This window comes from Cryptomeria japonica, chromosome 7 (genome assembly GCF_030272615.1).
Source record: "Cryptomeria japonica chromosome 7, Sugi_1.0, whole genome shotgun sequence".
NCBI classification, from domain to species: Eukaryota; Viridiplantae; Streptophyta; class Pinopsida; order Cupressales; family Cupressaceae; genus Cryptomeria; species Cryptomeria japonica.
Genome location: NC_081411.1, coordinates 233,456,816 through 233,528,904, shown reverse-complemented (window position 1 = coordinate 233,528,904; position 72,089 = coordinate 233,456,816). Strand labels below are relative to the sequence as shown.

Sequence of the window (72,089 nt, the reverse complement as noted above, 5' to 3'; positions counted from 1 at the left end):
CCATTCAATGTTCTACTGATGTAATATATGGTGCGTTCCTTGCCTTGTTGATCTTCTTGTGCCAATAGTGCCCCTAGTGAAACATCTGTTGTTGAGATATACAATATAAGAGGCTTTCCTGCAACTAGTGGTACTAGAACTGGTGGATTCATTAGGTACTGTTTAATTTGGTAAAAAGATTTTGCACATTTAGTCTCCCATCTGAATGGCACATTTTTGTGTAGCAAGTCGTTAAATGGCAGACTTTTATCTGCTAGTTGAGCGATGAATCGCCTGATTGATTGAAGCCGTCCTTGGAGAGATCGAAGTTGACTGATATTCTTTGGTGGTGGCATATCCATGATGGCTTGTACCTTTGCTGGATCAACTTCAATACCTTTAGCTGAGACGATGTAACCTAGTAACTTGCCTGATGTAACCCCAAAGACACACTTCTTAGGGTTGAGTCTGACTTTGAATTTCTGCAACCGATCAAAGATCTTGGTTAGGATGCCAAGATGTTCAGCTCTGGTAAAAGATTTTGCTAGTAAATCATCCACATAGTCTTCCATAAATGTGTGCATCATATCATGGAATATGGTTGTCATTGCTCTTTGATAAGTGGCTCTAGCATTCTTTAAGCCAAAAGGCATAACATTCCAACAGTATGTTCCCCAAGGACAGGTGAATGATGTTTTGTCTTGATCTTCAGGAGCTATTTTGATTTGATTATAGCCTGAGAAACTGTCCATTAAGGAGAGCATTGCATGGCTTGCTGTGAGATCTACAATTATATCAATACTTGGTAGAGGAAATTCATCCTTTGGGCAAGCTTTATTGACATCTCTGAAGTCGGTGCATATTCTGATACTACCATCTGGTTTTGAGACTAGAACAATGTTGGAAATCCATTCTGCATAGTCAATAGGTCAGATGAATCCAACGTCTAATAATTTCTTTAATTTCCTTTTGACCATGAGCGCTATCTGTGGATTCATCTTTCGCAGCTTTTGCTTGACTGACTTGACTCCTGCAGAGATGGACAAGTGATGCATGATTAGGTGTGGATCTACTCCAGGCATGTCAGCATATGACCAGGCAAAGTTAATTTGTTGTCCTTTAAAGAAGATGATGAATGCCGATCTTTCCTCCTTTGTCAAAGATTCTGCAAGGTGAATGTGTCTGGCTGCTTCTATGGTACCAATGTTGATTGATTGAGTGGGCTCAATTCATATAGGTGATCGTTCATGAAAATGTTCAGGAAGAGTGTCAAGTCTCCCATCGTTAGGTGCCTTAAAAAGGTTTTTACCCTCAGATACATCCTTTATTTTTACCTTTTTGGGATCCATTGCTGCCATTGACTGGTTTTCAGCATTAGATTCATTATTTGATTCATTTTTGCGACTAAGAGACTTGGCACTCCCTGAAGAACAAGCATCGTTATTCGGTTCACTGGTAGAGCCTATTTCGGGATTTACGGTACATAGGTAGTGGATAATAGATTCATCATCTGGAAAAATTGGGATATCATGAGTCTCAGGTTCAGTCCAGTCGATGAGATCAGGGAAGACAAGTGGTAAGGAATCATTGGGTGGGCCAAGTTCAGCTACTGTAAGTGTTAGGATAGAGTTATCATCGTGATGGGTTTTGTTTTTAAAGAAGTTTAAGGTTTCATCGAGGTTTTCGATGGTATCATCTTCTACATAGACTTGTTCGTAATATTTCTGTTCGCTTTCCTAAACGTCATAGATATGTTGTGGTCCAAATTCAAGAGGTCTATCTTCTACGTTATGTTCTTCTTGAGAAATGGATATGAAATCAGCATCATCTGGAATATTTGTAGTAGTATCAGAGCAAGCACCCCATTCATATTCATTTGAATCTGTCTCATAGGCATCATCTCAAATTCTATCTGTGCTATAAACAGGTATGTTGTATGGCAAAAACAAATCCTTGATGATAGATACTATTTTGATATTCTGTGTTGATTCTGTATCCGATCCATCCTCTACAGTCTAGATTTGTTCATAGATTGTGCTTCCCATGGGAGGAATGATGGTTTCTTGTGATGATATGATTTGTTCTGGAGCCATTGGTGTGCGAATATGAGCCACTGCTATAGATATGGCCTTCTTATGATTCAAAAGCTTTCCCTAATATATCTTCTGATCTTGACATTCTCGTGCCTTGCGGATTGTTTCTGCTGATTTAAAGAGAGCTTCTTGTCAGGATTCTTCCTTGTATTTCTTCTTTTCCTTCCATTGAGGTTTTGCATTTGTGTGTGGCGGCCTTTTCAATAGGAAAGTGAATTTAGAACCTAATCCTGCTTTATTTTTATTAGGTTGTGAAGGAAGATCTATAGGTTCAGTGACTCCTTCTTGGCTTTTCCCAATAGGTCCTTTACCGCCATATCCCATTTGTTTCATAATCAAGTAGCCTTTTCCATATAGGTGCGTCGGTAGAACAATGTCTAGAGCGGCCGCTCTATTAGCTTCTTCTTCATCTTTGTATAGCCAGTTAAGAACATCCTTATCTTCTGATTCATGTGCTAGAGTCCCCAATTGGATGAAGGTACCATCAAATTTAGTTATGGGCTGAGTTGCCAAATGTGTTGATATAGTAGGTAAACCATGCAATCGAGGTGATGTTGGCAATCTGGTCAAACATAAAGGCTCCATAGAGTATTCACCCATGCCTTGGTCTTTGATTTGCATTTTCTGTTTGAAGTATCCCCATAAGGAGTTGGATTTTGCTGTTGATGGATCAGATGTTGAAGACCGCTGCTTTTCTCTGTTATAAGGAACCAAACTGTCTTGGGCTGCCCCCATTGCATTGCAATGTTGAAATGGATTGTGATCAGCTGATATGGAGATTTCCTGCCCATCATAAGGAAACTTGACACACTGGTGATATGTAGAAGGTACTGCTTGCATTTCATGTATCCAGGGTCAGCCTAATAAGATATTGTAGGTGAGATCACTATCTAAGACTTGACATATAGTATCTTTTTGCACTGGTCCTACTTGAATAGGTGATATCACTGTTCCTTTAGAGGATCTTTCCTCATCATCATATGCTTTTATAGTAATCTTTTTACAAGGATCAATAGATTCTTCTGAGAAACCTAGTGCACGGATAAGTTTTAAAGTACATATATTAAGTCTGGCTCCTCCATCTATTAAGACTCTTTTGACACGGTGTTTGCAAACAATGACTTCAATATGTAGACGAGTATTATGCGGATGACTTAATGAAGTATTATCATGCTCTGAGAAGGTGAGGTTATGAGATTCTGACATATGGGTAACCATGGCTTGGAATTTGTCTGTATCCAGATTTTGAGGTACATTTGTTTCTAATAGCGCTTGTTCCAATATGTCTTTGTGTTTTGGAGATAGTTTCAACAATTCCAGGATAGATATCTGAGCTGGAGTCTTGCGTAGTTGATTAACTAAATCGTATTGGATCTTTGGTGTGGTAGTTGGAGGTGCAGTGTGTCCCTTCAAGACATATTTCTGAGTCCGAGTTGTCACATTGATAGATTTATGATCACGTTTATCTCGAACAGTTATAACATTGATTTGATGGTCTTCGGCTGATATGTGATTGATTGTGTTGTTGTAGATGTGATTAATACAAGCTCCGCGTGTATCATTTGAAGTTGATGCTCCATCTTTGTTGTAATTTGGGAGAGGATCTTTGAAGGCTTCGTGATCATTATTTGTTTTGAGACCGTCTACCGTTAAGTCACCTCGATCAATCATGTCTTGGATTATGTGTTTCAATATCATGCACTCGTTTGTTTTATGACCTTTGTTGCGATGAAAATCACAATAGTGTGAATCATTCCACCAAGGTGGTTTGATTGGGGGTTCATAATTGTTGATTGGAGGCAAAGAAAGAATCTTGTTTGCCAACAGCTCTCAGAATGCAGATTCTAATGATTGGCCCAATGGTGTGAAGATACACTTATGGAAATTGTTGGTGTTGTTGCGTGAATTGTTGTTAGGCCCTGGATTCAGGTTTTTGTTTTGATTATCATTGGCGTTGTTGGTATTGAGTTGTCCTTGAGCATTGTTTGGTGCATATGTGTTAGCACTGGGAGTAGCATTTTTAGGATTTTTCGTATTTTGAGTATTTCCTGATAAGGCAAGCACTGGCTGTTTAGATTTGGGATCATATGATTCATTGTTGCCTTCATTTTTGTTTCGAGTTCAAAATCGAGTTTTGTCTAGATTAGTGTTGTTTTGGTTATTGTAGTTTGATGAGTTCGTCCCTTCTTTGTAGAATTTGAGTGTTCCCTTTTTGACACAAGCTTCCTCTACTTGGATGCCATTTTCAATCAATTTGTCAAAGGATGGGATGCATTGAAGTTTGAGTTGGTAACTCATTTCACCATTCAAGTTATCAATGAAGATTTCCATTTTCTCTTTTTCAGGAATATCTCGAGGATATCTTGATACCATGCGTCGCCAACGTTGAAGGAATATCATGAATGTTTCATTGTTCTTTTGTTTGGTGTTGCAAATATCTAGCATGGTTATGGCATGTTGGATGTTGTAAGAATAATGGGTGATGAATTTGTTAACCAATTCGTCAAATGATCTAACAGGTGGTGTAATCTTGGATAACCATTCCATTGTTTGTCCTCCCAGACTTCTTGGGAATAACCTCATCAGATAAGTGTCATTATGAGCAAATTCAAGACTCATAGTACAAAATTCTCGAACATGATCTCGAGGATCACCTTTCCCATCATATTTATCAAATTTGGGAATGTCTGAGTTTGGAGGAAAAGGTATCATGTTTAAGCTTCGGTCAAATGGATAAGAACAGATTTCGTTTATAGAGTACTGCACTGTTGTCCCTTGTTGCATATCGTGCATTTGTCTTTGCAACATTTGCATTTGTTGAGTAAGAGCAACCAAGGGCATATTATCTTGCCGAGGGAAGAGTTCTTCCCTCGTATTTGTTCTCAACTGAAAAGGTGTAGTAAATGGTATGTGTTGTTCTGGGGTTTTGAATGCATGTACTCGCATTTCTGGTATATGTTGCTCTGGAATATGTTGTTCAAGTACGCGAGTTTCTTCTTCCCTTTGTTGTTCTTGATATGTATATTGTTGAGACCCTGTTTGAAAGACGTTTGCATCAAAATTTTCAGGAAGTTTGACGCCTTTGCTTGTAAGCATGAGTAGATATTTTTCTTTGTCATTTTCCATGAGTTTTTCGATGAGTTTTTGGAATGAAAGATTTTCTTGACATTCCTGAAGAATTGCGTCAGTAATTTAAGGATCTTCTGAGGATGGAACTTCAAAAGGATTTGATAATCTGCGATTCATACTTGATTCTGCGGGTGTCTCGCTTTGTTTGTTTCATTGAGAGCGAGTGATAGGCATTCCAATAGAAACTTTCAGTGATGAAAGGAACAAAGTCCTCGTTGATGTTTTGCTCGGGCGTTGGTGGTTCTGGTCGAGATGTGTTATATGTGATGCACTCGTTGGGCAGGAATGCTGGATTGATCTTTCCTCCGCGGTTTATCTTTTGATTAAAGGCAGACTTTTGACAGTATGCTCTTGTTTTCAGGGGTTCTTTGTCAAATTCGCTGGATTTGTTTTGGATATAACGTTTGACGTGATGAAGAAATACCCGATGAGATTTGAAGAGTTGACGATTGATGTATAAAAATTTATTTCTCTTGATAAATTTGGAAAAGCTAGGTTGTTGTTTCTTCAACGTGATGTTACGATAGAGGTTCTTTCTTCTCAGAATGAGGGGATTAGTCATGTATGAGTGATCAATGATTTCCTTTGATTTGTTTGGATTTAGTTGATTCTTGTTTTGAAAATTTCAAATCTTTACTTTATCAGAATGAAGGTTTAGATATCCCTTCACGATAAAGCGTGTCAAATGATATGAATAAGAAGTTTTCTAATCTGGAAACTGGATTTGACAATTTGGAAATTTTTAGACAAGTGTTTTTGGAGATAAAATACGCAAGATGTTTAAAGGATTTGATTGATACTAATGATGAAAATATTCTGGATTATGATAGGAAAAACGTCCTCTATTGCTCGATTCATTTTCGGATTCTGACAACTTTGTTTGACACAAATTTGACTTGAGAAATAGTTTTAATGATTTGTTTTGTCACTCTGGTTTGATAAAAGATGTGTTTTGATGAAAAAGGTTTTCTAAAATGTTTTTGAATTTTTTCAAAATTTTCGGTTTTTCAACTCCCTGTTTTTCTACCTTTTCTCACACGCTAAAGCAGAGGTTTAATGCGCTACCTAATTTTCCTGATGCGCTAAAATGTTTCTCACATGCGCTAGTCTGCCCCCGGTTACGCGCTAAAATTTTGATTTCTAAAAATTTTTGCTGTAACAGGTGAAAAATCCATGCGCTAGACTGTGTTTTACATGCGCTAACTGTTTCGGTTAATGCGCTAAAAGATGGTTTCTACACGCTAAGATGTTTGTTTCACGCGCTAAAACTCAGGCCGTTGAATTTAATGTTAAGTTTGTTTGGAAGAGATACGCGCCATACTGGGCATTAGATGCGCTAACTGTTTTGACGAATGAGCTAATATGTATGTTCCACGCGCTATAATGTATCTTCTACGTGCTAAAACAAGACTATGGAAAATTAAGTGGAATTTGTTTCAGAAAATCTACGCGCTACACTGGGCTTTATACGCGCTAGTTGTTTTGTTTTATGCACGAACTTTGGATACCGACGCGCTAATATGTTCCTTGTACGCGCTAGAATGTATTTTAGATGCGCTAAAGAATTGTTTACTATTTTGCTTTATGATTGAAACGCAACTTTTTTAGTTACACGCGCTAAGATGTTGCTCTTAAGCGCTAAACTGCCCTGATTTTTCCTTTTTGATGTTTTTGTGATGATTTTGATTTTTGTTGAGAGAATTTTCAAGTGGGATGGATGATTTTTTGAAATACAAAATGCAAGCACGGCACACAAAGTACAATCATTTCGCCTAAGCTAACAGAAAGTGTATGTTCTGTCGAGGATGTGTTCAAATCCCCAATGTTTTAACAGGTTGGATACAAAATAAACACTTCAGAAAGACTCTTTATTCAAGGGTCATAAGTAACATCATAGCCCACTAGTCTCGATACCCCATCAACTCAAACAGCCGTGTCACCCCCTAGAGGGTGCCCGTTTTTTTGCCTTTTGCCAGAAGTTAACCCAAAGTGAATTGCTTCACAGTTGAGTAGTTATCTTGGGAGATATATGGTGAGTAATCTTGGGGGCGGATTCTTCCCCACCCTTGCACTATGATGTTACAAATGTTTGGATACTGACTCGGCTCAAGGTTTCTAATGCTAAGGTTCTTAATCAGGCTTCCCGTTCGGTCGTCAGTGATAAACTCCCTCAGGAGGCTTCCCAACCTTTAGAACAAAGGCTTTACGTATCTCGAGGATACTGGGGGAAGGCTAATCACTGCGCGCAACCGTTGAAAAGGACTTTCGTCACTTTCCACATTTGATTATAGTGGGTTGGAATTCTTGGCGTCAAAGTCGTTCCCCACTTAGGTCGTTCCCTTCACACCGGCCATAAACGACTTTAAGAGTTGATTGCAACTCCTCGGGAAGGCAGACCTGCTAAAGGATTTATTGCTTGAAATACTGAAAGCATAAGAGTGGTTTGGCTTTTTGATCACCCAGTTAAGGGGAGAGCATATACCTTCTACTTTCGAGACAAAGCAAACAATGAGGTTTATTTTATTCCTTTCAAAGCAGTGATTTTCTAAAAACTATGCAGAGATGTTGCTCCACAAAAGCATGATGTTCTTTTTAATTTTTCAAAGCAATGATTGTTTAATTTATGAAAAAGAAAATCATCAACAAAGCAAATTCGATTTTTGGAGGTCAACAAAAAGAAAAACGTTTTGCAAACTTCCTCGCTTTACCTACAAGAAACTGTTAAAAACCCTGCAAATACACAGAACGAGAAGATTGTTAGTTTGTTTCAGGGGACTTCCACAAGTCTAAAATTTTTAATTCAGTTACAAAAATTTTATTTTATTTTATTTTATTTATTTATTTTTTTTTGTTTTCTCTGTGATGCGCTACAGAACAAACTGTATGTGCTACAATACTCTGCGGATGCGCTAAACCTTTTTCTCCCTATGCTATTCTGTTACATGGATGCGCTACTCTGTGCGTCGTATGCGCTAATCTATGTTTTGCTTTTCCCGCGGTCTGTTATGCAAGAAAATTTTGAATGTGATGCACTAACTGTTAGTTGCAACGCGCTGGAATATGTATGGAAAGCGCTAAAAGGTTGGGTGGATGTGCTAATCTGTTAAGTACATGCGCTAATATGTGTTTTGCTTTTCCCGCGGTCTGTTATGCAAGAAAATTTTGAATGTGATGCGCTAACTGTTAGTTGCAACGCACTGGAATATGTATGGAAAGCGCTAAAAGGTTGGGTGGATGCGCTAATCTGTTAAGTACATGCGCTAATATGTGTTTCACTGGCGTCGACACCTACAGGAAAATTTGTCAAATAATATCATGCGCTAGGGAACAGTTTTGATGCACTAAGACAGAAAGCACATGTGCTAAACAGTAGGCTAGAAGCGCTAAACTGTTAGGCGGATGTGCTAAAATGTCTTTTCGATGCGCTAATTATAGTTTCCCACGTACCTGCAAAAGTCATCAAATTCAAAAAATGATGTGTTATTGGGGTTCGAGCCCCACGGTGGGCGCCAAAAATTTATGCGGGAAAAGTGGGCAAATAAAACTTAAAATGTGAAAATTTAGTTAATACCAGTCCACACACACACACAGGACTTCTTGATGCAATCTATGGAGTAACGATGTGTTACTCAGCTTCCCAAGGAGGGTCCCATGGTTCTCTATCTCACAATGTCCCTCAAACCAACGTTTTTGCTCTCAGATTACTAAGCAAAATGGTTTAGGGATGGCAAATATGAGAACGAGAGATGCTTTGATAAATTTTAGTATGAAATGGATGCTAAGCTATGTATGATCTTAGAAATGCAATAAACTAGATGATAAGATGACAAGATTAGTATGAATACTATCCTAGCATACTATATTTAGTCTATGATTGAACTAAAATGATAAAGAAAGTACTCTAAGCATGCATATTTAGACTAATTTCTATTCTAAAAGAGAGGCTAAACGATGAGCATAAAATGATATGAAAGCTTGAAAGAATTTGAGCATAAGTGTGATGCTTCAAATGTGAAAGATAGATTGTTTTTAAAATGGAGGAATGAGAGCTCTATTTATAGCACAAACAGGGCAATGGATGGTCAAGATTGAATGGTTTAATCAAGGGTCAAGCTTGAAAGTTGGGAATCCATGTGCACAATTTGCACCAATGAAATGGTGACAAGTGTCAACATAAGATTGGGTTGAAAGAAGGGGTTGGAGGCATTGAATGCCTGAGAAGACCTCATGGTTATCTAAAGGCTAAGGGTCAAGTCTAAGTTGGGTTTACCCAATGAATTAAGATCTAATCCAAAGATAAACCTTTGTGCAAATGATTAAGAGATAATCATGGTCAAAGCATTAATGGCCTGATGAGACCTTTGGGTTGGGTAGAGGTTGAGTCAAAACAAATGTTTTAACCATGTGGGAGGGTTTGAAATAACCATTAATGGTTATTGGAGACTTTGGGGATTAAGTGGTTGAAGGTTGGAAGCCTTCAATGGTTTTGAAAGACTTTAAGGGTTTTGGTGGTTGAAGGTTGAAAACCTTCAATGGTTATCTAAGACTTTGGGCCATTTGAGAAGTGACCTCCCTTTGCTTAGGGATGTGACAAAGTTTAGAGGAGGGTTATGTTAATTAGAAGTGATTAGAAGATTCTAGAAGGGATTGGGAAGGGGTTTGGGATTTTGCAAATGGATGGGGGATAATAGGATTTAATTGAATTAATTGATTTTCATTTTGGTTATAATTAAATAAATTTGATTTATTCAATTTAGGATAACTATTTAATTAAATTTGAATTTAATTAAAAGTGGCTAGGGGGATTTAATTGAATAAAATGATTTATTCATTAAATGGTATGGTGAATTTTATTTAAATAAATTGAATAATTTACTTAATAAAATAGAAGAATGTGGATAATTTAATTAAATTGGATTTAATCAAATAGGGAAATGAACATAAAATATTCATTTAGGAATGTGGTCATTTTTATACCTCTACACTCTTTATAAGAGCTTCATAAAGGTATATGTGGCACCCATTCAAGTGGTCCTACTCTTTCTAAAATACTTCTAAGAATGGTCCTATAAGAGCTTCATGAAGGTATTTGTGGCACCCATTCCATCTCTTAGAGTCTCTTTGAAAGGCCTCATTCTAGATGACGAGTATCTAGTCACCCGACTGGAAGAGCTAGCTCTTCTAGATGAAAGACGCCAACATGCCTACACTCACCTCAAAGCATATCAGCAATGCATGTGTAGAAGCTACAACCACAAGGTCATTCCCAGAATTTTTAAAATTTGTGATCTAGTACTCAAGGAAAATCCTAGAAATCAGCAAGATCAGGAAAAGAAAGGGAAATTTGAACCTAATTGGTTAGGTCCCTATGTCATCATATTAGCCTATGGATCAGGTTCTTATCAGCCAACAACTTTAGAAGGACATGTGCTCAATGAACCAACTAACAACATCCATATAAATAAATGCTACACTTGAGTAGTCTAAATGCACGAAAATATTAAAAAATAAAAAAATATCAAAAATAAAGAAAAAATAAATAAAAAGGTACAATAAAAGAAATTGGTGAAAACCTAGCAATAGGTGCTATTGTGAAGGGACAACTCCTCTATCTATGTTTACTAACAAGCTGTTATATCTAGAGTCCAGCACTATCGACCATCGCCTGATATTTTATCATATTATCCAAGACATACTTAGCGTAGTCACTATCCTGGTTTATCCACATATCCTTTCATCTTATCCCACCATGGCTTGGTAATCACTATTCATATCCACATTAAGCAAAAAACTCGGTTAGGGGCAACATTGATAATTTTCATATTCAATCAAAACTTGCAGCAAACTCAGAACTCCATATCCAACAAACAAAACAACAATCAGAAAAATAAAAATTGATCACTTAAAAGGATTTACAAAACATGATGGATGATTTTCTGAAGTATCAAATGTTTTCATCTTGCATGAAGTTTTGACTATTTTTGCGCTTGAACTTTTTGAGCTATTGGATCCTCTACACTTTCTCAACAAAGTATCAAGCTAGAGAAAGTCAAGGGGACTCCAATATTTTTTTATTTTTCTGTTTGTGAGGTGATCACTTGTACTGTACAAATACCTTTCTTGAGACATGATTCAAAGCATATCATTGAAGACATTATTCTACTTTGCGCATACAAATGGTTTAATCTTGTTTGTTTATAAGCAATCTGCACTCAGGTCATTCTAGTTCAATTATACCTTGATGCTTGTGCTATCTTGCAAAATAAAAAATCATGTATATTTTTCTCAGGTCATTATGGTTAAAATATACCATTATGCTTGTATAAATTTTCAATATATCCCACCAAATTAGTGCTCAATGATGATAACTACAAAGAAACAAAAAATATGTGACTATACAGAGATGACAAATGAAATAATGAGGATGCTCAAATTAGTTGCATATCATATCATACATCTCATTTTCAAGATACATCTCACAACACATCACATCATACATCTCATTTTCAAGATACATATCACAACATATGACATTATACATCTCATTTTTAAGATACATCTCATTTTCAAGATACATCTCACAAAATATCACATCATACATCTCATTTTCAAGATACATCTCATAACATCATGCATTAACACATCATATTCATCACATATCAAATCACATACATCTAAGCATTACATCATCATCATAGAAACATCAAAATCATATAGAAAGCATCATCCATAACACATCTCATGAGCATCAAAGAAAATGGTGTCATATATATATCTCAAAAATGATCAATGTACAAAATATGTCATGTCTATGCCAATACAACAAAATGATCAAAACACAATGGAGACAACATCTCTTAGGTATGACTATCTCCTAAGGGTGATGGTCTTGCAGCAGATGTCTCAATACCTGGATCTCCAAGTGGATCCCATCTAGTAGGCCCTGTCATGCCTCTACTCTCTATCCTCAACCTAGTCTACCTGGATCAACTAGATCTTGAACCTATAAAACTCAGAACTCAGTGCTCCCTGGGCACCACATCCTCATAATGCCTCCAGTAGTACTCGACCTCCTTTGCCATCAAAGCCAACTCTCTCAGCATGTCTCTCATCAAGCTACCCATCATCGCTCTCTCCAAAGTCTCTGCTTGAGCCTCAACTCGACCCAACAACTCCAAAACTATATCTTGCTCAGTGGTCAACTATGTAATCTATCGTTGATGCGCTAGTTACTATGTCTACAAGTGCTACACTGATAACTACAAAGATCTAATCTATGCATCCTCCTAGTGCATCAAAATCCGCATATGGATGGGTACCTCTGAAGTGGTAACCCCTACCCCTCCCCTTGTCCTCGGTACTAGTGGGGGTAACATATCTGACCTCCTCCTCTAGTTTAGTCATCTAAACTTGTCAGTCCCTCCCACCACTGCTATCACCTCTCCTACCCTCTCCTCACCCCCAGCTCCAATAGTCAAGCCTCCTCTCCCTCTATCCACCACAGCTTGCCAAACTTCTCTCTCCACCTGAATCCCTCTATCACCACCATCTCCACCTCTGTCTCCTCTCTGAACCTGATCTCCTCTCCCTCTATCCCCTATCTGAGCTTGGCCACCTCCTCCACCATCTCCACCATCATCACCTCGACCATCCCCACCTCCCTCATCCAATTCCTCTCCATTCTCTCCCCATCTCCCTAGCATCTTGGGCTGCTCATCCTCATCATCATCAAAAGCAAGAATCATCTCCGCTGGATCTGATATCCTAGCCATTGCATGTGCCGCAAATAGTGTAGTGAACTCCTTCATCATCCCTGCATCCACTACTCCATAGGTGTAGTCCCATATCTAGCCGACTAAGTGAAAGAACTCCTCAACTGCCACCGTGCTATCAGTAGTGGGTCCCCACTCTGGTATATCCTGTCTCTACCAAGCATACAAGCATGCTCCCTATGAAATCCTCTTCTGACGACCATACTGCCGCAACACTCAGCTATGCAGGAATCTCTCAATCACAAAGGGTGTTTTCCCTATCAAAAAATGGGACATGTAGACATAGGGCATCTCCATCCCATCCTTTGCCCATACCTTGCACTCCATATATGGTCTCTAGATGACTATATCAATATCATCTAGTACTCTCCTCCAATGCTCTAGTTTTCATAGCTTACACTGGATAACTATCCCTAGATATTTGTATGCATAAGAAAACCCAACAAGCCTATCTCTGTCCACAAGTGGCCTGGTTGTGGGAATATGTTCCCATGCCCATACTTGTAGTAGTGTAACTCCAACAGATAGACTGCTATACCCCAAGTAAACTACCTGATGCAAATCCCTATATAAGTTGGCCAGCATAGAAGACCCCCATGAGAATGGACGACCCTATGTCATCATGTCCTCCAAGACCAACCCCCATCCTATTGCCAGTCCCTTCGACCTATGGTCGGGACATAAGAAACCACCTATAAATCCCACCAGCACTGATGGTAGAGGCACATAATCCAAATCAATGAACTCCTGCCATGGGATCTCATACCCACAAATATGCTCATCATGAAGAATCCGGTGAAGTGCCTCTATCTTGCCCTCCTATATTTACTCATAAGGTAAAAGTGCACCTACTCTGGTAATCCACAGAGTCTGGTAGCAATCCTTAGGTGTCATTGTGATCTCACCTATCGCCAAATGGATGGTGTTGGTGTCATGATGACACCTCTCGACCAACGTTGCCAATAAACCCCGGTTAAGGATATACCAAGGCATCTCTGACAAAGAGGATAGGCCACACCTTTCAATGATATCCCTGTCTACCTGTGTCAATCATGGTATCAATGACCACGGTATCAAAAATCGCTCTCACGACTAAACAACCCTAATGCGCTCTTGTCACAAACAAAACAAGTCTAATATCAGTTTCCTCATCAAATTAAATCATATCAACTTGAGATATTGAAAATATAATCAAGTTCCACATCATATCAAATCCATATCTGTATCAAATTATATCAACTTGTAACACAACTCAATTTTCACATTCATATCAGCTTGTAAGACAACTCAAGTTTCACATTCATATCAGCTTGTAACACAACTCAAGTTTCATATTCATATCAACTTGTAACACAACTCATGTCTCACAATCATATCATCTTGTAAAACAACTCAAGTTCCACATATATATCAGCTTGAAACAATGCATATTAAATCAAGTTCATATCAAAACATCCATATCAAAATCCACATCATATCACATCAGCATGAAAACAACATCAACTTGAAATATTGAAAATTAAATCAAGTTATCTCCAAAAACCATATCAACGAAACCATATCGGAACTCATTTTTGACAACTTATCAAAACAATGACAGCGGACATGCATACTAACTATCACACCCATCCTGACAAAACTGGCAAACACCTACATATCTTTCTTCATATCATAACCCTCACAAAAATCCTACTTTACCCAAATTTTTCTGCCCATGCACTAAAGTTTTTTTATCTACGTACTAACCTTCACATACGTGCTATCCTACACTACCCATGTGAGCCTCTGCTAACCCTATGCGCTAGGTCTTTCCTATGCACTACCCTTTTTCTCCTATGTGCCTCCCTGTGGCCCCAATGCACTAACCTATTTCTATGCACAACCCAAACCCACCGTTGCGCTATCCTTATCTACCCGGACACTACCCTAGTTCATTAAACACTATGTGCTACACAACTTATCGTATGCGCTACAATTTTTACCTGATGTGCTAAACCGTTAAATCTACGTGGGAAAATTAAAAAACAAGCCTAAAAATGACAAAACCAAAATAAAAAAGGGGTCAAAAATGATGACTTACCAGTGGTCCATATGTGGTGGGCCTCCGATACCTCTGAATGCACTTGAATCAATGAGAAGCAAGAGGAAATGGTATTTTGACTTTTTCCTTCAAGTGTCACTTTTTCTAAAGTCAACAAGCACAAATGAAACAAAATAAATTACTTTTTACCTTTTTATAGGGTAAATGAAAATTAGGGTTGCATTAACGAGCACATAAATTGCTCATGGTCTCATTTCTAACCCCAGCAAACATCATTATCAGGAGATGAATCAACTTATCACATTCAACATAGACAAAAATTTACAATGCAATCAAACTTATCAACTCAAATCAAATTTTTAAAATTTTGACTCATCTCCTGAGGGGGCATTATCAACATCATTTATCAAATCTGGAGCATGACATGAGCATCTCGACACGACATTGCACTGATTACAACCAAATCATGACGACACATCATTTTCATGACGTATAAAAATGACCATATTCCTAAATGAATATTTAATGTTCATTTTATTCTCATTACTCTATCTAGTTAAATCTAATTTAATTAAATCACCCACATTCTTTTATTTAATTAAATAAATTATTCAATTTATTTATTTAAATTCACTTAAGTCCTTTATATCATTTAATTGAATAAATCATTTTATTTAATTAAATTCCTTCTCTCTACTTTTTAATTAAATTTACATTTAATTAAATAGTTCACTACAATTAAATAAATCTAATTTATTTAAATCCCCAATTTGCAACCAGATCGAAATAACTCAATTTATTTTAGTTAAATCCTATTATCCCTCATCCACTTGCATTTTTCTACATCTCCCACTTCCATCCTAAGCCCTCTTCCTAAATTCTTGTAGAACGCATCTAATCCTAATCAATTAGCCTAAACCCATCAATTATCCCCTTTCCCTAAATTTGAGGAGGTCACTTCTTAAATTTGGAGTAAAGTATTGAAAAGGAATTAAAGCCTCTATGCCTTTAACAAGATAACTTGTTCAATACCCCCAAATTTGGAAGGACTCTTACAAATTTGTCCCCAAAGTCTTAAAACCATTAATGGTTAACTAACCCTTAGTGGCATGGTTAGAGACTTTTTGACTAACTTAACCCTCTTCTAACCCAAGGGTCTCATCAAGAATTCATTGCTTTGACCATGGTTATCCCTTTCACATTTGCACAAGAGTTTCCCCATTGGGTAAAAGATTTATCCATTGGATAATCCTAACCTAACCTTAACCCTTACCTTCTAAGGTAACCATGAGGTCTTCTCAAGCATTTAATGCTTCTTACATTTCCTCTCAAGTACTCTTATCATGAAAATTATCACCATTTCATTGGTGAGAATTGTAAGTTCATGGATTCATAGATTTCAATCCCAACCCTTGATAAACTCCTCCAATATTGACCATCCATTGCCCTATTTTTTTTATTAATAGAGCTCTCATTCCTCCATTTCAAGGATCCAAGCTTTTAGTTCAATTTTATCAATACATCATGCCTCTCTTTGTAATAGGAATTAACCTAATAAGCATTTTAGAGTATTTCTATTATCATTAGCTTAAATCATATAACTAGTATATCATGTTAGGATAGTATTGCTACTAACCTTGTCATCTTATAATCTAGTTTAGCTCATTTTGAGAATTATGCATAAATAGGATGCATTCATGTTAAAATCAATCTAAAGCATCCCTTGTTCTTGCATTCATCATCCCTAAGTCACTTTGCTCAGTGATCAGAGAGCAAAGGCATTGGCTTGAGGGACTTTATGAGATAGAGAACCATGGAACCTACCTTGGGAAGTTGAGTCATTCCTCATGACTCCATAACTTGCACCAAGAAGTCCTGTGGGTGTGTGGACAAGCCCTTTGAACAACATTTTCATGTTTTGAGTTTCATCGACCTGCTTTTGCCACATACAACATCATTCGAGGAGACAAAAAAAAATAAAAAGAAAAATTGATGTCATTCTTGCCAACAATATTCCATTGTTATTATTATTTTTTTCCTTTCATATGATGTGAGGTATAATTAACTAGTTTATTTTATTGAGAAAAATATTCTTACAACACTTTTTTTCCTAGCTTGTTGTTCTAGTTTCATTTCATACATGCTTAATGCTACTTTATTGTTCTTGTTTACAACCATTGCTCTCTGCCATGTTTTCAAAGTTAACATGTTTTGTTTTAGGCAAAGATACATTACCAGGCATGTAATCAAAGTATATTTTTCATCTTGTGCTTATCATTATTAAGTTTCATATTGTCATAATTTGGTTAAAAGTATTTATGTTGTTAATTTTGCAAGTTTTTGAATACAAAATCTCAAAATAGTCGGGAAGCCCATAAAGAAGTTGATTCAAAAAGGGGAAATTCCATATTGAGCATAGGAAAATAAAACTACATAGTTTCCTTAAATTTGTTACTTTTTCAGTTCTACCTCTTCCATCAAAAAATATTAAGTGTAAAACAATTTTCACAACCTTTTTACCTTTTCTGAACTCTTATTCGTGCTCTACCATTAATTGTGCACTCTTACCATTGTACTAGGTTTGCCATTAAAATCTACAACATAGTTAATTGGCAAACAATGTTTTTAACAAGTACATTTATTTTAAATTCCATGTAAGTGAGTTAACAATGTGGGCAAATAACAATGGAAGCAAAGATATTTAGCAAATATATGTGAATATATATATATACTTGTAGCATTGTCTATATGTGTTTTAAATTGGGTGGGAAACTATCATAATAATTGGGAATGAACGAACTATCTATTACATCAGCAAGACATTAAACGGATATGAACTCAACTATGCATTCATTGAGAAGGCTTGTCTAATAGTGCTATTCGCTTCTCAAAAGTTCTGGCATTACATGCTAGCTCATACAATTAAGCTAGTCACAAAAATTGATCCTCTCAATTATTTGCTCATCAAAACAACTCTTACAGGCAGATTGGCTAAATGGGTCATGATTCTCAGTGAATTTGATATCCACTACATAGAGCGAAGAGCTATCAAGGGACAAGAAATTGCAGATCAACTAGCTGAAGCACCGCTACTGGGAAAACAACCAATGGAGATCGAATTTTTTGATAGGGATGTTCTTGCTATTTCCACCACACAATATACCCTATATTTTGATGGATACTATACTCAACATGGCTCAGGTGTTGGCATTTTGTTCATCACTCCTGGCGGGCACACCATACCAAGATCTTATAGGCTCATGCTTCCATGCACAAATAATTTTGTTTAATATGAGGAACTATTTATAGGCATCAAAATGGTTGTAGAATGAAGAATCATAGAATTAAAAGTCTACGGAGATTCACGACTAGTTGTCAATCAAATCAACAATGACTATTAGATGAAGGATGACAAGCTGTTACCATACAAATGAATGGTGGATGATTTCAAACAATATTTTGTACACATCACCTTCAAGCAAATACCAAGGTTGGACAATAGAGAAGCTGATGCAATGGCTACTATCACTTCACTACTGCAAATTCTAGAGCAACAAAATCATTACGAGTTTCTGGTAGAGCAATTGTTCTCTCCAAACTATGACCATTCAAATTCTAATGTTATCTATTCCTTGACCAGTTCTGACTCTCCGTTATACAGACTGATATATGATTATCTTAAAATCAATATCCTACCCATTGACCTATTCTGAAACAAAAAATACAACTTTATTCAGCAAGTCGCCCGTTATACTCTCACTGTTGATACTCTATACCATCGAGGTCTAGATGGTACTCTTGTTTGTTGCCTTGACCGTAATGAATTTGACTCCTCTTTATAAGAGCTTCACAAAGGTATATGTGGCACCCATTCAAGTGGTCCTACTCTTGCTAAAAAAATTATGAGAATGGTCCTATAAGAGCTTCATGAAGGTATCTGTGGCACCCATTCCATCTCTTAGAGTCTCTTTGAAAGGCCTCATTCTAGATGAAGAGTATCTAGTCAACTGACTGCAAGAGCTAGCACTTCTAGATGAAAGATGCTAACATGCCTACACTCACCTCAAAGCATATCAGCAATGCATGTGCAGAAGTTACAACCACAAGGTCATTCCCAAAATTTTTAAAATTTGTGAGCTAGTACTCAAGGAAAATCCTAGAAATCAGCAAGATCGGGAAAAAGAAAGGGAAATTTGAACCTAATTGGTTAGGTCCCTATGTCATCATATCAACCTATGGCTCAGGTGCTTATTAGCTAACAACTTCAGAAGGAGATGTGCTCGACGAACCAACTAACAACATCCATATAAATAAATACTACACTTGAGTAGTCTAAATGCATGGAAATATCAAAAAAAAAAAAATATCAAAAATCAAGAAAAAACAAATAAAAAGGTACAATAAAAGAAACTGGTGAAAACCTAGCAACAGGTGCTATTGTGAAGGGACAACTCCTCTATCTATCTTTACTAACAAGCCATTATATCCAGAGTCCAGCACTATTGACCATCGCCTGACATTTTATCGTATTATCCAGGACATACTTAGCATAGTGTCTATCCTGGTTTATCCACATATCCTTTCATCGTATCCCACCATGACTTGGTAATCACTATACATATCCACATTAAGTAGAAAACTTGGCTAGCGGTAGCATTAATCAATTTCATATTCAATCAAAACTTGCAGCAAACTCAAAACTCCATATCCAGCAAACAAAACAACAATAACAATAATAAACATTGATCACTTAAAAGGATTCACAAAACATGATGGATGATTTTTTGAAGTATCAAATGTTTTCATCTTGCATGAAGTTTTGACTATTTTTGCACTTGAACTTTTTGAGCTATTGGATCCTCTACATTTTCTCAACAAAGTATCAAGCTAGAGAAAGTCAGGGGGACTCCAATATTTTTTAATTTTTCTATCTGTGAGGTGATCACTTGTACTGTGCAGATACCTTTCTTGAGACATGATTCAAAGCATATCATTCAAGACATTATTCCACTTTGCGCATACAAATGGTTTAATCTTGTCTATTTATAAGCAATCTACACTCAGGTCATTTTGGTTCAATTATACCTTGATGCTTGTGCTATCTTGCAAAATAAAAAATCATGTATATTTTTCTCAGGTCATTATGGTTAAAATATACCATTATGCTTGTATAAATTTTCAATATATCCCACCAAATCAATGCTCAATGATGATAACTACAAAGAATCAAAAAATATGTGACTATACAGAGATGACAAATGGAATAATGAGGATGCTCAAATTAGTTGTATATCATTTTACAATTAGTTGCATATCATATCATACATCTCATTTTCAAGATACATCTCACAATATCACATTATACATCTCATTTTTAAGATACATCTCATTTTCAAGATACATCTCAAAAAATATCACATCATACATCTCATAACATCATGCATTAACACATCATATTCATCACATATCAAATCACATACATCTAAGAATTACATCATCATCAAAGAAACATCAAAATCATATAGAAAGCATCATCCATAACACATTTCATGAGGATCAAAGAAAATGGTGTCATATATATATCTCAAAAATGATCAATGTACAAAATATGTCATGTTTGTGCCAATTCAACAAAATGATCAAAATACAATGGAGACAACCTCTCTCAGGTATGACTATCTCTTGAGGGTGATGGTCTCGTAGTAGATGTCCCAATACCTAGATCTCCAGATGGATCCCATCTAGTAGGCCCTATCACACCTCTGCTCTCTATGCTTGACCTAGTCTACCTGGATCGACTGGATCTTGAAGCTGTAAAACTCAAAACTCAGCGCTCCCTAGGCACCACATCCTCATAATGCCTCCAGTAGTACTCAACCTCCTTGGCTCTCAAAGCCAACTCTCTCCACGTGTCTCTCATTGAGCCACCCATCGTCGCTCTCTCCAAAGTCTCTGCTCGAGCCTTGGCTCAACCCAACAACTCCAAAACTATATCTCGCTTAGTGGTCAACTATGTAATCTACTGCTAATACACCAGTTACTGTGTTTGCAGGTGCTACACTGATAACTGTAGAGATCTAATATGTGCATCCTCCGGGTGCATTGAAATCCACATTTGGATGAGTACCTTTGAAGTGGTAACCCCTACCCCTACCCCTCCCCCTGTCCTCGGTACTAGTGGGGGTAACATATCTAACCTCCTCCTCTGGTTCAATCATCTAAACTTGTTAGTCCCTCCCACCACCTCTATCACCTCACCTACCCACTCCTCACCCCCAGCTCCAATAGCCAAGCCTCCTCTCCCTCTATCCACCACAGCTCGCCGAACTTCTCTCTCCACCCGTATCCCTCTGTCACCACCATCTCCACCTCTATCTCCTCTCCAAACCTGATCTCCTCTCCCTCTATCCCCTATCCGACCTCGGCCACCTCCTCAACCATCTCTAGCATCATCACCTCAACCATCCGCACCACCCTCATCCAATTCCTCTCCATTCTCCCCATCTCCCTAGCCTTTTGGGCTGCTCATCCTCATCATCATCAAAAGCAAGAATCGTCTCCACTGGATCTAATATCCTAGCCATTGCATGTGCCACAAATAGTGTAGTGAACTCCTTCATCATCCCTGCATCCACTACTCCATAGGTGTAGTCCCATATCTGGTCGACTAAGTGAAAGATCTCCTTAACTGCCACCGCACTGTCAATAGTGGGTCCCCACTCTGGTATATCCTGTCTCTACTGAGTATACAAGCATGCTCCCTATGAAATCCTCTTCTAATGACCATACTGCCGCAACACTTAGCTATGCAGAAATCTCTCAATCACAAAGGGCATTTTCCCTATCAAAAAATGGGACATGTAGACATAGGGCATCTCCATCCCATCCTTTGCCCATACCTCACTCTCCATATATGGTCTCCAAATGACTGTATCAATATCATCTAGTACTCTCCTCCAATGCTCTATTTTTTTAGCTTACGCTGGACAACTATCCCTCGATATTTGTATGCATAAGCACACCCAACAAGCCTATCTCTGTCCACAAGTGGTCTGGCTATGGGAATATGCTCCCACGCCCATACCTGTAGTAGTGTAACTCCAACAGATAGACTACTATACCCCAAGTAAACCACCTGATGCAGATCCTTGTATAAGTTGGCCAGCATAGAAGACCCCCATGAGAATGGACGACCCTGTGTCATCATGTCCTCCAAGACCAACCCCCATCCTATTGCCAGTCCCTTCGACCTATGGTTGGGACATAAGAAACCACCTATGAATCCCACCAACACTAATGGTAGAGGCGCATAATCCAAATCAATAAACTCCTGCCATGGGATCTCATACCCACAAATATGCTCACCATGAAGAATCCGGTGAAGTGCCTCTGTCCTACCCTCCTCTATCTACTCATAAGGTAAAAGTGCACCTACCATGGTAATCCGCAGAATCTGGTAGCAATCCTTAGGTGTCATTGTGATCTCACCTATCGCCAAATGGATGGTGTTGGTGTCACGATGCCACATCTTGGCCAACGTTGCCAATAAACCCCGGTTAATGATATACCGGGGCATCTCTAACAAAGAGGATAGGCCACACCTTTCAATGATATCCTTGTCTGCCTGTGTCAATAATGGTATCAACGACCACGATATCAAAAATTGCTCTCATGACTGAACAACCCTAATGTGCTCTTGTCACAAACAAAACAAGTCTAATATTAGTTTCCTCATCAAATTAATTCATATAAACTTGAGACATTAAAAATATAATCAAGTTCCACATCATATCAAATCCATATCTATACCAAATCATATCAACTTGTAACACAACTCAATTTTCACATTCATATCAGCTTGTAAGACAACTCAAGTTTCACATTCATATCATCTTGTAACAAAACTCAAGTTTCATATTCATATAAACTTGTAACACAACTCATGTCTCACAATCATATCATCTTGTAAAACAACTCAAGTTCCACATATATATCAACTTGAAACAATGCATATCAAATCAAGTTCATATCAAAACATCCATATCAAAATCCACATCATATCACATCAACATGAAAACAACATCAACTTGAAATATTGCAAATTAAATCAAGTTATCTCCAAAAACCATATCAACCAAACCATATCAGAACTCATATTTGACAACTTAGCAAAACAATGACAACAGACACATAGAGTAACTATCACACCCATCCTGACAAAGCTGGCAAACACCTACATATCTTTCTTCATCTCACAACCCTCACAAAAATCCTACTTTACCCAAATTGTTTTGCCCATGCGCTAATTTTTTTTATCTACGTGCTAACCTTCACCTACGCACTATCCTACACTACCCATGCGAGCCTCTACTAAACCTATGCGCTAGGTCTTTCTTATGCGCTACCCCTTTTCCCCTATGCGCTTCCCTGTGCCCCCAATGTGCTAACCTATTTCTATGTGCTACCCAAACCCACTGTTGTGCTATCCTTATCTACCCGAATGCTACCCTACTTCATTAAACACTACACACTACACAACTTATTGTATGCACTACAGTTTTTACTCGGCGCGCTAAACCATTAAATCTACATGGGAAAATTAGAAAACAAGCCTAAAAATGATAAAACCAAAATAAAAAAGGGGTAAAAAATGATGACTTACCAATGGTCCATATATGGTGGGCCACCGATACCTCTGAACGTGCTCGAATTGATGAGAAGAAAAAGGAATCGGCATTTTGACTTTTTCCTTCAAGTGTCACTTTTTCTAAAGTCAACAAGCACAAATGAGACAAAATAAATTACTTTTTACCTTTTTATAAGGTAAATGAAAATCAGGGTTGTGTTAACGAGCACGTAAATTGCTCATGGTCTCATTTCTAACCCTCGCAAACATCATTATCAGGAGATGAATCAACTTATCACATTCAACATAGACAAAAATTTAGAATGCAATCAAAATTATCAACTCAAATCAAATTTTTAAATTTTTTATTCATCTCCCGAGGGGGCATTATCAACATCATTTATCAAATCTGGAGCATGACATGAGCATCTCGACATGACATTGCACTGATTACAACCAAATCATGACGACACATCATTTTCATGACGTATAAAAATGACCATATTCCTAAATGAATATTTAATGTTCATTTTATTCTCATTCCTCTATCTAGTTAAATCTAATTTAATTAAATCACCCACATTCTTCTATTTAATTAAATAAATTATTCAATTTATTTATTTAAATTCACTTAAGTCCTTTATATCATTTAATTGAATAAATCATTTTATTTAATTAAATACCTTCTCTCTACTTTTTAATTAAATTTACATTTAATTAAATAGTTCACCCCAATTAAATAAATCTAATTTATTTAAATACCCAATTTGCAACTAGATTGAAATAACGCAATTTATTTTAATTAAAACCTGTTATCCCTCATCCACTTGAATTTTTCTACATCTCCCACTTGCATCCTAAGCCCTCTTCCTAAATTCTTGTAGAACCCATCTAATCCTAATCAATTAGCCTAAACCCATCAATTATCCCCTTTACCTAAACTTGAAGAGGTCACTTCTCAAATTTGGAGTAAAGTATTCAAAAGGCATTAAAGCCTGTATGCCTTCAACAAGCTAACTTGTTGAATACCCCCAAATTTGGAGGGACTCTTACAAATTTGTCCCCAAAGTATTCAAACCATTAATGGTTAACTAACCCTTAGTGGCATGGTTAGAGACTTTTTGACTAACTTAACCCTCTTCTAACCCAAGGGTCTCATCAAGAATTCATTGCTTTGACCATGGTTATCCCTTTAACCTTTGCACAAGAGTTTCCCCATTAGGTAAAATATTTATCCATTGGATAATCCTAACCTAACCTTAACCCTTACCTTCTAAGGTAAACGTGAGGTCTTCTCAAGCATTTAATGCTTCTTACATTTCCTCTCAAGTACTCTTATGGTGACAATTGTCACCATTTTGTTGGTGAGAATTGTAAACAAGGTGAACTCATAATAATGGTTCCCACTTTTTTGCCACTTTTGACACTGAGATGTAAATTTTTAAAATAATCTTCAACTTCCGAGAACTATAACTTTTAAACTATTAAAAATTTGAAGATGATGTAAATCAGTGATTTCTAGCATTTTGTTTGTAGATTCTATATACATTTTTTTCAAATTATTTTGAAAGATTTTAAAAAAAATTTCCATCTCCCTCGAAAAGTAGTTTCTTACAACAAACTACATTTTTTAAGAGTGATTTGCCTCCTGAAAAGCATAACTTTTTTTCTATAAATGATAAAAACTCAATTCTTTTGAATTTTGGTTTGTAACATCAATATCCAGGGCTTGCATTTGGTTTTATAGTGATATGTTTAATATTTTTCATTTTATAAAGTTTTGAAGTCCGACTAGTCATAATTCAGACATAGGTTTACGTTTGAACACATAACTTGTTCTATATAAATTGAAATTCAATTTTAATTTTTTTGTTAGAAAGAAGACATCAATAATAGGGGCGTAGATATTTTTTAGAATTTTTTTGAATTAGTTTCTTATTTTTCTGAATGCATTGAATAGAGAAGTTCATGTTCGGTGAAAAACCAATTTTCCATAAAATTAAAAAAACAAGAACATAATAAATTCAAAATGTAACAAAATTATACTCATTGGAAAGCTTGCTCTGAGTACTACCATCTAATATTTTTGGGTTATCAAGATTATTTCATTCGTGCTTTGAACCAGAGCTCCAAAGTCATTAATTCTTCTGAACTCTAAAATTTTTTGGGAGAAACCTCTAATTGGAGGGTTCGAATGAACAATATTTCGAGTGAATGGGGTTCGCTCGAACCATAAGGGGTTTGACTGAACACCCATTCGCTCGAACCAATGGGCTTGGTTTTCTTGATTTTCGCTAGTACTTTTCATACCCTGGTTCGAGCGAACCCAGGTCTGTAACGTGGTTTGCTCAAACTCCCAAGGGTAGTTCGAGCGAACACCCCTATTTCGCTCAAACACCTAGAAAATTGAACTTCCCACTTTTTCCAAATTCCTTCGTTGGCAAAAGTGGGAACCATCTTTGTGAATTCACCCAACATGGATTGATAGATTTCAATCCCAACCCTTGATAAACTCCTCCAATATTGACCATCAATTGCCCTATTTTTCTTATTAATAGAGCTCTCATTCCTCCATTTCAAGGATCCAAGCTTTTAGTATCTCATTTATGCTCAATTTTATCAATACATCATGCCTCTCTTTGTAATAGGAATTAATCTAATAAGCATTTTAGAGTATTTCTATTATCATTAGCTTAAATCATATAACTAGTATATCATGTTAGGATAGTATTGCTACTAACCTTGTCATCTTATAATCTAGTTTAGCTCATTTTGAGAACTATGCATAAATAGGATGCATTCATGTTAAAATCAATCTAAAGCATCCCTTGTTCTTGCATTCGTCATCCCTAAGTCACTTTGCTTAGTGATCTGAGAGCAAAGGCATTGGCTTGAGGGACTTTATGAGATAGAGAACCATGGAATCTACCTTAGGAAGTTGAGTCATTCCTCATGACTCCATAACTTGCACCAAGAAGTCGTGTGGGTGTGTGGACAAGCCCTTTGAACAACATTTTCATGTTTTGAGTTTCATCGACCCACTTTTGCTGCATACAACATCATTCGAGGAGACAAAACAAAATAAAAAGAAAATTTGATGTCATTCTTGCCAACAAGATTCCATTGTTATTTTTTTTTTTCCTTTCATATGATGTGAGGTATAATTAACTAGTTTATTTTATTGAGAAAAATATTCTTACAACATTTTTTTTCCTAGCTTGTTGTTCTAGTTTCATTTCATACATGCTTAATGCTACTTTATTGTTCTTGTTTACAACCATTGCTCTCTGCCATGTTTTCAAAGTTAACATGTTTTGTTCTAGGCAAAGACACATTACCAGGCATGTAATCAAAGTATATTTTTCATCTTGTGCTTATCATTATTAAGTTTCATATTGTCATAATTTGGTTAAAAGTATTTATGTTGTTAATTTTGCAAGTTTTTGAATACAAAATCTCAAAATAGTCGGGAAGCCCACAAAGAAGTTGATTCAAAAAGGGAAAATTCCATATTGATCATAGGAAAATAAAATTACATAGTTTCCTTAAATTTGTTACTTTTTCAGTTCTACCTCTTTCATCAAAAAATATTAAGTGTAAAACAATTTTCACAACCTTTTTAGCTTTTCTGAACTCTTATTCATGCTCTGCCATTAATTGTGCACTCTTACCATTGTACTAGGTTTGCCATTAAAATATACAACATAGTTAATTAGCAAACAATGTTTATAACAAGTACATTTATTTTAAATTCCATGTAAGTGAGTTAACAATGTGGGCAAATAACCATGGAAGTAGAGACATTTAGCATATATATATATATATATATATATATATATATATATATATATATATATATATATATATATATATATATATATATATATATATATATATATATATATATATATATATATATATATATATATATTCACATACTTGCAGCATTGTCTATATGTGTTAAGTAGATATTTCATGTGTTGATATGTGCTTTCATTCCCAATTATTGTGATAGTTTCCTACCTAATTTAAAACACATTGATTAGATGCCTATTATACTTTGTTAACCATGAGAAAATTTGTCTCACTTGTTTTCTAAGCGTCACTGAAAGTTCAAAAAAAAGTGAGATTATGATCAAACGTAAAATTTGTCTATGTTATCTCAATTGCATACATAAACCACATATCTAGACAAGGCAACAATGACCAAAGTGTCCCACATACCTCAACAAGAGATGATTTATTTAAAATATCTGATGATCTAAATCATTTGGTATAGGTCAAGAATGTAAGTTTATATTCTACGTGTAAAAATTTCTACATGGAAAGTCTAGCAAATGTTGAATATTGCCCTAGCATATCCAAAAGAATTCCAAGCTACCATGAAGAAATTGTGAGTAGCCTAGAGAGACTAGAAATGTTGGCTATGTTTCTAGCAATACTCATTGACCATTGAGATTATCAAAGTGTATTGCATCTAGTTTCTTCATGTAGATTATCTACACTATATATGGTTTATCTTTGTACTATTTTTATCAAATTCACAAATTTTTTTAGAGAAATTTGGTTTTGTGTGTTTGTTTTAGTGACTTGTTGAAGTTATAATTATCTAAAAAATGTCAAATGACATATTTAAAAATATTTAGAAGTTGTCAACCATAACAATTTCCCTTTTTCAAATAAAGAGAATTTCTAAACCTATAGATATAATTGTCATGTAAGTGGAATGTACAAAATGATATTGATTAAATAAAATTAAAATCTATTGGGGGTTAATATTGGTTCATGAGTTTGCATTTTGGTTTCATTAAAATACGCCATTTACAAATGTTTGGGCTTGTCTGTAGGCTCAAAATTGATCACTCTACTTGATATTGATATGTTTTTCCCATTCTCTCTATTGAGAAATTTATCACTATAAATGTTAGTATTTGCCAACATTTGGAGCATGGGAATAATGCCATCCATATCCTTTTTATACTTCCATTTTCAAACCCAAAATAAAACAATGAGATCACTTCTTCCAAGTCTATCAACAACAACACAAAATAATCACACATTCATCCTTCCACTCCTTGCAAGAACTTTGGTACTATGGAGCTCTTGTGATTTTTTAGATCCATCAATAATAGTTATATAATGTTAATTGTATATATAAATAAATCATTTCAATCATGTATTAAAAATGAAAAGTTCATATTGTCGCCACTTAAATGGGGTAGAGATTAAATCTCTTAAAAACCAAAAACTATAAAGAAAATGAAAAGTAAGAAAAAGTTTTGACTTTAATACTTTTTTTTTGTTACAAGCTTTTCAATATTAAATTATTTTTTCTTATGCAATCTAAACTTAAAATATCTAGTCAATTTTTCAAACAATTTTATTAAATGAGAACAAGAATATGTAATTGCCAAAAAACATATCCAGTTAATATTGTATTAAAAAATCTTATTGTCTAAACACTTTTTTTTTTGTGTAATCTACACATTAAATTTATAGTCAATATGGCACACACACAAAATATCTAGTCAATATTATATACAAAAGATATTCAATGTGAATGGACATATATTTTGTCTTTGTGTAGTGGAGACAAAAAGTATATAGTAAATATCACATACATAAAATATTTTGATGTGACTAAATACATATTTGTTCCATATACGAACAACACAAAATATTTAATCAATATCATAGAAAAGAATATTTAATTCAAGTAAACAAATACTTGTTTCATATGTAAACAACACAAAATATCAAATCAATGTCATATGCAAATTAATAAGACAATTAAAAGTGTGTTAAAAATATAACAGAAATATACAGTCTTGTTATTTGTACATTTCTGCTAGATTTTTAATATATGCATTTAATTTTTTAATAAAATTGTATGTAATATTGATTAGATATTTTATGTATAATTTACATATAAAACAATTATCTATTTTAGTATTTGTCTGATTGAAAACTTGATCGAGCTGTGCTTGTTGAATCATTTCTTCAGATGTTATATAATAGCTGTTTTGATAAGATCTTATGTTCCTCAGAGCTGTTACTGTTCTCTTTTTAAATGTCATTGTCTCTTGTGTTGCTCGTTTCTATAACGTAACTTTTTTCTATCACTTGATTCAACTAAAAAATAACATACATAAGAGTACTGTCAAGCTTTAAATCTAGGCGAGCCAATTATTTAGATGCCAAGCTTTTAACATGTTCTAGGTTTAACATTTTAAAATGTTGCTAAGTAAAGTAATTTAAAGAAGTGCACTCTAAATTTTTTTATCATAATCGGTCTTACATTATTGAGTTGATGAGTTTGAGTGGCCTTATTATTGAAGCACCTCTAATCCTATAAATTAACGAGCATGGTTGAAGCTGGCATTGGTGAGAAAGCTTTGTAGAGAATGTGTCTAGGTGGCTTCTTTTAATGTTTTCATTTTTAACGATTATCTGTTGAATAATAAATTTCATATGTATCAATAAATCGTCACGTTTCAATAATCATTTATTTCTTGCACGTTCAACTTTCTAATTATTAACTTAAAAAAAATAAAAAAATAAATAACAAAAAGTCTCTTAATAAATTTCATAAGTATCAATAATTTTTCATTTTTTAGCATTTTTAGATCATAATTGGTTTATTTGTGATCTTTATGGTATAAGGCACACTTTGAAATGTGTACTTTTTGACCCTTGTGTAGATAACAAATCCATACAATGCATTGTAATTACCCAAAAGCCAAAACAATAGCTATAAATAATTAAGTCCCATAAAAATTAAAAAAGTATTGTCAAAATCTAATGTACCATTTAAAAACTATATATATTTCTATATAAAATTCTTACAAAATTATTATTCAAAGATGCATGCGAAGCATTCTCATACAGTAAAACGATTAAAATCAATTCCTTTTCGATCGGGGTAATGCAAATCTTATAACTAAGTAATTTGAAATAGGGGAAAAACAAATTTTAGTCATCTTTTTAGAGTAGAAAAAGGAAAATGAATATGAAATGTAAGAAACAGTATTGACTTTAATATTTGCTTTTGTTACAAGTTTTTTTAATGTTAAATATTGTTTTCATGTACAATCCACAAGTAAAATATATGGTCAATGTTTCATACAACTTTATTAAATGAAAACAAGAATGTTCAATTTGAATAAACACATAATTTTTAATGTGTAATCCACACATAAAATATCTAGTCATATCACATACAAAAAATATTTAATATGACTAAAATATTTATGTTACATGTATAATCTACACATTCAATATCTAGTTAATATAACATAGAAAAAATTATTTTAAGTAATTAAACACTTTTTTTTTCAATGAATAATTAACAAACTAAACACATATTTTTCTCCATGTAATATACACATAAAATTTATAATCAATATTATATACACACAAAATATTTAGTCTGTTTGGAATTTGTCTTTGTATAATGAAAATATAAAAAATTGATGTGAATGTCTAATCAATATCAAATACAACTTATTAAAACAATTAAACACAGATCTAATCTACCACGTGTAAATTTATTTAAAAAGTATACAAAACGAAAAACATTGAATAGAAGTAGAGGCCCTTTTAATATAGGCGATCTAATTATACGGAGGCTAAGCTTTTGACATATTCTAGGTTTAAGAGTTTAAAATGTTTAGCTAGTTAAAGTAACTTAAAGAAGTGCACTCTACAAAACTCATTAGTCTCGCCTATCTATAGGCGGAGACTAATGTTTTCGTCTCTCACTTTTTTTTCAATTAATTTCACTTTGAAAATCATGTCAAACATTTATTTTAAAGTAATTTATTTTTTAGCTCAAAAAGAAAAATTCAAGACAGTATTTTTTATCAAATTCTAATTTTGCTATCCATTTTACAAGAAAATGTATTTGTTTTAATATTTTAACATTAATTTGGAGGGAATATACTTAATTGTATTCATTTCTATAATCTAGAATTCTCATACAATTTGAATAATTGAAAAAATCTCACCATATGCAATCTCCAAAATTTAGTTGCAGAGCCTCAAATTAAGAAACACTCCTCCTCATTTTTTCATTATCAAATAATCAAATAAAGAAGAGTATAACAAACATCTTATCCATGTTAAGCATATTGGTATGATATCTTCCTATTTTGACTCCTTTATTATTTCATGTTATAGTATTTACATTAAAAAGATTTTCCTAAAATGATGGTTGGAAAGTGTTTTTTTTAGTGAAGCTTTGCGTGCAACTACCTTTTAATAGAATATAAGTCTACTTTTTTTGAAACTAGGTATTCAGACTAGTTGCTAAACAAGAAGAAATGTTTTATACTTTTGGTGCTCCAGTCCAATTTTCATGCAGGGGTTAATTATAAAGGGCATTATGGTTGCTGACAAGTGTCTAAGAAGATGCCATGGAAAGCATATTCCATAAACTTTCAAATTTGTATTCAAATCTGATTGAAAAAATCTTTAATTTTTTTTATGATTATGTTGTTTGAGTAATTATATTCATTTGCACTTGTGCAGTATATGTGGAAGTGGCAGATTGGTTATGAGGCTTGATTTTTAAAAGCCTTTAGCTGCAAATAGAGTTTCCTCAAGCTTCAATGAGATCAAACAAATTTCTCCACTGTTAAAAAAATCCAAAGTTCAAATGAACTTAAATCCAAGCTTATAGATGCTAGACACCATTTAAATTCATAAAGATAAAAACGACATGATCCAAAACTTATCTAGAGACCCCAAACAAACGATTTGTATGCCCTTGTTTCACATCTTTTGAACACCAAAAAACATGAATTAGCTCTCACTTTACAATTTAACAATACCCATTAACATCAAATATCCTATAAAAATAGATTCTAATACCCAAGAAGTTAAATGGCTGCAAAAGATTCAATAAATTTAAAAGCAATATATCTATCTTGCACCCATTCTCAAACAGTCCATACAAAGATGCAATGTGGAATAAATTTACAATTACTATTCTTTAAATATTATTCCCTACCAACCAATATTTCTTCCCAGGCACATCAAAACAAAGTAATTACCTTAAATTTTTAGTACATGGAAAGTAAATGATGTTATTTCTTGCAGGAGACCACAAACCCAAAACCAAACCATTATTTTCAGTGGACAACTTTAGTACATTCAAACTTCATAGTCAAAGTAAAGATTTGATTAAAGCAACAGAGCAAACTAATATTTTCAAGTTTCCACTACAATGAAATCTACTAGTTCTTCAGACAAATAATGTAAAAGTTTTAGTGCTAAAGAAAAACTTTAGTACATTATTAAAAATTTTTAAATTTGACAGCAAATTTTCATAGCTATTTAGTATTTCCCTATATTTGCAAAAAGAGGAATACTGTGCACATGGTCCAATGACACCTTACCATATTGAACATTAATAAATTCTTTCTCATGGAATATTTATTTCACATTGAGCAATACTTTTTTATTATTATATAATGTAAAATAGCTAAATGCCAAAGTTTGTTAGAAAACTATTATTATCAAAATTTATATTGTTATAATTTGTAAAAATTATAATTATATATAATTAGTTTATGTGTATTTTTTATTTATATTAAAAAAATTATATCTAAATTTATTAAAATAAAAAAAAATATTTTAATTATTTAATAAATACTATTTTCATATAAAAATGATTAAAAAAGAATATTTTTAATATTTACACAATAAAATTTTATTTGAATTTTGTTTTAACTTATCGTAATTTTTTAATTTATTTATAAATTAGATCTTTTAGTTACTTTTATTTAAACATTTTTAGTTACCAGTCGTTATTAAAGTTGTAATTTTAATGTTTGAATTGATTAAATTATTATATTCATTTGGTTTAATTATTTTTTATATAAAAAATACATTTTTATGTATTAATGGAAGATGACATAAGATAAAATTGATCTTTTGAAAAATAGGACAATTTTAATATAATAGTAAGACTCTTATATACCAAAATACTTTTGAATAAATATGTGCACTAAATTTTTGGTTCTTAGCAACATGTCTAAAATTGAATAAAATTAAATTTAAGAGCAAAATAATTAAATCAAGAATTTAATATAAGTATAGATGCAAATGTAATATTTATATATTAATATAGGGCCCTATCCCCTTAAATGATAGCACTTACCATTAAAAAGAAAAAAAAGTATAAATGCAAATGCAAAACATGTTAGTTTCTATTGTATCAAAATAAAATACAATTATGTAGAACATGTAATTGACTATAGTATATCATGTGGTGCACATGAAGTTGTTAATGTATAAAAAATGGGATAATAAGAATAGTTATTTCCACATTTGATTTTATATCCATAATTTTATATTTTATGCTTTAATAATTTCAAGTTTGCTAAACAATAGAACAAATAATTGACTATATTTTTTGTTCAATAACAACAATATCCATTTATAATCTACTATCACTCATTTTAAATAATTAAATATTTATTAGTCGGAACCTTTTGAGAGGAGACTTATGTTTTCAATTCACCCTTTTTTGCAATTAATCTGCATTGAAATTTGTGCATTAAACATACAAAATAAGACATGCTATAGTTTGAAATCATTTTATTTTTTAAATTTACTTCTTTCTCTTTTTTTCTTTTTTCTATTGGTAGTTTGTATTTTGATTAGTGGTTTTTTCAATTTTCAATTTGAAAAAAAAAAAAAAGAGTGGGCAAGACCATAATACTTTCTTAGCCCCACATTAACCTAGGCTCAAATTTAGCCTTCACCTTGTTTGACCCATTTTTACAGCAAATTGGAAATATTGGAGAAGCAACAATTTTTTTTATGCTTATATGTTTTATATATGTAGTAAAATGAGGCATTTAATATTTTCAAATTCTCACCTCTAAACTAAATGGAATTTTTTAATTTCTTATGAATTGAACTACAAAATAATTGCAATTGAGATGCCAAATAATTAATAGATGAAGCATTTAATTTTTTTTTAATATTACGTTGTGTATAATTTTTTAATTAATTTAAATATTATTAATAGATTTTAAGATCAACCACAAAAATATCTACATAATTAAAAAAGAAAAAATAATAAATTTATCTCTACTATATTCATACATTGCTCAATTGTTTTTAGCAAATCTTTTATTTAATTTTTTCCAAAATTTCGTGTTTTTGCATAAAGCAGGGACTCTAGCTGTAGCACAGCTCTTGTCATAAATATCGGTTTCACATTATTGAGTTGATGAGTTTGAGTGGCGTTTTCCATTATTGAAGCACTTCTAATCCTATAAATTAACGAGCGTGGTTGAAGGTTGCATTGGTGAGAAAGCTTGTAGAGATTGTGTTTAGATGGCTTCTGTTAACTCTCCCATTTGCAAAGATTATCAGTTGAATATTGTTAACACAGAAGTTGTAATGCCTGCTCTTCCAATGCAGCAGCACATCCTTCCTCTGTCAAATCTTGATCTCCTTATTCCTCCCGTTTATGTGCATGTGTTTTTCTGTTACAAAAATCCCTTTCCTAGGACTTTTGCATCAGCCATATCTGATCTGAAGACTTCCCTCTCGAGGGTGTTGGTAACAGATAGTATTGGCCTACCAAAGGTCCATTACAATAACAAGGGAGTTCGCTTCACCCAAGCTTATGCTGCAGCTCCTCTTTCTCATTTGAATTAATACAACCCTGACGAGTCTGTAGAGGGAAAGCTTGTTCCTCTACTTTCAATGCCTTTTCAAGATGATGGCACTCCTGTCTTCGGTATACAGGTAAATGATTCTATAGACCACATACTTCTTTCCACTTTTATTGTTTTCTTCGCTACAATCTTAACGATATTTGGTATTTGCAGGTTACAAAGTTTAGCTGTGGAGGTATCGTTATTGGTTCCACATTCGACCACCGAATTGCAGATGCATACGCTGCAAACATGTTTTTCGTAAGTTGGGTAAAGCTTTCCAGAAACGACTCAACTATTTCTCCGAATCCAAGCTTTACACGCTACATTTTGTGCCCTACAGATTCCCCCGCTCATTCTCCTGAAATTGAGAATATGTATGTGAGGTATACTTCACAAGAATCATACAAAGAAAATCCACACCCGCCTTGTTTATCAAGTAGAATTTACTATCTGGATATTAAGAACATTAAGAATCTCCAATTTAATGCAAACAAATATGGTAACAAGTACACCAAATTAGAGGTATTCAGTGCTTACTTATGGAAGCTACTGATATGCACCCAGAACATCAAGGACACAGAAAACTGTAAAATAGGAATAGCTGTAGATGGCCGCGCACACCTAAGGGAGATTGGGGTTTCTGCAAATTACTTTGGCAATGTTATAAGCTTGCCCTTTGCTGAATCTAACACCCACTGTATAAAAACGAAATCACTTTGTTGGAGTGCAGGGTTGATTCATGATGCCATACAAAGTGCAGCAAATAAGGAGCACGTTCAAAGCTTAATTGACTTCGTGGACACAATAAAACCAACACCTGTCTTAGATAAGATTTACTGCAGTGAAAATGACATGCAGTCATCTGGACCTGCAGTTGTGGTGTCTTCTGGACTGAGGTTTCCTTTGTATGAGGTTGATTATGGATGGGGAAAACCTACGTTTGGTGCTACCATTTCCCTTGGGGTGGTGAAGCAGGACATGTCATGCCAAGTCATAGTCCTGCAGGAGATGGTAGTTGGTTAGTGTACGTGCATCTTCCAAAGGAACAGTTAAATGCAATTGAATCTGATCCCAATTCCATTCTACTGCCAATCACACAAGATCTCTTACATTTGGCTTAGGAATATCTTAGAAACCTATATGTTTACAGCATTCTACCTGCAATGTTAACAAGAGAGTGTTGGGGATGACTTTATAGACAACATTGATATGTTTCTTTTGTGTTGGAATGAATTTAGAATAATCGAATGTAGTAGTAGTGTTGGCAGTAAGAATAATCAAGGTGTTAAAAATCAAGTATTTAATTATAAGTTAAATTTATAAGTTATAAAAAATTTGTTGTATGCATTTTTTTATTATTATCTATTTTAAATATAATATTGTATAATAAAATGATATCATAATGTGATCTTTATATTCAGAAATTATAGATGTTAACATTATTTTTTAAATTTACAATTAATTTTTATATACAAAATAAACTACGTTAAATTATATTTGTAATCTATTGAGCTTCCATTTTTTAAGATCTTCACATTTCCATTATGACTTGTTTTGTTTAAAGATATGTTAGATGAATACATCAAATAAGTTTTTAATCAATAAATCAAAACATATAAAGAATTAAGCATACACCAAAGAATTCTAATTATTTAAAATACTAAAATGTGGACATATCTCTTATGTTTCAAGATCTATTGCATTTGGGGTGCCTATTTTTTGTGGGTTTTCTTGCCTTCTTTGCTTTGCATTGAGCTCTTCTAACTAATTAATTTTTACCCCTTTTCTGATCTGATTGTAAATCTATAATAGAATCAATAAATAAGATTGTCCAAATATTTTTTAAAATAGACTAAATAGACATTCATATGATTCCTAGAGAACAAATGACTTAAATTTGTAAATTTTCTCATAAAATTTAAAAAATAAAAGAAAAAGGAAATGGAATTAATGATATATTTAGAAAAGTATTCTCACTATTGGGTGAGTAAGTGCTAATGCATTAGGGTGGACTAATAAAAAAATTATGACATGAGAAGCATTTGATTGGCCTAAGGTCTAATAAGGAAGGACTAAAGTTTATATCTTATATCTAAATTAGTTTTCACTTAATTACAAAGAGGTTGAGGAGACTAGCTGATCCACAATGAATATATGCATACATCTATTGGGAACAAAGAATAAAAATCATTTCACCTAGGCATGCAAGGCATTGTACAACACTTGACTAAATAATTTATAGTAAAAAATTAACTATTGAAATTATTTATCATGAGTAAGAATAGGAATAATTGTTGGCTATTACATATGACAAATATGGTAAAACTACATCATTTCCTAAAGTATTACAAACAATATATACTTCTATTAGATATTATTTTTCCTAAACCATCATCTACCATGTTACTAATTGCTTGACCAATACATCCGGTTATCTTTTTCAAGATTAGAAATGACATTTAAACCCTCTACTACAATGTTTAGATTCACTAAGCATCAATTATAAACAATGTTTACAAAAATATGATATTTAATTATAAAAATATGATATTTAAAGACATATTTCACCAAAGAAGCTTACTATTGTGAGTAGAAATGTTAATAACAATAATAACTATCTCTTTGTGAGTACCTAAATGGAACATCTTGTTGAAAACAAGGAGAGAAGGACACAAAACAAAGACCACCACATTAATCACAACACCTATAGAAGCCCTACATGAGTTAGGAAAGACAACTCTCTTCAATGATATTGCAACATAAGATAACAACTAAACCTCTTATGAAAAGATAAATGTACAATTTAAACACAATAAATTAAATTTCCTTTAGGAATTTCACTTTCAATAGTTGAGTGGATTGTTTATGCACGTACACCTCCATATCTATGTTATTCTCAAGATGTTCTTACAAGTCAACCTCGTGATAAAGTGGGCATAGGTCCAACCTTCATGTTCTTTAAAAAATAAAAAAAAACCCTAACTATATGAATGTACTTGAGTAGAATGTATGTTGTGTTTGATTGATCTGAATTATGGATTCAGATGACAACACCTGAGTGAGAACCTGTGGTATTATAAATTATGTTTACAGGAACCAGAAAGCATAGAATCGAAGCAAGCCACAAGGTAATCTATTCCATTCAAAAATACAACATATAGAAGTTCATGAGATTCCAAGGGCCACAAAAACCGTTGAGAATCGAAGTCAAATAGTCACTTTTGTTTATTACATAATAAAATCTAAAAAACTATGAAATTTTTTTAAAACTATATGAAATTTTATCCTAACTTTAACTTAGCATAACTTTCTACTCGGGACTCGAAATTACGAGTCGTTTAACTTGTTGGAAAGGTCTCCAAGAGTTGTAGGAGAAATATTTGCCACTTTCAAGGGATAAAAATTCCCTGAAGGCCTTAAAAAATGCCATTTACTAATGTCTAGAAAAACTAAAAAAAATCTGAAAATATTTTTTCAACTCTTTCAAATTTTCTTTTGATCATTACTTCCCCCTTAGAAAGCAATGGGACCCATTGCAGCAACACTCTGAAAGAGATGAGGAAAACGTTCTTGAAGCTACTCTCTGGTAAACCACTTGCCTTGTTGAGCAATCTACTCTTCTCAAACCACTTTGTACAAGTAAATTTGTTGTTGTTTGAATGTTTTCACCATGGTATCCACAATCTGATCGCATTGGAATGGAGTAGCTGCATTTGGATTCAATTTCGTAGTGGAGATTGTTTCTGCCACATCTGCAACATCTAATAGTGGAGGAAAATATAGCTTCAAGAGTTGCACATTGAGGACTGTATGAAGACCCAGAAATGGAGGTAAATTAAGCTCAAAAGTATTATCACCAACTTGCTTGACGATGGTGTATGGCCCATAAAGCAGAGGATGAAGCTTACAATTGGCACCTTGCAATCGTTCCTTCTGGATATGCAACCACACCTTATCCTTGACTTGAATATTATGAGCTGCATGATTCTCATCATGTCTCTCCTTATACTTCTTATTGGTGTGTTCAAAATTTCATGAACTTGTTGTTATAGATGATGAATTCTATCGATGAACTTGTCTGCCTTATCTTCCTCCTTACCAACATGTGGAACCAGATCAGGTTGAACAAGTGATATGGCAACGTCCATGGGTGCAAGTGGCTGATAACTAAGACAAACCTCAAATGGGTTGTGGCCAGTTGAACTGTGAATTGCCCTGTTGTAGCTATGTTGAACATATGGAAGACTTTCATCCCATGTGCGAGGATGTTTTGAGTGGTACATTTGTAGGATGTGTATGATCATCCAATTCACTACCTTTCTTTGGCCATCTGTTTGAGGGTGTAAAGCAGTAGACTTTGTTACTTTTGTGTCCATCTTTTCCCATAGTGTAGACCAGAACTTACTAAGAAACCAGTTGTCCCTATCCGAGATAATGGTATTCGGAAGACCAAAATGAACCCAAATGTATTCAAAGAATAGCTTTGCAGTGTCCTTTGTAGAAATTAGTTTTTTACATGCCACTATTACTGCCATTTTCGAGAACCTATCTACCACAACATACACACAACCATGGCCTCTTTTGGTGGTAGGAAGACCAGAGATAAAGTCCATAGAAACTGAGTGCTAAGGTTTTTTAGGAACAGGAAGTGCTGAGTACAACCCAAGTTTATGACTGGTAGGCTTAGCAATAGCACATGCGGTACAAACTTGAATATATGAAATAACATCATTTTACAATTTTGGCCAGTAGAAATACTTCTAAAATATAGTTGTAGTCTTACCTATACCAAAGTGACTAGCAACCTTACTATAGTGAGCTTCCCATATCAACTTTTTGTGTTTTGCATTGGGCACATAGATTTGGCCAAGGTGACAAAGCATTCCATCCTACAAATAGAAGTCATTCACTTGGTGTCCCTTCACTAATTGATTATAAACATTTGCAAATTCAACATCGTTCTCATACAAGAAAGCCCAGGCTTCAGTTTGATGACCACATGAGTTCACAACCATACTTACGGCTACAATTGGAGGCCTTCTCAAACAGTCTGCTACTTTGTTAGTACTTCCCTTCTTGTGGAGAATATTGAGGTGAAATTGTTGAAGATATGCTGACCATCGTTCATGTTGATCATTCTGCATCTTCCTTGTGTTTGCAAAAATTGAAGGGGTTTGTGATCTGTGTGGATGACAGTCTCCTTACCCTAAATGTAATGTTTCCACTACTTACAGGATTGAACAATAGCATACAGTTGCTTGTCATAAGTACCATATCAATGCACTGTATAAGAAAAAATTTGACTGTGATATGCAACTAGATGACCATGTTACATGAGGACTGCCCCTACAACATATTCTAATGCATCTATTTGTATTTCAAATGACTATTGTAGGTCAGGAAGAGATAAAATTGGTATAGAACATAACCTTCATTTTAGCCACTTGAATGCTTCTTTTTAAAAACTTGTCCATTTAAACTTTGCTTGTGTCTCCCCCCCTCAATGACTGATTTAGAGGCCAAGACAGATGGGAAAATCCCAACACAAACCTGCAATAAAAGCTTGCCAGCCCGAGGAAACTTCATAACTGTGTGAAATTTCTAGGAGATAGCCAATCCTTAATCACTTGTATCTTCTTCGGATCAACACAGACACCCTTGCTATCAATAACATATCCTAAGTATGTGATACTCTGCATACCAAAGGAGCACTTTTCTTTTTTTGCATAAATCCCATGATCTTGTAACGTTGAGAGAATTTTTTCCACATGTTGCAAATGTTCCTCCCAAGTTTTGTTGAAGATGAGTATGTCATCAAGATATACCACCACGAAGGAATTAGTGAATGGTCTAAGTATACCATTCATCATTCTCATGAATGTCATTGGAGCATTTCTTACACTGAAAGGCATCACTAGCCATTCAAACAATCCCTCTTTAGATTTGAAAGTTGTCTTCCACACATTTCTTGATTCAATTGGTACTTGATGGTACCTTGATTTCAAATCAATTTTGGTGAAGAATCAGGCCCCTCTAAGCTAGTCCAAGAGGTCATCTATCCGGAGAAGTGGATACCTATTTTTGACTGAAATTTTATTCAAGGCTCTATAGTCAATACAAAGTCTCCAGGTTCCATCCCTTTTCTTTGTTAGAACAATGGAGCTACCACAGGGTGATGCACTTGGACGAATATGTCCCTTCTCAATCAATTCTTGTATTTGTCTCTTAATCTCATTATTCTGTAATATAGACCTATGATAGACTAGTTCATTAGGTAATGGAGTTCCTAGTATCAAATCAATAGTATGTCTCACTTGACAGTGTGTAGGTACCCTAGTTGGTAACTTAAATAGATTTTCATATTTCATCAAAATTTGATCCATTGATATTTTCTACAATGTTGTGGTGTTTGTGATGGTATGGGAATTATAAACTGATTTCTTTTCTAATTCAGAATGAATCATAAATAAAATGAATGTTCCCATTTTGGTAACCACCCTCTTACATTGCTTGCCACTGATCAAAGAAGTAGTGTATGCAGGGCTTACCTCTGGTATTCAGTATTTCTGCTCACCCAATTTGATGGTCACACTACGAGGACTGGACTTATAAACACCATGTCACTGGTACATAAATGGTTGTCCCAACAGAACATCACAAACATCTAAGGGAGCCACATCATAGATTACCTCATCTTTGAAAGGCTTTATGGAGTATGAAAGGCTACACTGCCGGTGCACCTAGATATCTCTTCCTTGACTAACCCATCACATTAAATAGGGTTGCAAGTGGGTTGTTATTTTTAGATTCAGTCTCTTCACAGTCTCAATTGATATTAGGTTCTTTTGACTTATGCTATCAATGCATAGGGCTTTTCCTCCGACCCACATTTGTGAATGGAACAATCTCTCCTCATCCTCCCTGGGAAATATCCTTGTAGTAGGTACCGTGGCATATGGATCAGCCTCAATGACCTATTCATGATTTTCTTTTGTGCAAGTTTCTACCACCTTAGATTTTGCCTTGTCTTCATGCATCTCCATCATTAAGCTTTTTATGGTTTTACAATCTTTTGTATTATGCAAGGGACTCTTATGGAATTCACACCACATACCGTTTTCTTGACTCTTCTTCATACTCCATGTCTTTTCTGTTGGTGAATTGGGAGAGTGTGCCTTAGAGGTTTGTTTCCATGTAGTTTTGCCACCTTCACCTTTCCATCTATTGTTTGCGAAATTATCCCTCCGTCCTTTCTGTTTGAATTTCTTCTCAATTTTGGTAGCAAATTTATATGTACTAAGTAAAATCTCTATGTTTAGGAATTCCATTTCAGTTTGGATGTACCTATGGAGTTCACTCTGATATTTCAAAACTCGGTGCTTCTCACAATCTTTGATGTCGAGCTTTTCTGCTAAGGCATGAAATATATTAGTATATTCATGAACAGTTTGGTCCTTCTTCCATCGAAGCAATTGCCACTACATATATTTTTGTTCATATGTATTAATAGGAAAATATTCTTCCTTTATGTGCTCCATGAATTCTCCCCATGTGGGTTTTTGATAAACAATAAAAGTGCTGCCATTTTCTGCTACCTTGGATGCTAACTTTGCTTCCCACAAATCTTTCACATGATTTTCAGCTTTGAGGAGAGTGAAAGTTATCTTCTTTTCATCTGAAAATTGATTAACAGAGAAATATCTTTCTAGTTTTGAAACCCAATCATCAACATCATTTGCATTGATCTTTCCTTGAAATGTGGGTATATCGAAATTCACTTGCACCTTGAATGGTGTATACCCTGTGAATGGTGGGTTTCCTTGTGACACACAACTTTTCAGCATTTGCTTGAATTGCTCCATCATTTCTTCACATTGTTTTGTTAGTGCATCTATAACTAATGCTTTAATGTCATCGTTGGTCTGCAACTTAGCCATCTGTGATCGTGTGCATCTCAAAGGAAGGTAGTTTGAAGGATTCCTTATTTCCAACCCCAATCTTTTATATGTTGATCACATGTGATATGACATACAGGAGCGAGCTTGCTCTGATACCACTGATCTTAATTATGGATTCTGATGACAACACCTGAGTGAGAACCTGCGGTATTGTAAATTCTATTTACAAGAACCAGAAAGTATAGAATCAAAGCAAGCCAAAAAGTAATCTATTCCATTCGAAAATACAACATATAGAAGTTCATGAGATTCCAAGGGTCACAAAAACCCCTTGAGAATCGAAGTCCAATAGTCAGATTTGTTTATTACATAATAAAATCTAAAAACTACAAAAATTTCAAAAAAACTATATGAAATTTTATCCTAATTTTAACTAGGCATAACTTTCTGCTCGGGAATTAAAATCACGAGCTGTTTAACTCGTTGGAAAGGTCTCCAAGAATAGTAGGCGAAATATTCGCCACTTTCAAGAACTAAAAATGCCCTGAAGGCCTTCACAAATGTCATTTACTAATGTCTAGAAAAACTAAAAAAATTATAAAAATATTTTTTCAACTATTTCAAATTTTGTTCTGATCACTGATGTAATATAAGGAATTGACACAAAACAGACAAAATTGGCACTGGTCCCTCCAACTCAACGCTCTTCCAAATAATAGCTAACTCTATGAATACGAAGGAAGGGGACAAAACAGACAAAGTTGACACCAGTCCTTCAAACCCTAATATTCTTCCAGAATAGTCGCTAACTCTCTTCAATACGAGGAATGGAGACAAAACAAAGTAGTACCCAGGACGTGAGTTACGATAGACAACTCTCTTCAATGAAGCGGCAATATCAGACAACACCAAAACCTCAGAAGCGGGACCATATAAATACTGCACGTTTTCTATATTTCATTTCCACATTTCGTTCTTCGTCATCATCTGCTGTTGTCATATGTAGGGTAACAATTGTGCCGGAAAATTATCCCTAACCTTCTTATCGGGTAACCGTGTTTTCCAATGCATGTCGTGGCTACGCTTACGGCGATGGCCTAGCGTGTAGTGATACAAGCGGATGGACAACCCTTAACCATTTTGATCGCATTAAATGAAGATCCCCCATGATATTTTCTCTCTCTATATATCAATCAGTTTAAGTAGTGGGAAAGTTAAAAATCATTTAAATATTTTAAAAAATTTAAAATTTTTATTTAAATAATGTCACATGTTCATATAGAAAATAATTCTAACCAGAATTTTGGTCCTATATTTCAGGAATATATATATATATATATATATATATAAAATTAAGTTCAAAGTGATGTTTTAAGAAAAAGTACTATATATGATTGATATGTATTAGCACTTGACAATTTCAGTGTAATGAATTTATTTATCTAAATTTTATTTTCTATTCAATTATTACTTAAAATATAATTTTATCTAGTACCAATTCAAAATTGCTTTCTAACCTACATTGTGCCTATAGATGTAAATTCATTCTTGGTATTTTATTATTTTAACACTTTAAATTACAAAACGAAAACTAAATATTTAGTTAAATGAATCGTTCTTAAAATATGGTCCTATGCTAAATTTTCATAAATATTTGTAATTTGTTGTTTATTAAAGTAAAAAATGAACTCTTATTCAATTTTACTATATTGCAATTCAAAAGCCATATAAGTGCCATTTATTACAAGAAAATTCATTCACATTTGCACCTAAGTTCTAGATTAAAGTAAATGATCTAAATACTTTTAGCACATGTAAATTATCTATCAATCTTTCACGAATTTATATTTATATTTGAATCTTGTTTATTGTCAAGGTGCTTCTAGAAACCATTGAACTAATAGAGAATACCTAAATTTTCATAGGTCATGTCCATAGATATATAGATAGGTTTCAAATATGATTTGGATTCAATTTGCAATGTTAGTTTGACACTTTAAAAATATATTTGTACTCTAATCCACATATATGATGGTCTACAATATCATCAAATTTTTAGGTGACAAACTTCCTTTCCTTCATCAATAAGAAATATTCATATATCATAAAATGAAGTGATAACAATATATGTTATGTATCATGTGGTTGAAACGAAAGTTCAATGGTTGCATTGATTGTCATTGATGTGGGAGAATTTTGGTTCATGAGTGCTACTCGTCAACCACAAAACTTTGTTGGCTCTACCTCAAGATTTATTGCATTTTCATTGATTCTTTACTAGTTCTTCCTTTTGAAACAAATTTTATCAAATATTTAATGCATCTATGTGTGGATGGAATTATTAAAAAATGGCCAAGTCATAAGTCACCATACAAATGTGTTTAATGGGTATTTCCACTAAATTTGGATGAGTTGAAAATTCTTCTAGAGTAAGTTATTCATGTAAGGAAGTCCTAAAGTAGATGATTACATAAAATCCTAAAATGTTGAAGATTTAAAAAGTTGGCTATCAAGCTAGTAGATGACTTTGTTATCATCAACAACAAAAGGATCGATATTTGCATCCATATCAAACCTTCATATCTTTATGTAAAATCATACATATCATATTGAAAACACCAATCCACAACCCTGAATCCCTCAAGCAAAGAAGGCATGCATCTATGAATAATCTTGAAATCCTAGTGAACAACAATAGAATCAATATATCAAAAATCTCTATGACTAATGACCCATATGACAAAGGCTTTTAAAGTTTACACTAGCTGGACTCCCAACCCATGATATCCTTAAAACTCTCATAACATAATCATAATAAAAATCATAGAGTTAAAAAATGTTGATAACATTTTTTTCTCCAAACATCTACCAAAGACAAATGGCTAATAATGAAAAGTGAAGTAAAGTAGCATAGGTTTCCATGTGGCACAGACCATTGGAACATTTTGAATAACTACTAGATTCCTTTGTAAATAGTTAAAATGGAGGTATAAAGGCATAAAAGAGGAAGAAATAGGATGACTAAAAAGTGAAGGAAAAGGTGATATATAGATACTAGATTTAGTATCCATTATTGGGGATTAGAGCATGTTATTTTAAGGGTATTTTGATTGTGATATCTATTCCTAAATTTTGAAAATTCCATGAAACATATGGTAATTATAAAAAACATGGATTTTCAACTTTCTGTTTGTTTAATTAAGCTTATTAGATTTCCACAATCCATGATAGATTGATGAGATTTTTTCTAGATTGAATTGTGTTAAAAAATTTTGCATCAACATTTCGGGTGACACTATGAACCATCATCCATGATGTAAGAGAGAAAATTCAAGGGAAAAAATAAAAGTATGCAAACTCAAAAGGATTAAATAGAGGGAAAATATAAGGAGGAGAAGTAAGCATAGTTCAAGGCCGAAGAATAAAAAGAAAGGGAAACTCTTAATTTGTTAACAGAGAAAGAAGAATTCATTTTTAATTAAATAGAAAAGGATGAAAAGGGAACAAAGTAAGGAAGAAAAATAAATAAGAAAGCAATAGTAAAGATAAATACATCCAATAATCTTTTGGGGGATTAGAAATAACATGCAATGCTTAGATTCTCTAAGCATCATTTATAAACAGTGTTTCTACCATCTAAAACATATAATATTTAATGACCTATTTCACCAAAGAAGTGTATTGTTGTAAATATAAATGTTAACAATAATTTAACTATCTCTTTGAAAGTTCCTTAATGGGATGCCTTATTGAAGATGGGAAGGGAAGAAGACAAAACAAACAAAGTAGTATGGGCCACAACATTATTTACAACACCTATAGAATCCCTACATGGGTTAGGAAAGATAACTCTCTTTATTTAACAACAAGTAAACCTTCCATGGAAAGATAATTGAACAATTTAAACCCAACAAATTAAATTTCCTTGGAGAATTTCACCATCAACAATTGAGTGGATTGTTTATGCACGTACATGCCCATATTTGATTTTTTTGGGAAACAACAAGACACTATTACAATTGAGCTTTGCAATAAAGTTGGCATTGGTTCTTCCAACCGCAAAAATATTCCAAATAATATCCGAGTATATAAACATGCTTGAATGAGATGCCTCATTGAATAGGAAGAAAGAAGACAAAATAGTAAAGTTGGCAGTGTCCTCCAACCCCAATTTTCTTCCAAATATTATCTTACCTTATCAAAAGAGGTAATGAGAAAAAATATAAAAAGTTGGCATTGGTCCTTACAACCTTAATATTCTTCCAAATAATAGCTAACTCTCTTCAATACGAGGAAAGGGGACAAAACAAATTTATGAAAGACAAGTCTCTTCAATGAACTAGAGGCATCAGACAACACCAAAGCCTCAGAAGCAGGAGCATCTAAATACCACCCATATTTTATGTTATTTTGGGGAAACAACAAAAACACTATTTCAATTGTGCTTTGCAATAAAGTTGGCACTGATTCTTCCAATCCAAAGATCTTCCAAATAATAGACGAATATATAAATGTGTTTGAATGAGATACCTGATGGAATAAGAAGACAGAAGACAAGATAGTAAAACTGACAGTGGTCCTTCAACCCCATTGTTATTCCAAATATTAGCTAACCCTATCAATAAAGAAAACGAGACAAAACATAAAAAGTTGGCACTGGTCCTAAAAACTCTAATATTCTTCCAAACAATAGCTAATCTCTTCAATACGAAGAAAACGGACAAAACAAAGTTATAAAACACAACTCTCTTCAATGAAACAGAACCATTAGACAACACCAAAACCTCAAAAACGGGACCATCTAAATACCACACGTTTTCTTTTTCACATTTTGTTCCTCATCATCCTCTATTGTTGTTATATGTATGGTATCAATTGTGCCAAAAAATTATCCCAAACCTTCATATGTGGTAACCGTGTTTTCCAATGCATCTTGTGGCTACAGTTACCATGATGCCCTCGTGCATAATGACAAAAGTAGATGCACAATCCTTAACCATTTTTGTCACATTAAATGAAGATCCTCATGGCATTTTCTCTAACTCTATCAATCAGAAGTAGTTGGAATTTTAAAAACTTTAAAAAAAATTCAAAAATTATAATTTGTATTTAAATAATGTTGCAGCAAACAATTTTAACCATAAAAGTTTTTGTCAAATAGTTTAGCCAAAACAAACATAGCTAGATTCAAAGCGATCTTTTAAGGAGAAGCACTTAAAGTAACATGTTTAATATCTATCTAGAATGGTGACAATATATATTGTTTCCTTTTGGAGATTTTTCTCTATGACATATTGTTTTGACATATTGTTTCCTTTTTGAGATTTTCCTCTATGATTATTTATGATTGATATGTTTGTACACACAATTTCAGTCCAACACTTTTATGTAACTAATTTGTATTTAAATAGTATCGCATGTTCATGTAGCCAACAATTCCAATCAGAAAAGTATTTATCATATATATTTTAGTCAAAACAAATATATAATTAGGTTCTAAGTGATCTTTTAAGGAAAATCACTTAATGTAACATGTTTAAAATCTATCTAGAAAGGTGACATAATTTACTATTTCCTTCTCTACACTTCGCATTATGGTTATTTATGATTGATATGTATTTGCACACAATTTCAATTCATATTTATAATCTAATTTTATCAAGTACTAACCTAAAATTACTTTCTAACTTATGTTGTGTCTATGGATGTAAATTCATCATTGCTATTCTACAATCTTCATGCTTTTAATTAGAAGATAAAAACTAAACATGTAACTAAATAAATGAGTCTTAAAGTATGGTCTTTTGCAAAATTTCCATAAACATATGTAATTTGTTTTTTATTAATGTTAAAAATGAACTCTTATTCAAGCTTACTATATTGTAATCTATAAGCTATATACACATAAGATAACTATTTATTACGAGAGTAGTCATTGACATTTGCACTTAAATTCTAGATTGAAGCAAATAATCTAATAAATTTCAATAAGCCACATATAAATTCTTTGTCAATCTTTCTATAATTCATATTTATATTTGAATCTTGTTTATTGTCAAAGTGCCTCTAGATACCATTGAGCTAATAGAAAACACCTCAAAGTTTAATAAAACATTTTAATATCTTGTTTTCTCCTTTATGATAACTCACATAGTAGACTATATAAATTTTCATAGGTCATGTCCATAGTTATAAAAATAGGTTTCAACTATGATTTGGATTCAATTAGCAATATTAGGTTTTTACTATAAAAATATACATATTCTAATCCACATACATGATTGTCTAAAATATCAACAAATTTTGAGGGGCATCAAATTCCTTTCCTTTATCAATAAAAAATATTCACCCATCATAAAATTACGTTATGCTAATTTATGTTATGTATCATGTGGTCTAAAAGAGGTTTAAGGGTTACATTGATTCCAATTGTTGTGGGAACATTTGGGTTCATGTGTGATCCTCTGTCAACTACAAAAAAATGTAGGCTCTACCTCAATATTTATTTAATTTTCATTTATTCTTTTGTATTTCTTCCTTTTGAAAGGAATTTTATCACATATTTAAGACATCTTTATATGGGGGTAATTATCAAAAAATGGTCAAGTCATAGGTCACCTTAATGGGTATTTCCACTAAATTTGCTTGAGTTCAAAAGTCTTATACAATAAGTTATTCATGTCAAGAAAGTCGTAAATTAGATGATTACATAAAATCATAAAATGTGGAAGTCTTATAAAGTTGGCTACAAGCTATTAGATGACTTTGTGTCATCAACAACAAAAGGATCAATTTTTGGTTTCATATCAAATCTTGATATCTCTCTATGAGAAATCATGCATATTAGGTTGAAAACCCCAATCTACGACTCCAAAATGCTTAAGTAAAGAAGGCATGGGGCTCAAGAGTGCATTTGTAGATGAGACTCTCAACCCTCAAACCTAATGATAATTTGAGACGAACACATTGACATTAGTGATGGTATATTTATGCCTTGAATTATATATTGTTTGTCTGTGTGTGTGTATCGTATATGTTTATCTATATGCATATGCATATGTATATGTATGTATATATGTATGTTTGTATATAACATGTTTTTTTGTCTTATAGTTCTGAACTTGTATTTAATTTCCAATGGTAGTACAAGAGATAGTACAAGCCCCAAAATGTTTGTAGCCCTAGCCATTGTCCTAACCTAGGGATAATTATCTAATTTTTATTTTTATCCCATTATATTTGTCATCTAGAGAATGTTTGACCACCTTGTTGTTAGTGGCAAGTCTTGTCTTGATATTGGTATAATTTTATGTTTTATTTAAGTGTGTGGGATTTTATGTTGTTTTAATTATTGATATTAATTATTATTTGAGTGTTATGAATTAATTAATGGATATTTATTATTTATTGTTGATTTAATTATATTTTTGAAATAATACATATATTCCTACTAATGGATAGTATTAACTACTTAATGTGCATATGATCTTTTTAGTGTGGAAATTATTTTGGAGTGGAAATTATATTTTATTTTATTATTGGTGAAACTAATTGTTCTATATTAATGGAACTAGTTGTTATGTTATTATGGATAATTGTATTTAAATCGAAATTAAATATTTGAGAATGAGAATTATTTGCTATGATTTTTTTTTCTATTATTTGTTATTTTAAATGATTTATTATTTTGTCATTTATTTGAGTGGGATTTAACCATTAGTTCTATTTTTGGTGTATAACTATATTATTAATTGGAATATTTTATTTAAATTATTTATTCCTTTTGAATGAGACTTAATTATTTTTAGAGAATTAATTGTTTATTCTTTGCTTGCTTGTCAAGTGGGAGTTAACTATTTTAGGTGATTTTTAGTTGGTGAATTAATAGTTAATTATTATTGCTTAATTATTTTATGGGGATTTTGATTTTGAAATTAATTTAATATTATTGATTTAGTGTTTTTTTGGGGGGTAAAAGGCATATTCCTAAAATTTATATAAAAAAGGAAAAATTAAAGAGTAGGAGCACCAAAATGAGGTTGGTGAATATAAAAAAAACCTTAAAGAGTTTAATTGCAGCAAAAAGGGTTCCATCACAACCCCAATAGAAAGATAAAACACTAGACTAGAACCCCAAAATGACTAGACTATATAACATAATATGCATAGAATTTAAGAAACCCTATACATCTTGTATAAGATATAAGGCTACTACTAGAAAACTAATTCTAAAAGTGAGATAATTATCCAACTTCTTCACCCAAATTTCTTTTATTTGGATAATATGCAGTCATTACCATATGTTAAAATTATCTACGAAGGCACCCAAGATCAATGTGACTAAAGGATATTAAGTCAAGAATAGTTGAACAAAACTCAACACTCTCCTAGCACTGAACTAGACTCATAATTTGAGGTAGTGCTCTCCTCTTAGTAATTAGCCTAGGGAGAGATGAGGGCTTGTTTATATAAAAAAAAATAGGCATATACAACCAAGAGGAATAATAACTCCCTATAGCCCAAAATAGGAGGGATTTTTACCTACTTGGTAAATTCCAAATACATGGTTATGCCAACTCGGGTAAAGACAAGAAATGATTATAAGGAGGTGGCAAGTAAATCCAAAAGAGATTTTGAATGACACATGTGAATGTATGATTATACCATTTTTTGTCATACTAACCATTCTAATAAAACATTAAAAAACTTAATAATGTGTAGGAAAAATAAATGTCCCCTAACATAGGAGAAAATAAAAAACCTACACTAACAGCATACCAATGCACCTGGATCCCTCCATAATAGAATGAAAACATAAGAGAAAATAAAAAACCTACACTAATAGCATACCAATGCACGTAGGTGTTCAATGATAGATTTTTCTCTCACAACATAGCTATACTTGATCAATTTATTTAAAGAAAATATTATCTCAACCTCCTTTTGATCTACAACCATATTTCCTAACCAATCTACTAGGTGATTAGCCTCTCTAAAAAAATGACGCATCTTAGATTTTGAAAATATTCAAACCAATTTTCAAACTTATGCTAATACATATTAAAGAAGTTAACTTACTTCTTTATTGGAAATTAGTGCATTAGTGATTACTTGTGAATCCCCTTCTATGTGAATGTTGGATATACCAAACTGCAATGTTAATTCGACACCAAGTAAGAGAGCATTAACTTCTACAATGCTATTTGTTCCATTTGGTAGTTTAGTACCTAAAGAAGTTGTTATCTTTCCTTTACCATCTCTTAGAGCACAACCAACACCTAAAAGACCCAGATTACCTCTTGAAGAACCATCGAAATTCAATTTGATGGAGTTTTCATCTACAGGCTCCCATTTAATAATTTCCCTAGTATATCCTATTTGGATATTGTTAACACAAAAGTTTGCACCCTTGGTCATCAAGCTTGACCACCAACCTTGTGAAACATTGAATCAACCTCTCAAGTGTAGGACTTTGCATTGTTGTGAGGTTGAATCTCTATAGAAGGTTGGCTTCCTCTTCAATCTGAATGCAGAGTGTTGGACCTACCCAGCACTGATAAAACTAATCTATGTTCTGACAAGGAAAAGGAAGAAGGATAAGGGTTGCAAGAAAGAAGGTAAAAGGGTTTGTACCCGGATTTAAATGATGATCTCCCCTTCCCATAGCTGCATAGAACATCAATAAAATCGCCCTGAAGATATCCAAGTTTCTTTCCAAGTCTAGTTTTTCAAGACTGAATCAAGGTTGGTAATATTAACAATGACAGAGGAATGAACAATGTTCTTAGATGCCACTCTAAGAGTAGTCAACACTATCACATATATCAAGAAAATAAGAAAAATATGTTTTCATACAAACAAGTAAGAAAATACACACATTTGCATAAATTGTAACTAGGTGAGACAAGTACATTCTATTAATGTAAAGGCAAGGAAAATTTAAAAATGAAGAGAGACATAAGAATTTTGCATGAGAAAAGAAGGGAGTCGATACTGAGAAAAATGTACAAAATTGCCTTTATAGTTCAAGCATAACTCAGATGGTTGCAATTGAGAAAACGCTAACCCCACTCGGGTTAGGTTACAAAAATATTAGAGGAGAGGGGGAGATCAGGTCCGAGATCTGATGGAATGCTATATGTAGCTCTAGGAGCATCCTTTGCCTCTGAAAGTGCAAAAAATATCCCATGATGAAGTAATCCTTGCCAACAAGCATGGTTGAGCATAGTTCTAGGGATAAAAAAAATGTGTTCTGCATTAAAGAGGGCATGGTGGCATCTACAAAGAATTTGTAGGGTTGCGACTAACGTAATGACAAGAAAATCTGGTGGTCGGAGGGTGATTGGATCAGATATGAGGTGCCAACTTGAGTAGGAAGAAAGTCTCGATAGTCAAGTCAACAACAACCCACCTGCAAAATTTCAGATACCAACGACCTCTGTGAATTCAAATCTTAATCGTTGATCTGAGAGATTCACATGAAGATGGGTGTGCAATATCTCTCCATGTAGGCCACTATTAGGCCCAATCGATGATTAAAACTTGGCTGTCAGATTGGGCCTTTATGAAGATCTAAGTGCCACAATTGGCCGACATGGCACTCTAGATTCATGTATCCTTGGTTGTGTTGACTACTAATTGCATTGTATTCTCACCCTGCAACATCTCTACGGGTCCCTTTTAATTTTGTAGGATAAGAAATTTGCTTTGATTTTTCTTTGCCTTTTGTTATCTCGCAGGGCCACTTGTATCTTTGTTTCTTCCCGTGGGATAAGAGTCCCTTTGATTTACTCTTGTTTCCTTATCTCGCGAGACCTTTGATGCCTTTTCTGAACCTTGCAGGATAAGGCCTTAAGGTATTTTCTTTCTTTGTTCTTATCTTGTGGGCCATTTGTGTCCTTGAATTTACCACTCTGTGGGATAAGGAGGAATACTTCCCCACCTTTGAAAATTCTTATCTTGTGCCCTCTGCTTGCTACATTTAAAAATCTTGTGATTGATAAGAGGAAGGGGAAACCCTCCTGCTAACGACCTGATATTGACACATCATATAACCCGCATGTTATATGATTCTGCAAAACTATGAAGAAGCAACTAACTTTGTCGAGACCGATAACATGACATGTTACTAGTATTGACTAACATGAAATGTTAGCCACACTAAAATCTTGGATCTGAGACCTTCAAGGTTTGGCACAAAAAATGCCAACATTTTTGGTGACTCAAATGGGGTGAAAAGCCTTCTTGGCACATTAATTAGTAGCCTTATGAAGTGCATTGGGCATAGAGTCAAAACTTGAAGCAAAAAGATAATCTTTGCCCCTGCAAAAGGTCAAAATTTTCCCATTCTAGAGAATAGCTTATGCATGCACACTTCTTGGAAAGTAGAAAAACATAAATTATAGATATATACAAATGGAATTTTCCTTAAGCACATGCTTTATGGTGAATGCCATTCAGTACAATGCAAAGTTCTTCACCACTTAGTTCGGCCAAATTGAAAGCATTAGCCTCCTTGTGGCCTATGGTCACATAGGGACCACTCCATATTTCATCAAGTTTTGAATATTTCCTAGGATTTTCCTTGTTAGAGTCCCACTATAGGACAAGGTCTCTAATCCTAAAAGTCCTGAAAGTGGCCTTCCTAACAAAACATCTCTTTACCTACCCTTGATTGATATTTAAAGCCTACTTGGCTTTCTCTGTGACCTCTTCAAGCTCTCTAAGTTCAAAACACCTCACTAATAAGGCACCATTTTCTAGGAGCTCCAACTGATGTGTTAGGTCCATGGATGGAAACTCAAGGGATAAGGGAAGCCTTACTTCCATTCCATACACTAGCATGAAAGGTTGTTGGCATTTTATGAAGATTTCATTAATGAAGTTTAAGTGTTGTCATTGATGTCAATTGCAACCGGTAATGGAGTTATATTGCAACTGGTAGTGATTTAGTAATGCAACAGGTAGTTGAGAATTGAAGGAAATCGATATTACTATTGAATAAGTGAGATCAACCGGTAACTCTAATCGATGAAGTTTGGATAATCAGTTGTGTTGATCTATGATCAAATGGTGATTAAAGATGATTATGTCATGTATGCATGATGCACGCGATGTGTTTCAAAGTGGTTTTTGGTATGTAGAGATTTTTTTTTTATCTTGAGAATGAGAGAGTGCATTGCATGAAGTGGAAACTATGTGATGAGTCACAGGATCCAATGTTTGATGATCTAGGAGTGGTCAAGGTTGTCTTGTACAATGTGCAGATGATTGTTATGTAATCCAACGGTCATGTTTGAACTGATTTGTTTGTAATCTCTATGAGATCTTAGGTTTTATGATGTGTTACTAACCTATTGTTTTGCTTATAAGGTCTATGAGTTGTTTTTTAGTAGTGTTGGCAATCTTGGTTAAGTATTAATGTGATTCATTATTGAACCAGAAGGAGTATCTGCAAAATGTTTTGAAGGCAGAAAGGAACTTAAAAGTATATGATCAAGTAGTTTAGTACTATTACCAGATCAACAAAGACCCTATTGTTCTCTAATAATTACAATAGTTAAATCCTCTATTGAGGTTACTCCTAAAATACTATTGCCTTTAATAGGGTATGGTAGTAAGTCCCTTAACCGGATTTATTCCCAATAGGACATTTTTGTAAAGCTTCTAACAAGGCTTGGCTCTTAACAGGGCAAACTTCAGAAGAGTACAGAATACTTGTGGGTATTCATCCCCATCGTGGTTTTTCCCATTTGGGTTTCCACATAAAAAATTATTGTGTCAAGTGGTGAATGGTTTTTGTGGTTATATTTTGATAAGGTTAATCTGTTCAACTTGTAATGCTACTTAGATGCATTAAGGTGACTAGAAGTGATCTGAAATATGCTTTTACTAATGTAAGTAAAGTGGTTTGATGTTTTGGTTAAATGGTTTGAGAGTTTCAGATCTGTTACACTGTTATTTTGGTATGCCAGTCAACCTAAAAACTCTACTATGCAGTTGTAGTTTATAGTACAATGTTTGAACTCATTAGTTCAATGATTGATTTATGAGTTGGGTTATAAGTTTGGTGAAATTTTAGTTTATTTTCTATGTACTGATTCACCCCCCCCCTCTCATTAGTTTTTTGGATCCTTATTGAATGATCATATCATCAATTGGTATCAGACCATTTTAGATCCTCTAGTGTCTAAGCCTAATAGCTTGAGGTAAATATCTAGAAGAACATGATGAAGAAAGAAGGTCCAAAGTGTAATAGGGAAAACTATAGAATTTAGAGTGATAGGATGAAGATCTATATCAAAAGCTTAGGAAGTCAATATTGGGAACATGTTGTTACCAAATATACATTGCCTAGTGATATTTTATTTGATGATCAAGAGAAGGAACAACAAGAAAATAATCAAGAATTGGAGGCCATTATTAGTTTCTTGTCTGATTCAGAGTATGTTGATGTCCATGGTTTGGAGACTGCTTATGATATGTGGAAGAAACTTGAGGATATCTATAGCGATGATGAGCATGTGAAGATTTCCAAAGAGAAGAGTCTGAGAGGTAAATTTGATGACATGCGAATGGCTGAAGGTGAGAATATTCAATAGTATGGTCAGAGGATCAAGGAGATAGTTGGTGAGATCAAAAGTTTTGGTGGTAAAGTGGAGGATACCACAATAGTTGTAAGGTGTTGAGAACCCTCTTTCCGGTCTACAGAATCTGAGTGGCAGTCATTCAGGAAATCAAGTCTATTGATAAAACAAAGGTAACTCTTGACTCCATCATTAGTAAAATTACTACATTTGAATTAAATGGTTATGATGGTAGTTCTCTGAAATAAGAATTTTCATTTAGAGCTTCAGTTTCTAATCTACCGGTAAGGAAAAGCAGAGAAGCTAGTCAAAGTCATTAGTCCAGATCCAGCATAGAAGTTGATGATGAAGATAGTCTGATTGATCTTGAAGTATTGTTGGCAAGGTGGTTACACAGAGCTACTAATAAGTACAAAGGTAAATTACCTTTCAAGTGTTTTTCATGTAACCAGATTTGGCATATTGGAGGTAATTGTCAAAATGGAGACAGTGAGCATAAATATGAGAAGTATAAGAAGTACAAAGGAAAAGGTAAAAGAGATGGCCTCATTGCAATTGATGGAGCAATCGCGGATGAGGAATATTAGGGAGATGCAAATGAGGACATTATATTTGTTTTTATTAAAGAGGAGACATCAGATCAAAAGGCATTAGTCTCTCGCATGGATAGTTTTGATAATTAGATTATAGACAGTGGTTGTTCACACCACATGACCGGTGACCAGAGTAAGTTTCTTACCTTGAAGGAATTTGATGGAGGTGTTGTGATATTTGGAAATGACTCACCCTGCATGGTAAAAGGAAAGGGAACCATTTCTCTTAATGGAAAGAAAAATACAAATGATTTATACTAGGTTGAAGGATTGAAACATAGCCTTTTCAGTGTTGCTCAACTCAATGATAGAGGTTATCCAATGGAATTCAAGAATGGAATGTGAAAAATATATGGAAGCAAAGGTGAACTAATTGCAACTAACAAACAGACAAAAGGTAACTTGTTTCACCTAAATCGTAAAGTCAACATTTGTTTAATTGCTTAAGTAGAAGATAGTTGGCTTTGGCATTGAAGATTTTGTCATGTAAATTTTTATAACATTGTCAAAGTTAGTAAGTCTAAATCGGTAAGATGTTTGCATTATTTGGACAAATAGGTGAATGCTCTGTGTCATGAATGTCAGTTAGGGAAGGTGACATCCTCAACTTTTAAGAGAAAATCTTTCTCAGCAGAATATTTGCTAGATTTGGTTCATACAAATCTCTATGGACCAATAAAGACTAGGAGTATTAAAGGTAATCGGTATTTAATAATCTTCATTGATGATTTCTCAAGAATGATGTGGGTCAAATTCTTGAAGGACAAAATAGAAGCCTTTAGAAAGTTTAAGGAATCTAGGGCCTTAGCTGAAAAGGAAAGTGGAAAGAAGATAAAGTGCTTAAGAAGTGATCAAGGTGGTGAATTTACTTTAGAGGAATTCACTAGATATTATGAAGACAATTGAATTAAGAAGCAACTTTTTGCACCTATGACACCATAGTAGAATGGTATTGCAAAGAGGAACAATTGGTCCATTGTTGAAACTGCTAGAACTATGCTAATACAAGGAGGTGTAGCTAAGACTTTCTGGAGAGAATTTGTTAGCACAACTGCCTACACTATGAACTGGATATTCGTTAAAAGAGGTAAGGATAAAAATCCTTATGAATACTAGTATGTTAGATAACCTAATGTCACTTACTTTAAGTTTTTTGGTAGTAAATATTTTATCAAGAGAGGTGACTATGTTGGTAAGTTTGATGCTAAGAGTGATGAAGACATATTTCTTGGCTACTCCACCAAGAGAAAAGCCTACAAATGTTACAACAACCGGACAAATAAGATCATTGAAAGTGTTAAAGTCCGAGTGGATGAATGTCCTGAAGATTAAGAAGAAAATAGTAACGAGAAGATTGAAGATGAACCTTACATTCTGATTCTAGAGCTAGAACCGGTGAAGCCAGAAGTTGGTGAAATGCATGCTATTGCACTAGTTCACCCTGAATAGGTAGATTCTGCAAAAGATGAAGATAGTGAGGAAGAAGAACCTGAAGATAATGATCATATTATTCCAAGGTATGTAAGAACAATACATGGACCCTAGTACCCAGACTGGTGAACAAAAATGTAATAGGTACTAAATGGGTATTTAAAAATAAACTGAATGAAGATGGAGTAGTAGTCAGTGTAGACACCTAAAATTGTCCTATCTAATTAAATAAATATCTTTATTTATTTAATATTTTTAAGCCTAATTCTTCTATTAACTAAATAAATCTTTATTTAATTAATTCATTTATCCTCTTGTAGCCTTATTTCTCATTTAAATAAATACATTTATTTATTTAAATTATCCTTTTCTAGATTAAATAAATACTTATTTATTTAATTGATCTCACTTCTTCTATTAAATAATTAAATCTTTATTTATTTAATTAATTCATTAGCCTTTTCTACCTATGACACATGTCATTCATCTCTTAATTTCTACACCACCTACCCTCTCATTATTTTATTATTTCCTCTACCTACCCTCTAATCCTAGCCAACCATTTATCTTTTACACCTCTTAATCGTATCCCTCCATTTCTTGTAGTGTCTTCTATATAAGGAGATTCTTCCTTCATTATCAATCCTAATAATATAATCATTCTAATCATTCTATTCAGCCCCGCTGACTACCGGACTACTCTATGCTTTTGAACATTCATATGCATTCAAGCGCACTTGCAACCACATTTCCATTCTTTGTTGAGCTCTTGTGTACATATAAAATATGAAAGAAAATATATTAAGAAAGATCAATTGATATAGGAAGAATGGAGATCCAAACCCTATTAGACATGTGATGGTATAATCTTTGTGATTTCATTTGATTTGCATTGTCTTAGGTAATCTTCATATGTTAAGGTGGATCTTTGTTGTTGTTAGGCTAGGGTTTCGTGGTTGAATTAATTTAGTCTTTCAATATTGTTATTATCCATTTTCACCATAAACAGTCAAAAAAAAAGCCAGATTGTTATGCAAAGGTTATGCACAAGAAGAAGGAGAAGACTATGGTGAGACATTTGCACCAGTTGCTAGATTCGAAGGTGTTAGGACTCTACTTACATTTGCAACATATAGGGGATTCAAATTATATTAGATGGATGTGAAGTAAATATTTTTAAATGAAATACTAAAAGAGGAAGTCTACATTGAACAATCAAATGGTTATGCTTTGACTGATGCAAAGGATATGGTGTGAAAACTACACAAGACACTATACAGTTTGAAGAAAGAACTTAGATCATGGTATTAAAGACTACATTCACACTTGGTGAAGATAGGTTTTCAAAGAACTAGTGAAGATAGAAATATATATCTCAAGACTGAAGGAGATAAGATATTGGTTAGTGAGGTATTTGTGGATGATATCATTTTTGGAGGTAATGATTACATGAGTGATGATTTTACAAATGAGATGAAAAGTGAATTTGAGATGTCCTTGGTAGGAGAGAGAAAATTCTTTACAGGTTTGCAATTTAATAGATGAAGAATGGTACTTTTATCACACAGTCCAAATATGTGAAAGAGGTATTGAAGAAATTTAGAATTGGAGACTATAAACCAGTTGGGACACCAATGGTTATAGGCTATAAACTCTCTAAGGAGGATGATTTTGCATTCGTTAATGAAAAGGAGGATAGGTTTATGATAGGGAAACTACATTATGTTGTTCACAGCAAACTTGATATTGCTCATGCAATTGGATTAGTTTCCAAATTTCAGAATAACTCAAAGGAAACACACATGATAGCAACTAAAAAGATATTCAAATATTTAAAAGGTACTCTTGATTATGGATTATGGCATTCATATGTAGGTAACCTTGATTTGAAAGTTTATACAGATGCACACTGGGCAGGAAATGTTGATGACAAGAACAGTACAACCAGAGGTGCATTCTTTCTTGGAGGAAGGCTTGTATCTTGGAGCAGCAAGATGAAAAGTTATATATCACAGTCAACTGCTGAAGGTGAATATGTTGCAGCGTATATGAACTATACCCAGGCAATATGGATGAAACATATTCTAGAAGGATTCAAGCTAAAGATTACAAAATCGGTAAGGATTTTGTGTGATAACACTAGTGCAATAAATATTTCAAAGAACCTAGTGTTGCATGTTAGAACCAAGCATATTGAGCTGATATATCATTTCTTGAGAGAGAAAGTGCAGAGTAAAGATGTGTTATTCGAGCATGTATCTACTAAGGAATTGCTAGCAGATATCTTTACTAAACCTCTACCTAAGGCTACTTTTGAGTATCTTAAAGGTCGGCTAGGGGTTGTGCCCCTATATGAGGTCAATTGAACAGGTGTGGAAGACATCAATACCAAATCTTATTGAATATCTTGAAGCAACATTGGTGTCAAGTGGAGCTACTTCACAAGGGGAACAGCTTGTTGCAGAACAGTAAAGTATGACACTGAATGTTTTACTTTCACTTTGGCATTATTGTCAAAGGGGAAGAAGAACTATAGCCAATTATCAGCTGAAGACATGGAGACTTAGTTTAAGGAGAGTACGTGGAAAAATCTAAATGAGGATTCCTATACTTGTGTATGTGCATTAATCTCAATCATCAAAATCAAAGGGTATTGATATTTATATTGCGATCAATGTCAAAGGGGGAGATTGTTGGCATTTCATGAAGATTGCATTAATGAAGTTTAAGTGTTGTCATTGATATCAAGTGTAATTGGTAATGTAGTTGTATTGCAACTGGTAGTGATGTAGTAATGCAACCAGTAGTTGAGAAGTGAAGGAAACAAGTATTACTATTGAAGCAGTGAGATCAATCAGTAACCCTAACCAATGGAGCTTGGTGAATCAGTTGTTTTGATCTACAATCAAATGGTGATCGAAGATGGTTATTCCATGTATGCATGATTCACATGCTAAGTATCAAAGTGGTTTTTGGCACATAGAGATAGCTATTTCATCTTGGGAATGAGCGCATGCACTGCGTGAAGTGGAAACTGCACAATGAGTTATAAGATCAAATGTGTGGTGATCTAGGAGCGGTTGAGGTTGTCTTGTACAATGTGTAGATGACTGTGATGTATTCCAACAGTCATGTTTGAACTAATTTATTTGTAATCTCTATTAGGTATTAGGCTTTGTGATGTCTTACTAACCAATTATTTTGCTTATAAGGTTGATGAGTTGTTTTGTAATAGTGTTGGAAATCTTGGTTAAGTGTCAGTTTGATTAATTGTCGAACTAGAAGGAGTATTTATAGAATGAGTTAAGGCAAATAACAACATGAAAAGCATCTTATCAAGCACAGCAATGCTATTACCAGATCAGCGAAAACCCTGTTGTTCTCTAATAATTACAACAATTAAATCCCTTAACTGGGTAAGCTTTCATAGGCTTGGTGTTTTCTGATTCCTCTAACAAAGTAATCTATTATCTTGGATTGGAAATCCTCTATTGAGGTTACTCCTAATAGGGTATTGCCTTTAACAGGGTATTGTAGTCAATCCCTTAACTAGGTGGTCCTTAACTGGATCTGTTCCTAACAGGATATTTTTGGAAAGATTGTAACAAGGCTTGGCTTCTAACAGGGAAAACTTTAGAAGAGTTATGAATACTTGTGGGTATTCATCCCCATCATGGTTTTTTCTATTTGGGTTTCCACGTCAAAAATCATTGTCTCAAGTGGTGAATGGTTTTTGTGGTTATGTTTTGATATGGTTAATCCGTTTAACTAGTAAAGCCACTTAGATACATTAAGATGGCCGAAAGTGACCTGAAAGGTGATTTTACTAATGTTAGTTAAGTGGTTTGATGTTTTGGTTAAGTGGTTTGAGAGTTTCAAATCTATTACATTGTTATTTTGGTTTGCTAGTCAACTGGTAAACTTGACTGTAGAGTTGTGTTAGGATAACTGGTGGACAACTGAGAGGGGGGCTGAATCAATTGTCAATAGATTATACAAATTAAACCATTTTATAACCTTTAACAAGTGCACATAAACATTGAATACAAAAATAGCAAAAACTGATACCGGTAAGCAACAAAACTTAAGAATGAAACAAATAATCTACACAATGTAGCCATACCACATAACACCATGATTTGTATGTGAAAAACCCGGTAAAGGGAAAAACCACAATGGGAAGCCTATGAATAGTCAGATGATACTTCTATAGAAAATATGTGATACAATGAGGGGTTTGCACATGCAGGAAGGCACACTACCTAGAGAGTACTTCTCAATACAAAACAATCTCACTACCTATAGAGAGGTTATAATCACCTCAAGATAATTGGACAACAATCCAGAAGAATGAACTGCCAGAGATAGTATATACCATGCCTAATTATAATGTCGGTTAAGCTCAATACCAAAGGCCTTTGACTTCTTACATAAACCAAATTCGATCTTCAATGATCGACCAAATCTCCTTTTCATATGATAATATGTTCTCCAACCATGACATATGATCTACAATGAGATCTTACATCAATTTATACCAACCCTAAGACCTAAACTGATTCGATCGGCCACCTAAAAAAAATTACAATAAGATCATTACATATATCCATATTAGAATGATATGCCATGTTGGCTTCAAACCAAAATAATATTAACCAAATCATAAATCATCCCGGTAACGTGTAGAAAATACATTATCATGATATCGGTCCATAACATTGATAGGTACCAGACCTAATCTGGGTCCACCATGCCAAAGCGATGTCTCCAACTAGTCGAGGAACAATCAAAGATAATCTTTAGAATTCTAAATTCCATCTAGAAGCCACACCAACACCACTTATGCATCTTGTGAAAGATTCTAAGTAAAAGCCCTGTCGGTAAAACCTTAAACCCTTATTGGTATAGGCTTACTAGAATGTATGATAGCGTCTGATCACCAAGTAAATAATAATTGACTAAAACATGATCCAAAAACATGTATCACATAAAATAAAACATACTCCATTGATCTAAACATTTCAGAAGTTTCTAATAGATAGTCCCTTCTGTCGGTAACACTAGATCTTCTGCCAGTAACCAAAACCTATCTTCTGATGACCAACCATAGTAGCTAGTGTTGACATCAATGATAAAACATCAATGGAAAAAAATCAATGGAATACATAATCAATTCCTCCATATTGTCAACAATCTCCCCCTTTGACATTGATGAAAACACTAGATGTGAAAAAGAAAACATCTAAGTGCCAAGAAGTGCCAAATATTTCTCATGAAATAACTGACTCCTCTTGAGGAGTGCATCTAATCTGAATCTTTCTCCCATACACATTATTTTTCACATATAAATCTCCCCTTTTGACATCAATGCCAAATATATGACATAGATATCAAAATTCTATGAATCTCAAAGATGACTACTCCACCAGAGTACTAGCACCACTACATCAATCTAGAGAAAAGGATAAAGTTGATGATCCATACCGGAATGATGCATTGCACTAATAGCTAATTTTATGTCGGAGGGGTGGATACCCCTAACCTATCTCTCAAATATTCAAATGATTCTTTAGGCAGCGGTTTAGTGAATATATCTACAATCTTCTCTTTAGTGTTCACATAAACCAATTTGACTTCCTTTTCTTCCACCTTATCCTTCAGAAAGTTATACTTTATACATATGTGCTTAGTCTTAGAGTGAAATACCAGATTCTTAGACATGTCAATAGCTACAAAATTATCACAATAGATAACTATCAGTTCACTACAATTTACCTTGATATCCTTCAACATTTTCTTCATCCACAAGACTTGTGTACAATTAGTTGTTGCTACAATATATTCAGCTTTTGTAGTAGATAAAGAAATGCATGATTACTTTTTGTTGATCCATGAAACTAGTTTCTTTCCAAGAAAGAAAGCTCCACTAGAAGTTCTCTTCCTATCATCAGTATCTCCTATCCAATCTGAATCTATATATGCACATAAAGTGAAGTTATCATCTCTAGAATACCATTAGCCATATTCTATTGTTCCTTGCAAATACCGTAATATCCTCTTTACTGCACATTCATGATTTTCCTTAGGATTACTTTGATATATTGAAATAATACTTACTACATTCATAATATTTGGTCTAGCCTGAGTTAAATATAATAAGCCACCAATCATAGACTTATACCTTGTCGAATTTACCGATGTGGATGTGTCTTTGATAGATAATTTATGACTTGTCACCATAGGAGTACTTACTAGTTTTGCATTATCCATACCAAACTTCTTCAAGAATTCTCTCAAATGCTTAGTTTGATAGATAAATATACCTTTATAAGTTTTAGTAATCTGCAAACCTAAGAAAAATATCATTTCACCAATCATGGACATTTCAAATTCGTTCTTAATATTATTAGAGAATTCCATGTGCAATTTATCTTCTCCTCCAAAAATGATATCAACAATAAATACTTCAATAATAAGAATATCATCATTAATGATCTTGTAATATAAATTACCATCAGCACCACCTTTAGTAAAATGAAGCTTCAAAAGATATTTATCCAACCTTGCAGACCAAGCTCTAGGAGATTGTTTCAATTCATATAATGCTTTCCTTAACCTACAAACCATATCTTTGTCATATGTTAGTGAAAATACATCAGGCTTCTCAATGTATACTTCTTCCTCAAGTTCACCATTCAAAAATGCACATTTAACATCCATTTGATAGACCTTATAGTTCTTATATGCTACTTAGGCAAGAAATAGTCCAACAACTTCAATTCTAGCTACAGGTGCAAATGTCTCACCATAATCAACTCCTTCCATTTGAGAATATCCTTTAAAAACTAGTCTAGCTTTGTTTCTTACAACTGGACCATCCTCATTTAGTTTATTTCTAAAAACCCATTTAGTTCCAATAGCATTCTTATTTTTAGGCCAGGGAACTAAAGTTAGGGTCTCATTCTTCTCTATCTGATCTAATTCATCTTCCATAGCCTTTAACCAATGTTTATCTTTGCAAGGTTCAATAACACATGCCAGTTCAATTTGAGAAATAAGACATACCTCTTCATTCACCAGTATTCTTCTTATCATAACTCCCTTGTTCCTATCTCGAATTATTTGATCTTCAGAATGATTTAATCTTACATACCTTGGTGTCTTCTGAATTTTAGGTGCGCTATTCTCTTCATGAGTCACAATTGAGTTTTCTGATTGTACTGGTGTAACTGTCTCAATGCCTTGTACCAGTTGAAGCATTGTTGGTTCCCTGTCATATGATATAGATTCATTTTTGTATTTCTCATCCACTTTCACATTTGCGCTCTCCATAATTTTCTGCAATCTTTTATTATAACATCTATATGCTTTTCTCTGAATTGAATATGAAAGAAATATTCCTTCATCACATCTAGGATCAAAGTTCCCAATTGAATCATGCCTTTTGATATAATATTTACTTCCAAAAATTTTGAAATATTTGACAGTAGGTGTATGTCCAAACCATAATTCATAAGGAGTCTTACCGGTTTCACCTTTGATATGAACTCTGTTGAATGTGAGGACTATTGTACTCACTGCTTCTCTCCAGTAGATGTGAGGTAATTTATCTTCCATCATCGTGGTTCTTGCTACATCCAAAATGGTTCTACTCTTCCTTTTCACTACTCCATTCTATTGTGGAGTCCGAGGTGTAGATAACAATCTCCTAATTCCATTTGTCTCAAAATAATAGTTAAATTGATGAGAAGTGAACTCGCCGCCTTGATCTAATCTCAAACATTTGATTTTCAATCCAATTTTTTGTTTCTACCTTTGCTTTAAAGATCTTGAATTTCTCAAAAGCTTCTGACTTCTCCCTTAGAAAAGTCACCCACATCATTCTAGAATAATCATCAATTATTAGCATGAAATACCTATCACCTTGAAAGATTCTGGTCCTTATTGGACCACATAACTTAGTATGAATCAAATCAAGCACATCATTACATTTATCATCTATTCTCTTAAAATAAGTTCTAACTTTCTTTCCCAATTGACATTCCTTTCATACCAGATTATGAAGCTTCATAATCATAGGTATATTTCTAACTGCCTTGGTTTAACTGATCTTAAAAATACAATCAAAATTAACATTACACAACCTCTTATGCCATAGCCAACTCTCATCAATGTGAGAAATCAAACATGTCTTATTACTAGTGTTCAAGTGAAAGATATTACCTCTAGTCTGAATACTAGTTGCAATCTCCAAACCAGTTTTGTTAATGATTTTGCATTTTCTATCTTTAAATTGAAGTTGGAATCCCTTGTCCACCAATTGACCAACACTCAAAAGATTATGATTTAAACCTTCTCCATAATAGAAATTATCAGTATTATGCTTACCATCTAGAGAAATAATACCTCTACCTTTGATCATACATGCTTTGTCATCTCCAAAGTTGACTTGACCACCATTGTATTCTTGCAGGGATATAAATATCCTTTTATCTCTAGTCATATGATGTGAGCATCCACTATTAATTAACCATTAATCCTTATCTTCAACTTTTGTTGCTAGGGCCTTTTCTTCATTCTTGATAGTCGGTTCTGGTTGCTATAGAACACCCATTCCTTTCCATTGTCAGATCCACTAGTAGATTTTTTTGTTGGTTCATCCTCAGAGTCATCACTTACTCCTTCGTCATCTACCATGTAGCATTGTTTGATTTTCTTGAATCTAAATGTGTTCCAATTAGGCTTAAATGATTTCTTAAATCTTTCTTAAAATCTTGCATTCCTTTCAAGATATCTAGAAGCCAAATGACCAGTCTTATTACATGCAAAACATTTAAAAGGTTCTTTTCCTTCATACTTACTTCATGTCAATCCTTTAGGTACTCTTTTAGCAAATATGGCTTCAAGTTTCTCAGATTCTTCATCCTCTTTCCTCATATCTTCCAATTCTTTTGCATATAGGGATTTCCAATCACTCTTTCCAATAGATGATGATGGTGCATGAAAAGAAGGATCAAACTTTGCATCTCCAAAATGTCCAAATTATTCAAGCTCAAAAGAAGATAATTTACCAATCAAAATGTCTTTGTTAACTTAAGTGTTTGCCATTGTTCTCAATTCATTAATTGTAGTTGCCTTCATCTTGTAAGCCAGTAGAATGGCTCTCAAGACTTTGGAAACTATTTCATTTTCAGTCAGAGATCCTCCACAACATTGAATTCCCATGACAATCTCATTTACTCTTTCAATAAATGTAGGAATTATTTCATTGTCATCCATCTTCAAGCTCTCATATCTTACCCGGTAACCATCAAGTTTAGCAATTTTGACAATAGGGTCCCCTTCATTTGGAGTTTGCAATTTATCCCACGTAACCTTTGTAGATGATCTATCAGTCAATCCCATGATTTGTTGATCAATAAGTGCACACAAGAGGGCTTCTCTAGCTCTGCAATCATTTTCAATATTTTTGTCCTAGTCTGTAGGAGGAGGATTTCCAGATGCTAGATAATAAGCTTTGTATCCTTTATCAATGATCTCCCAAATACCCTTCCCAAGACATCTAAGATGAGTCTCCATTCAAATTTTCCATATCCCATAATTTATTCCATCAAGCTTAGGGATTTCTCTTTTGAAAATGGTTGCCGATGGATTTGAAGTATTAGGTTCCATAGGATCTTCCTCAAGCAGTTAAGCTTTTGCTAAAGAGGACCATATCTTTGATACTAATTGTTAGGATAATCGGTGGACAACTGAGAGGAGGGGTGAATCAGTTGTCAATAGATTATATAAATTAAACCACTTTATAACCTTTAACAGGTGCACATAAACATTAAATACCAAAATAGCCAAAATAGATACCGGTAAGAAATAAAACTTAAGAATGAAACAGATAATCAACACAATACAACCATAACACCATGATTTGTACATGGAAAACCCGATAAAGAGAAAAGCCATAGTGGGAATCCTATCGACAATTAGATGATACTTCTATAGAAAGTATGTGATACAATGAGGGGCCTACACATGGAGGACGACACACTGCCTAGAATGTACTACTCATTATAGAAGAGTCTCACTGACTACAGAGAGGTTATAACCACCTCAAGGTAATTGGACAACAATCCAAAAGAATGAAATACCAGAGATAGCATCTACCATACCTGATTATAGTCCCGGTTAAGCTCAATATCGGAGGGCTCTGACCTCTTACATTAACACAATTTAATCTTTAATGATCGACCAAATCTCCTTCGCATATGATATTACATTCCACAATCACGACATATGATCTACAATGAGATCTTACATCAATTTATACAAACCCAAAGGCCTAAACTAATTAGGTCAGTCACCTAAAATATATTACAATAAGATCATTACATATATCCATATTACAATGATATGCCATATCATCTTTAGACCAAAACAACATTAACCAAATCATAAATCATCTCAGTAACGTGTAGAGAACACGTTATCATGATACCAGACCATGCCAAAGTGATGTCTCCAACATGTTGAGGCATGATCAAAGATCATCTTTAGTATCCTAAATTCCATCTAAAAGCCACACCAACACCACCTATGCATCCTGCCAAAGATTCTCAGTAAAAGCTCTACTAGTAAAACCTTAAACCCTTACTCGTATAGACTTACTAGAGTGTATGATAGCATACGATCACCAATTCAATACTAACTAAGCAAAACATGCTTAAAAAATATGTATCGCATAAAATCAAACATACTTCATTGATCTAAACATGCAGGAAGTATCCAACAGATAGTCCCTACTATCAATAACACTAGATCTTCTACCAGTAACCAACCATAACAACTAGTATTCCCATCAATGCAAAAACATCAATGAAACACATAATCAATTCCTCCATATTTCCAACAAGTTGTAGTTTATACTACAGTGTTTGAACCGGTTAGTTCAGTGATTGATTTATGAGTTGGGTTTTGAGTTTGGTGAAAGTTTAGTTTGTTTTATATCTAGTGATTCACCCCCCTCTCAATAGATGTCTAGATCCTTATTGATTTATCATATCATCAAAGGTGATTTTATCAAATATCCCTTGGGAGTAATCCTATCAGCCCACAAGGTTGTTCACAATTTTAGGTGCCATGAACACTAATTGTCTTCAAGAGTCTTATTGATAATTCTAATGAGACTTTTTTTGGAGGACTCAACTAATCCATTTCATTGGGATAGTGATTTGATGATGTTTTCAAAAATACATCATATTGGACTACTCATAGATTGATCTGATATCCCATAAAGGACTTGGAATTGTTTGATATGATGGTGGAAGGGGCTCCAAATCTAGTTGCAATTACATCAAGGAATTGAACCACTGAATTCTTAGTTGCATCATTCAAAGTGACAACCTTTGTCCATCTTGTGAAATAGCATGTGGTAGCCAAAATCCACTTGTGGCCTACACTTGGTATTAGGTTGATGTGACCAATGAAATAGAGCCCCCATTGTGCAAAGGGTTGATCAATTGAAATGGGATTAAGGGGTAGGGTTCCTAATCTTTGTTTTCCTACAAAAAATGCACACTCCTTGCACCTCTTGACCCACTTGTGACCTTCATTGAATAGATAAGGTCAATAATAGCCTTCTCTCATGATCTTCATAGCTGTAGTTCTTTCTAAGAAATGACCACTAGAGGGCCCATTATGAAATTCTTCTAACAACCTATTGGTATGATCTCCCTGGATGTATCTCAACAAAACACCATCCATGTGTCTTTTGAATAATATGCCATCCACTAAGGCATAAGGGATGGACCACAATTGTAGATATCCTCTATTGGTTCTATCAAAGTGAGAAGGATAGCTACCATCCCTTAAGAAGGTAGATATAACCTCCAACCAACCGGTTTGTGCATCTCTCTGGTTATCAATTGGCTCTTCTTCCTATAGAAAGAGGGAGGTCTCTGATTCTTTCACAAAAGATGAATTGAACTGCTCACAAAGTCCTCTTTCTCTTACTAACCTGGTAATTTTTATGCCAAGGTCATACTCCATGACCTTAGTGATCCACCCAACTCTCTTCTCATCTATATCCTTGTTGAGAAGGAAATATTTAACACTGGAAAGTGAGACTCGAAGCTGGATCCTATTGTTTGAGAGCATATGTATGAAATTTTTAATTTCTCTCACAACTGTGATTACCTTTTTTTCCCTATAGTTGTACCTGAGTTCATAGTCCTTTAGGCCTTCACTGAAAAAGGCTATGGACTACTCTAAATCATCCTGATTTAACTATGTTAGGACAATAAATATACTTTCATCTCCTCCCAGTTAGGATTTACTAAGGTAGGAGCCTAAGCAATAGCCTGCCTGATATGATCAAAGCCCTCCTTCCCTTCACCGATCCATTTGAAGGGTAACTCCTTCTTTAGCATGGTTGTGAGAGGATTAACCAAAGGTGCAAGGTTTGGGATAAACCTTCTGACAAAGTTTATTCTTACAAAGAATCTTTGAAGTCCTTTCTTGTGATGTGGAAGCGGAAGAGACACACTAGCTTCAACTCTATTTGGGTCTATGTGTTGGAAATTGACACTCTACTAGTCGGTTTCACTATGTTGTCATTGATGGCAACATGATTTTGTGTTCTAGCTTCATGTTTTGATTCTATGGTGTATCGACAGGTACTTCACAGATACTACATCGACACTGCCACTAGCACTGGCACCATCACCGACAGGACAACAATATCTCTTTGGTCATTGGTAATGCAGGCTGACATGGTATAGTAAAGGTTATTGGTATTGGAGGCCGACATATCTTGGATCTGGTATCGATAACTTGTTTTAATTTTTATGAAATTATGTTATCTAGATGACATGTAATTTGATATTGTATATATATTTGTAGGTCAACATAAGGCATAAAAAAGTTGTATAGGGTATATAGGCCAATTTGCTTAGATCATTTTGATATATAGAAAGATAGACACGAGATATGGTGATGGATTTGTAAATTTCATATGATGTAAAATATATCAAAGAGATTATGTATGTGAGGAATTTATTGTAAGGGTTATTCTGGTAAAGTGGTTTAGGGTTTCAACCAAAATAAACAAAGCTTAAACCAGAACTATATTCTGGCATAGAAGATGCTATCTTAGCAGTTCTCACTTCTGCAGATTGTTGTCTTGAATTTTATGTAGTTAGTGAGGCTCCTATTGTGATTGAGCAGTGTTCTCTAGGCTATAAGCCTTACTGCAAGTGCAGGCTCCTTCAT

General features: G+C 33.9%; 1 pseudogene; it reads left to right on the top strand.

Annotated features, from left to right (window-relative positions):
• Window positions 1–34,989: 34,989 nt before the first annotated feature.
• On the top strand, window positions 34,990–36,341 carry LOC131028415 (coniferyl alcohol acyltransferase-like; annotated as a pseudogene).
• Window positions 36,342–72,089: the final 35,748 nt, after the last annotated feature.